The sequence below is a fragment of the Gopherus evgoodei genome, chromosome 20, assembly GCF_007399415.2.
Source record: "Gopherus evgoodei ecotype Sinaloan lineage chromosome 20, rGopEvg1_v1.p, whole genome shotgun sequence".
NCBI classification, from domain to species: Eukaryota; Metazoa; Chordata; order Testudines; family Testudinidae; genus Gopherus; species Gopherus evgoodei.
Window position 1 is genome coordinate 5,848,878 of NC_044341.1, and position 57,355 is coordinate 5,906,232.

The window sequence follows — 57,355 nt, forward strand, 5'->3', positions numbered from 1 at the left end:
GGTGGGATTTGATTTTTCCTGGTAAATGTCGATAAACGTCGATTTCGCTGCCCATACCCAGACTGACAAATAATATCAAAATCTACAGACTATTACAGTCAGAGAAATGCTGCTAGAGTCCCGATCCCACCATGTAGACGTCTGACCTAGGCTTGTTATAAAAGGACCAGCGACTGAACAGTAAAACCAGGGACGATTTGTCCCTTTTGGGGTATTTGCTGGGCGTGTGATCCTGACCGTTTGTGTTTGAGCAGTTTATAAAGCTTTCACATTTGGAGCCATTCACTAGTTGTCTGAGCCCCTCCATAATTTTTCACGACTATGGGAATTTAAATCAATAAAAAGAGGAAAAATGCCTAAAAATAAACACCTACATTAGCCATCGAAATTCTGCCAACCCTACGTATTGTCTAGGAACAAGCTGCAGCACAGTCGCGCCCTGGGGCGTTATTTTGGGTGCCAGAGTATTGCGATATGGCAGGGCAGTGTAGCTTTTGGGGAATGTGCCTGGTACAGAGGGGGTGCACCGTTTGGGGTTGGTTCTCATGCAGGCTGCAGCTGGGCTAGATGAAGCGTGGTTCTGATCCGTTCTGGCGATTGCTCTGCGTCGGTGTTGGCGAGGGTTAATTGGGGTGTGAAGAGGGGAAGAAAGAGTGCTGGGATTGGGACATAAATCTCCCTGTGCAGCTACCATCCCTTAAGCCAAGCTGAAGTGTCAGTGAGCTCCCCGAAACCCCGTCCCTTGGCCGGGAATGTGGAGCCCTGTGAACACTGCAGCCAGGGGAGGCTGGCTGACAGCGGAGGAGTGGAGGTGGGAAGGCGGGTGCTTCATAAGGAGTGCCCGGGCCCCTTTGCACCAGTGTGTGCGAGAGAGCCAGGCCCAGAGGAGTGGCTCCGCTGCTCTGCCTGTGGTAGGATTTCTGTCCTGCAGGGGGACGACAGGACTTTTGCTGGCGAGTCCAGACTGCTGCTGTGCTGGGACAAGCACGGTTCAGGTAAAACCTTCTTCTTTCCTGGCAGGGAGCTGGGCTCTAGTGGGCTTTGCCTCCTCCCTGTGGGTTTTGCTGGAGCTGTGGGTGGCCGATTTCTGCATGGAGCAGCCAGAGGAGAGGGAAGGAATCAGCTTCATGGATTTCTCACTGCTTTAGGGGAACGGGAGAGACATTGTTTTGTTTCTTCAAGACCTGGATTCAGCTTCTGAGTTAGGTTCGAAGCTGGTTGCAATCCAGGAGGATCAGCTGCCAGCCGGTCCCAGCCCAGAGGGGCTGGCTTAGCTGGGGTGAACATTGGGAGGCCTTGCAAATATTTCATACCTTCCTGGGGAGATGCACTATCGATGGGGGTTGTGTGTAGTGGGAAGGTTGGAGGGGAGGACTTTTACTGGGAGGGACTGGGACAGCTTATCCCTGGTGTGTGTAACAGAGGTGCAGCCGGGAGGAAGGAGCCAGCTGCTAAGCTCTGAAGGCAGCAGGGTGTGTTTGGGCTGGTGCTGGAAAGCAGAATTCCGCTAGCGTTTCCTTGCTGCACTGCCGGGGGGAGCTGATTTCCCCTTTTTGCAGGCTTTCTTTCCCACCAGGGGATATGCACCATGCTTTACAGACCGGGGGCAAGATCTGCCCTCATGTTACACCTCGTACTTGACTTCAGCAGGGTTGCAAGCACGGGAATGGGATCCAGATTTGGCCCCGCATTTGCAGGGATGACTTCGCCCAATACTGAAATGCAACATTCTCCGGGGTGGGACCTAACGGCTGTTTTACAGTCACACAGCAATGCTGCCGGGGGAACACTCGCCCAGCAGTGAAATGCAGCCACCTCTAGGTGTTGTACAGTCGCCCAGCAATGCTACTGTATGCGGGAGTTTAAATACCACCAGATTCCAAGCATTTTCCTGAGCCCACTTCAGCTTTGCTGCTCCGGGATTTATGCCCCATGCTGCTTGTTTCCAGGATGTCCCAGACCTAGGTCAGAGGGTTAAGCTAACAAAATGAAGGCAGCTTGCTTACCTTGCAGTAAGCACAGGGGTTGGCAAAGACAGATTGAAATTCCTTTGCTGTCTTTTGACCTTCGTTCCCCTCCCCTTCCCCATCTAAGTTAGCTGCTGAGCCCTGGAAACTCATCACATTGTATAAATCCTAGATCACAGCACTGGTCATTCAGCTGCACATTCAAACTCACTATCAGAAGGCCAGGCCAGGGAGTTACAGGCAAGGCTGCTATAACTCAAGTGAATATGAAAGAGAGGGAAGGATTGAACGCAGGCTGGAGCCGTACTGGACTAATTTCCCCTTCATAGTTCTGCTGCTTTCCCCTCAGTCCTGTCCTGCAATGCTCTGCTATTCCCACAGCCCCCTGCTGCCACAGCTCAGGCCTCCCCACCTGCCACAGCTCAGCCGGTGCCCCTCAATTCTGCCCTGCCGTGAGTTCAGTCCTGCAGTCTGGGATACCATACTGGCCCTTGCAGATCAAAGAGACAGAGAGAGGAAAGCTCTGTTCTGACATGTCCCTGAACAATACTGAGAGGAAGACGAATAAAACCTCTGGGCAGGGATTGGTGTGAGGGGAAGAGCTGCAGGGAAGGTCCCTGGGATGGTGCATTGCAGGGCAAAAAGACACACACACTTCCAATTATTTTCACTCTTGGTGGGCGGGTAGATCCCACCCTTGGGCCAGATCCACCCTCAAGCGGCCACTGAAAGAACAAAATCGATTTAATCCTCCGCTTTGGCAATGCTGGTGCAAACGGGGGCTGGATGCTCTGGTTTCAGATTAAAAACATCATAATTTTGAGTGAGTTGAAGGGCAACAGTTTCAAAAGTGCCCAAGTGACTTCGGAGCCTAAATCTGATTGATCCTGAGTTGTTTAGTTTTTAATGTTTTAAGCTTTAAAAAAAAAGATTCAAGCTACTGTGAAACGAGACACTCTGAATCCGAAACCAGCATGTTCCGGGCACAGACTTGCACAGAAATAACAGCCTCTGTTTTTGGTGTAGCCTGGCTCGCAATTGCAGAGATGTCGGTAGGCTAAGGGCTTGTCTGAAGGGCTCGCTGCACTGGTTTAACAAAAGGGGCGATTTTTAAACTGGTTTAACTGACCTCGTGCACGAGCATGTGGACAATGATTTCAGTTACAACCAGGCTTTTTTGAGTTTAGCCGCAGGATTAAGGGGTAGGAAGATCCAGTGGTTAGGGCAAGAGGCTAGGCTGTAAGAGACCTGGGTTCAAGTCCCTGCTCTGCCCCAGACCTCGTAGGTGTACTTGAACAAATCACTTAGTTGCTTTGTGCCTCAGTTTCCCCATAGTGCTGCCCTGCCTCACAGGGAGTTGGGATAAATCCATTAAAGATTGTGAGGACCTCAGAGACGAGAGTGATGGGGGGGGGGGGCAGATAAGTCCCAGAGATGGATAGGAATAAGCTGCTCTTCCACCAGATTCAGAGCATCCCCCAGGAGCTCGCGCCCATTTAACTAAACCAGTGCCAAGTCTTGTGTCGACGCCTGGGTCACTGCAGGCAGGGGCTGCAATGGTGCAGCAATGCCCATGCAAAGCGCTCGTGTAGCTCGGGTGCTGCCGCGTGGAAAGAGGCTTGCGTTGGGCACATCTCAGCCTTTACCCCAGTGCAGCAGCTGGATGCCTGCTTCTCCAGCGTCCAGTCCCTTGTGCTGTCACTTACAGGCGTGCGGAGTGAGTGTGAGACACTGCCTCTCACGGGGGTGTTGATTCCCACCCACTCTGCACTGGTGGACGTGCCTGCACGAGGTCCGTGTGTTGCAGGATTGGGCCCCGGCGTTACATTGGGGCAAAACGCCCTAGTGCAGGCAGGCCACCAGAACAGGAGCGCTGGATGAGTCCAGGGGAGGGGGGATTCCGGATGCAAGATTGGGCCCCTCCGGCCCCAGCCCCACACAAACGCCACACAGAGGGCCAGACTCCCCCTTTGCTTGCACCACTGGAGTCCATGGGGCGGTGCAGGGCAAAGCGTCGGCATGTAGGGCCCGATTCTGCTCTGAGCCTGTGTCGCTGCAGAGGAGTGTGCGAGAAAGCCTTGGTCCGTGTAGTGCAGGCCAGTGCATACGGGGGGCAGGATGGGGGTAGGGGTCAGGGGAGGACATGCCCAGCCACATGCCCGGCAGCCCCCTCCCTTTAGAACTGAACCCCCCGAGTGCAGGTGAGCTGCTGCATGGAGCTCACCAAGCTGCGATCAGACAGGGCCCCGAGACTGGTCCCCACCCCGTGCCCTGGTAACAGCAATGCTGCGGCAGTGTGAGTGGTGCAAACACATGGCCTGGCCCAGCCATGGGGTGTCTCATAGGCTGCAGCCCGCCAGGCCGCTCTCACCCCCTTTCAGAGGCTGCCCTGACCTGCCCGGCGCTGGAGACGAAGGCCGTGCTGGCTGCGTTGATAAGTTCTTGCTTTCTTTCTCCCGTCTGAGGGGATTAAACAGGAACACGCTTCTATACGTTCCTGGCAGCTTCTCGCTTCTCCCCTCTGAGCCCTTAGCCCAACCCTAGGAATGAAGCCGTGGGCCAGGAGATGCCTGCGTCCACTCTGGACCCTGCCTTCCTCACGTCCCATCCTTCTCTCCCCTGCAGAGCCAGGGACGTTGGCCCAGAGATGAGGCTGCTGTGGACTCTCCCGACCCTCTGGCTGTTGGCAGCAGAGGATCTCTCTGCCCACAGGGCCCGGACCCGCAGGGAGCTGGCACCGGGCTTGCATGAGCGGGGGATCCGTGACGCCGGCGGCTCGTACTGTGAGAGGAATGATGCCTGCTGCGCCGGCAGGGACGATGCCTGCACCGTGCCCTACCTGGATACCATCTGCTACTGCGACCTCTTCTGCAACCGCACCGTCTCTGACTGCTGCCCTGACTTCTGGGAGTACTGCCTGGGCATCCCACCCCCTGTGGTTGTGCTCAAAGGTAGATGGGGAAGACCCCCTCCAGCAGCTCGCTCTGGCCTGGCCCAGGGCCTCTGGATATCCACCTGGGGTCAGCAGCAATGCAAGCACCATCCCTCACATCCACCCAGCTCCCGCCCATCCTCCTGCCCCAGAGCGACCCCCATAACTCAGTCCCCAGGGCCTGGCTGCCAATGATAGACCAATCATTCCAGTGGAGTTTGTGTAGGTCAAATCTGTCCCCTAGGAACTAGGCTGAGACCCACCTCGCCACCCAGATATCTATCAAATGGATTTCAACCTGCAATCTCAGGGTTTCCTGGCCCTCAGTGACCCCCCACCTCTCTGTTCTCCTTTGGAGTCAACAGCAACTCCACTCAACTGGGCCTCTGTTCCCTCTTCTGCCCACTTGGCTGCTGTCCAGCAGCCATCCCCCTGTCCCATCCAAAAAGGGACCACCCCAGGGTCAAATCCCCAGACATGGGGAGGCATCTCCTTCTGCCTCGTGCTGATCTGCTTGGCATTGGGCTGCCTTTGGATCCTTCCAGGGGACATTGCCAGTCATCGGTCTCTCCCGCCAGCACCCTTATCGCAGATCCCACTTAAGATGTGATCATTTCCTTGGCAGCTGCGAGAGCTCAGCTCGACAGCGGCTGGGAATGTGTGCACTTCACACGCGTCATAGCGGCTTTCCTCTGGCCCTGGGCTGCAGAGGGGAGGAGGGACACTGCCAGCAGCTTTTCCTAGAGCTCTGCCCGCCTCTTGAGCAAAGAGTCGTAACCCCAGAGGTGTCAGGCGCTGGAAAACCAATGGGCGGGGAAGGGAGACCTCGGATCTTGCTCCTGGGCAAACCCAATCCTGGCTTAAGAGGTTTAAATGCCACTGGAGACAATGGAGGTTTGGCTTCCTAATGCCCAGTCTGACTTTGCCCTGGGGGGTAACGGAGAGCAGAATTTGGCCCAGTACATTCCAGTTCCATTTCTAGGAACAAAGTCAGAGCCTCAGCTGGTGTAAATCAGTGTAAATGCACTGGAGCCCTGGTGACTTCCACCAGTGGAGAATCTGGCTCACATTAGTCAGTGACCATTCCTTAGCACCCTTTGTCTGCAGGCCCTGCAGCGCAGGGCACCTTGTGGGCTGTATTCTGTGTGCCGTTACGCCAGAGTAAATCCAGATAACACTTTGGTCTTCAACGGACTCACTCCAGAAGGTCGCCTGGTGCAGCTGGACGGAGAATCTGACCCTCTGTAGATAAATGGGGCTGCCCGGGGCTGAAATGTGGCAGCTATCGCCTAGTAACGCTGCCCAGCCAGCTGGGATGGGAGAATGAAGGAGACTTTCATGTCTGCTTCAACCCTGCCAGGGGAATTCCAGGATAAGGAGCCAGGCTGGAGTTTGGCCAGTTCCATGCATTACATCCCGACGCTTGAAAATGGGACCTTTCATGGTCCAGTGCTCAGGGCCTTGCGTTGATGCTGCTGTCGCTGGGATCAGAATCTGATCAGTCAAGATCATGGCCCTCAGAGCCATGTATGTTTCTCTGTCATGTTAACCCTGACATGCCGTGCTGGGGAGGCTGCATCCGCTGGGCTGCGTGTCCCTCCCTCAGATGCGTGTCACAAAACTCTTTCTAAGAAGCCATTGAGGAACCAGCCGGCGTATAAAGATGAATAAAACGTTTGTAACTCAGGCCCTTATCAGAAATGTTTCCAATCCACATGGGCGTGGGCGGCGAGTCTCTCGCATGATCTCACCCTGTGAATGCCGCTCTCTGGGAATGACTCCTGCCCTCCCCAGTGCAGGGTCCCACAGTTGTGGCACAACCACCAGGCGCTCTTTACGACATCCTGATCAGGGGGCCAGTGTGAACCCTTTTCGGAGTCGCGGAGGGGTTGGCCTGAGGGGGGGAGTGCTCTGTGGCAGCCATGCTGGGACACGAGGGTCCCATGCTGGGAGTGTGGGAAGCCGACCCCTAAGCCAGGGGGGCAGGTTGTGATCTGTTATGCCGGTGGGAATTCAGTTATTCTGGATTTACACCTGTGCAGCTGAGAGCAAAGCCTGGAAACCCCAGTGACTGAGCTGTGGGGAGCAATGAGGAAAGCCTGGGGCATGTTTACATCAGCGGTTGCAGGGCATGCGTCACACCTGGGACACGCTTCGCTTGTCTGGCACCGAACCCAAAACCGCACAAACAGCCTCCTCTGCACCACAGCACATGCCCTGAGCCAATGAGTCAGAGGGTGACAAGTCAGCCTTCCCGCCCCCTGTCTCCAATTGCACTTTGTCCAGGTGCCTTTGCACAGCTCCCGGCTGGGAGACAGCAAGGGGAGGAGTGAGTTAAAGGCTGGCAGGGCAGTTCAGTTCAGTTCTAGCAGAAGCTGCACAACCTATTGGACCCCAGGATAGTTGGAAGGACCTGGCTCCTCCTCCCATGAGACCGAATTTAACCCTTTCATGTCCTGAGAAGCAAGAGCTGTACCCCCCGAGTACAGCTCAGGTAGGCCTGGAAAACCTGTCAGATTGGCTGTGATGCAGAGGGGTACAGAATATTTCCAAGGCAGACCCCAAACCATTCTAAATGGGTGGACGGATTAGTTGGGAAGGGTGGCCCAGGGTTTGGGCGCTCACTTGGGATCAATTCCCTGCTCTGCCACAGACTCCCTATTTGACTCTGAGCGACTCACTTAGTCTCTCTGTGACCACGGCTCCTTATTCTGCGTGGGCTGGTGGTGTGGCTTATGGTCCTAGTGCTGCTCCTTTGAAGTCAGTGGAAAGATCCTCACAGACTGGACGGGGAGTTGCTTTGTGGTAGCCGTGATCTAACTAGTCTCATGTGCACGCTTGTTCAAAAGTTCCTCACTGTGGTCTGTTCTTCACCTCTCTCCTGTCCAGGTTGTGATCGTAGTGGACAGAAATACCCAACTGGAGCCACCTACAGAGAAAACTGCAACCTCTGGTGAGTGCTTTGGCTTTCTGATCAGGGTTCTTGCTGTCGCCAAGCGTTGCTAATTATTTCCTCAGCTGCTAATGAGCTGTTTGCCGTCAGCTAAGTCAGATGACTCAGGTTTCTCTTTCAACCATTCAAAATGTATTGTTCCTTAGCGGAACCCCCTCCCCAAGATTTCTGACTCCTCCCCTGACAGAGAGATCTCACAAGGCTGTGGAATAGCGTCCTAGTGTGCTCAGCGGGAGGCCCATCACTTATAAAATGAGACTGCATAGAGCATCCCAAAATGTGTTGTAGGGGCCATCTGTACTGGCAGGAGAGTGGGGCCAGAGGCATGACCCGCCACAGATTCCAGCGTTCTCTGATGCCAATCCATGGGGATTTGGCTGGCTTTGAGATTTGGGTGCCAGTCTCCTTGGGAACTGCCAGCTTTTCCCTGGGCCTGCAATGGAACGGCACAGGCTGCCCAGAATTTCCACTGCAGAGCCATAACGCAGCCGGGGGGGGGGGGGGGGAGTTTCTGGAAACTGGGCCTGCATGTTTAATGACCCACAGCGAATCCTTCGACTTGCCCAGTGTTAAATTGGTGATGAAATCCCAGATTGGGTCAGTTTCGGCTTCATCACTGTTTCCTGCAGAGGTGTCACCAAGACCAAATTCTGCCCTGATAACCTCACTGTGGCTTAGAAATGTAGCTCTGGAAGGGACCTCAAGAGGTCATCTAGTCAAACCCCTCAGGCTGCAGCCCCAGCACAGGCAATGGTTTGCCTCAAAGCTGGCTACGGTTGCATCACGAATGAACCTCTTTTCTCAGTAGCTGCTGAGAGCCAATTCCAATCTTTACAGCTGTTTCCAAAGTATTTCTGGAATTCTAGAAATCAAGATGGGAAAGACAGATTGGGCTGTTATGTCTCTCCATGTGCAAAGAGCAAACAGATGATTTAGGTGCGAATGGCATTTATTTTAGATGAGGAGAACAGCGCAGAACAAAAGAAGTCTCTATGAGAGAGCGCAGTGTGTGCAGTATGTGTCGCCTAACAGTCTGTGCTGAACTGAGCACAAAATGGCTGCCCACCGCTACAGAGAGCAGGATCCCTATAGATTTAAAGGGGCAGGATACAGAAAACGAAGGCATAAAAACATCAGAGCTAAATATACCAACTGAGCCTTACTGTAGATCAGGGATATCCCTGCATGCTAATAATGGGCTGGATGCTTGTCTGAGTTACACTGCTGTGAATCAGGAGTGACTCCACTGATTTTTTGTGTAGCTGCTCCAGATTTATACGGACATTAGTGCAGCACCCTGTATCAGCTGGTAGGAAGCTTGCCCGAGAGGCCAGCACCTGTCTGAGACCATGCAGCCCAGCATTGAGTTGGGAGGATATCGAGTGTATGACAATCACAGCAGAGCATCTCTGGAAATGCCCAGCCCCACCCCTTCCTCCTCCCACCCCCCCCCACCCCCGGCCACAATTGTCTGTCTGAGGAGCCAACTCTGGCTGGTGTTTTATCAGCAGGAATGCGGGGGTGGGATGCACTCCATCAGTGTTGAAGCAAACTCTTCCCTGACCAGTTCCCAAACTCCTGGGGCCGCAGGGGTCAGACCCTTCCCAGGGCGGGGGCTTTAATAAGGGCTGAAGGTTCCCAAGATTAACCGTCTGCCTTTCCTGCAGAAGGGGAGTGTCTTCCAGCAGGGCTGGGCCTTTGCGGGCTGAACATGCCTAATGCCAAAATATTCCCAGTCCTGACCCCACGTAGGACTTAATAAGCAATTCCCCTTTCAGCTCTTACTCCAGATGCATCTGCATCTTGTGTGACCCCCCAGCTACTCATACTCAGTTATCTCTCCCCGTCCTCCCCCCTAGACCCCCCAGGTCGATCCAACCCTGCATCGGCCCAGAGTTAGAGGCCATTAGGTCTCTCTCCAGCCATAAGGAGGCCCCTGCTGCTCCCCCTCCCAGCCTCCAGCACAGCAGCATGCTAGGGCTGGTGGGAAGGGCCACCGGTGACCTGGTATGGTTGCCAACCCGTAAGGGGCTGCTCTAACTTACACAAGGGGCCGCTCCAGCCCCCAGAGCAGCCTAGAGTCTAGGAGGCAGAGGTGCAAACGTCTGTTTACTTCGTGCCATGGGACTGTTGGGCACCTTACACACGAACACTCCTCCCCCACCGTTTTTAACAGGGCCTGCTCTTCTCCTTGTTTTAGTTCCTGCGAGCGATGCAGTGTCTGCACCCTGTGGATTGCAGCGGGGTGAGACCCTCTCCCCAGGGGTTAATAACAAGATGCTCCAGCAGCCAGGGCACCGCCGTGTGTGCAGTGGCCAAACAGCAAGGAGGGGGGAGCGAAGGGCTTGGAAAGCATCTGGGAGGCTGTGGAATTTGAACTCTGGCTTTTTCCATTGCCTCACGGGCGCAAGGCAGCAGCGCGATCGCCAGGCAGAGGGGAGGGAAGGTCCCCCAGGGTTATAACACACACAAGGAATGTTAGGCCTGAGAGAGGAGCCTGCGACCCCTGGCCCCAGGGAGGCTACCGTGGTTGTTTCTGTTTCGGGTGAGCCCTTTCCCCACTGAACAGTGATGTGCTTCCCTCCCGGCTGGACTGTGGGCTCACCTAGACTCACGTGGGCTGTCAGGACCTGGCTGCCGCGTTCGGGGGGAGTGGGGTGGGAAGGGTTAATTGGATGTGACTGTCTTGCTTTTTTATAGCACTATCCGTGCAAAGGTCTGAAATAGTTTAATACAAGAGTCATTGGTGAAGTGATCCCTTCCTCCCAAGAGTCCGGGGAGCGGGAGGCTTTTCTCCATTTCAGATGGGAAACTGAGGCTCAGGGAGGACAGGTTGCACAGCAAGTCAGTGTCAGAGCCAGGAATGGAACCCAGGAGTCCTGAGGCCCTGGCTACTGCTTTCAGTGCTGGCGAGTGCAGAGGAACAGCCAGTTTCTGATGAGTCAGGGCGGGACAGAATTCATGTACCCCAGGACCAGGGGAGAGGAGCAGCCCGGGGCTTGGGCAGTCACATTCAGCCCTGTGCCCCTGTCGCCCGGCTCAGATGCTGACACCCTTCCGGCAGCCCTTCCACGAGCAGAGATGCTTCTCTCTGCTGCCTGGGGACTCAGGGAAGGGAGGGATGGCTCCTGTGAGCCCTGGGAGGGATGGCTGGTTACTCTTCAAACCACTGATGGTTTCTAGCAGGTTATAAACTGTCCCCTCCCTCCGCCTGGTTTCTGAGAGCTCCCTTGAGCCAGGGGGCAGGATGCAGGAGCACACAGCTCTCCATTGGTCCTGGGCAGCTGGTGGGGAGTGGGAAGCCAAGGAGCAAGTGCTCCCTTCTCCCTCCACCTCCACCCCCTGACCTCCCTGGGGTGGCCCACAGCCATCAGCTGGAATACAGAAGCCTGCATGTTTAGCACCCATTTGGCCCCAGAACCGGTCCAGGCAGCTGGTGTAGGGAGCCCGGTGTGGGATGGAGGGAGGGGATCACTGTTTGGCCAAGGGAGGGGAGGGGTGGGATGGGAGGGAGCAGTCACCCCCTCCCCCAGCTCCTTTCTTCACCTCCCTTCATTGCCCAGGGAGGGGGGGAATATCTCCTCTCCCCCACCCCGGCTGTGTTCCCACCCTCTCTCCTCTGCGGTGTGGCGGGGTCGGGAGGGTGTCGCTATCCACACCCCAGTGCAACACCTGCCTCCATCTGCCCAGCGGTGCCCGCCCAGACTGTCCATGCAGCCCCGTTCACCTAGGGTGACCAGACAGCAAGTGTGAAAAATCGGGACGGGGGTGGGGGGTTATAGGATCCTATATAAGAAAAAGACTCGGGACTGTCCCTATAAAATCAGGACATCTGGTCACTCTACGTGCACCCAGTGGCGGGAGCCTGGCAGCAGGGTTGCAGGAGCACTGGACATCCACTGCCCCCCCGAGGGGCAGTCGTCCCCTGCTGGGAGGAAGGCAGGGTGAGATCTCCCACTCAGCGTCCTGGGAAGGGAAGAGTTAAGGCCGGGCCCGGGTCTGCAGTGCTGCTCTGCTCTCAGCTCTGGCTATCCTTGAGAGCCCGGCCTGGCAGCTCCTTCGCCTTAAAAGGAAGTGCAGCCTGTCTGGGCTGGAAAAGGAGCAAAAACCAGCGGGGCTCTTGGAGAAAATACCAAGCATTGCTTGGAGCTTGGTTAATGCTGGAGAAGGCTTGTGTGAGCTCCCCGTGGGTGCCAGGGGACTGGAGGTGCTGGAATGGTGTGTGTAGGGGGGTGGGAGGGATGGGTTTTGTTTGGTGCCTATGGGAGTGAGGGGGCTCAGAGGCCTGCTTCATGCTTCCCACCCACCCACCAGCACGCCACAGCTCTGCTGCTGCACCCTGATCCAGAGCTGCAGCCCCCCCCTCCAGCCCCACGGATCCCCTGCCCCGTAGGGCACAGGACACTTGCTGGGCTGAACTAGAGTCAGTGGTGGCTGCTCTGTAACTTGGAGTCTTGCAGTTGAATCTGAGGATTTCAGTGACTCAGCCAGAGGCTCTGGGCCTGCGGCAGGAGCTGGTGGGCAACCCGGTTCTCTAGCCTGTGCTGTGCAGGAGGTCAAAGATGATCAGGATGGTTCCTTCTGGCCTGAAACTCTCTAAGCAGGGCCTGTTCTTCCTTTCCTCCCCAGCTCTTCTAATGCATCCCAGGCCTGGTCTCCACAGAGAAGTGATTTCAGGGTGATTACGTCAGGGAGGGGTGTGAAAAACCCACACCCTGGAGCTCTGTAGATGCAGCTAGAGCGATGGAAGAATGGTGCCTTTGAAGGGGAAGGCAGGAGTTCCTGCCACGATGGAGAAACCCCTTCTGTCGCTGCTGTCTGTGCCATGGGGATACAGCGTAGTGTCACTGCCGAACCCGTAATGCAGACATGGGCTGGCTAGGTTTCCCCGAAGGTTTAGTACAGACTCTCGTGTTCCCAGGTTTTAACACGGGTTGCTGAACTAATGGAAAGGCAGCAATAGCTGCTCTGAACCTTCCCCCAGCTCCAGAGTTTATTGATGTTTGCAAAAGCCTGACTAACTTTCAGCCTCATTAGTTTTCATCCCATGCTCTTTTGCCCTTCCAAGCTCCAGCAGGGACCAGCAGGGGAACGGGTCACAGTCTCATGCCAAGGACTGATTTCAAGGGCTTTCTGGCTCAGTTTTGAAGACCCACGTGGCTCCAAAGGTGCAGAGAAGTGAGTTTAGTTGCTTCTCTGAAGGCAGCATCCAACCCTTTAAGTGCTGGCTTTCAAACGGAGCAGAGTGTAGGCAGATGGGCTGCTGGGGGTTGGAGGGAGTCCTTGGTGGGTTGTGGGAAGGCGCAGGAGCTGAGGCCGATAGCTAAATCACAACTCTGGAGCAACAATGGATGCAGCTTCCCTCGAGATCCAGTATTGGCTGCCACCTAGGGTAGCTCCCCCAACTTGTGCTGTGGGCAGTGAGTGGGTGAGGTGGCTTTGGGTGCCGTTGGGGAGTGAGTGAGAGGTCCCAGCCTCACACGACAGATCTCTAGCGCTGGCAGACATGTAGCGGTTCTGTCCTGCGCCGATGGCAAGGCCTTGTCCCACAGTTCCCCAGTGGACCTGCTTCCCTGGCTGACCCTTCTCTTATCTCCTTCTCTTCCCAGCACCTGCAGCGGGAACGGGAAGTGGGACTGCGAGCAGCACGCCTGCCTCATCGATGGCGAGATGATTGATGCCATCAACAGAGGGAATTATGGGTAAGAGCTCTTTGCCAGGAGGGCGGGGCGAACGAATTGCCATGGCCTTTGAAAGCCTGAAGGTTGGAGGTGTTGGCATTCCACTGTGGGTCCATGGGGCAGCCCCATGCTCTGAGAAACCTGCAAAATGCTGGGCCGGGTTCGCTGGGAGTGTTTGGGTCCTGGTAGCACAGAGAGCCCTCAGCTGAGATCACGACTCCATTGTGCTCGGTGCTGTACAGACACCCAGAGAGAGAGAGTGCTTGCCCCGCAGAGCTTACAGTCTATACAGACAAGCCGGACGCAAGGCGGGAGGAAGGAAGAGTTCATTACAGAGGGAGAAACGGTGGGCAAGCGAGGGTTAACGTTCTGCCCTGTGCCTCCAAGCCTGGTTTTCGTAAATGAAAAGTCCTGACAACTGTTCTGAGGATGTTTACAGTACCAGTGGCCCCCAAAAAGGCAGGACGTTTGGTGGTTTGTTTGTTTTTTTGCAAAAAATGAAAAATTCCACCCGCCGACCAATTTTGAATGAAAATTTTCAGTTTAGAAAAAAGCCATTTCTGGTTAGAAAAATGTAGCCCCATTCTGGCCTACAGCCCCTGTGCCCCACTGCGTTGGCACATCAGGGCCGGGGCGGGGGATGGAACCTCTCCTGAGGCGTGTGAGCATCTGGTAACCAAACTCTTCCCTTAAAATGCTGTTAGATGATTGTTAGCACCTTGGGAGCACGGCTGGATTTGCGGTTAAGGCACTGGCCGGACACCTGGGTTCCGTACCAACCACTAGAGTGACCTTGGTCAAGTCCCTTAGCCTGTCTGTGGCTTCATTCCCCATCTGTACATTGGGGATAATAGCACTGCCCTCCCCTGCCTCTCCGGGGTCCTGAGAGAGTGAATATTAAAATGCTGATGCCACAGTAACAGGGCACAGATAGGTGCCTAGAACGGTGTGGCTAAGCTCCCGCTCTGTGTCAGGGACCAAACCAAAGCCCTGTGAACATCTCTGAATGGGCCACACTGACCCTGGCGGGGAGGAATCTGGCGATGACCCTGCCCAAGTACTGAGGTGCCCAGACATGGGCCCTGCAGCCTAGGCCCATCTCTGTGTTAAACACTCTCATGCCCCCAACTAGCACTTCCAGGGGTGGAGCTGGTCAACGCTCCACATCTTCAGACTGAGCCATGTAGTGCTTTCCACGGCTGGGGTCGTGGGCGTGTCGTGGGTGCTTTGCCCTCTAATCGGACCTGTGCCTGTCCCTCGCTAGCTGGAGAGCTGCCAACTACAGCCATTTCTGGGGGATGACGCTGGACGAAGGGATCCGCTACCGGCTGGGGACCATCAAACCACCCCCCCTGGTCATGCACATGAATGAGCTGCAGGTGAGTCTGTCTTGCCTGGCCCAGTCCTTGAATGGGGTGGGGGTTGGGTTACATCCTGGGCTGTTTAGTTCCTGTCCACTCGAGACCAACTCTCCCATCCCAGGCTGCAGCTGGGATTTGATCCCGGGGGGGGGGCATTATCCCCATTATACAGATAAGTACTGAGGCACGGGGCAGATTAAGTGACTGGACCAAGGTCATACTGGGTGTCTGTGCCTGAGCTGGGAATTGGCCCAGTCCCGGCAGGGCCTTCCCCTTTGTGCTCGAAAAGGCTCCATGCTTTGGCTCAGGGCTGCTGCTCTCTGCTGTTGATTATTGCCGAGCTGCAGAAGCTCCAGGCGGTCCCGATTCGATTTCATGCACCGGCAGCCTTTTGCCACACGGGCTTCCAAGGCAAGTTCCTGAGCTGCAGCTAACGCCCGTGAGGATCCATGTGGCAGGGAGCACTATCAGGGCCTGCCTGCCCACAATGCTCGCCTGCGTGCGGACGTGCCCAGAAGCATGCACACACCCGTGCACAAGCGTGCTGCTCACCTGCAGTGATGCTGTACAGGGGGCTTTGTGGGGATCTCATTAGGCCTCTTCCTCTGGAAACCCCAGCTCAGAACCTTCAGCCTTGCAGTCCCTGGATTCTTTTCCTTTCCTTCATCTGTTTGTTTCCCATCGGAAAGCGAGGTCTGCGCCGGCCCCCAGGCCCCTGCTGTGCCACTGCTGAGTCTGCAAAGCCGGCCTGCTGCACGGTGCATTACCCCGGACACATTCTGTCCCCAAAGGCTCCTGCTAGAACAAACACATGTACAGGGACTGCCAGGGCACGACACTGACATCGCCTGGGCTCTGCTCCCATCCAGTTTACCGTGGAGGGTGGCCCCTGCCGGTGTGTGTGGAAAAGTGACGGGCGCTGCTCAGACTCATTCTTTTCCAAGCACATTCTTGGAGAGCAAGATGCTATTTTTCCAGTGGGGGCTGGGGGGAAGTCAGCTGGCTGAGCCAGGCAGGAAACCCAGGCTGTCAGCGGATGGGACAGGCCGTTATTCCAGCTTGCGCTATTGTTCGCCTGCTGCACTTTTATTTTATTTTATTTTTTTGTCTCTTGGCACTTCTGCTTGACCTGGGACTCGGGGGTGGTCTGAGCCAGGGCGGGAAGAGGTGTGAATGGGGGGAAAGGCCAATTTTCATTTTGCTTTCCCATTCTCGGGGATTCCCTGTATTCATCTGAGCCAGGTGCGGGGGCTGCATCCCCTTGAGTGGGGGCAGCCCCTGCCCAACACATGTTGCCATGACTTGGGGGTGGTAAAGGTCGGGGTGGTCAGGCAGTAGCATGCTCAGATTCCATTAATGACCTCGGGCAGCATCCCCAACAGCGCCTGGTGGTGCCGGCAGGCAGCAGTGCAGCAACCCCAAACCCAGGCCAGGGTGTGGGTAGCACCCTGGCCAAGCATGCTAGGCAGTTGATCCGCACCCTGCCCTGCTCTCGCTGGATAGAGCTTTAGAGGCCCGTACTTTGGGGTCAGAGACCTTGGGTGCGATCCTGGCTGGGTACTCTCTTGCTGCATGGCAGGGATGGGGCAAGTCTGTACGGTCAAGGTGTTTACACGATGCCCCGGTGTCTCCACACCTTTCCACCAAGGAAGGAAGGAAACACCAAGGCCAGACCAGAGTCCTGAAATAGTCTTGTGCTGACCCCAGTCCCAGCAGTTCATATTTATCCGGCCTCCTGCTGGGGACCTTGAAATCATCAAGGTGTGGGGGATTGAGAAAAGGGTCCCCGTTGTTATGACCTGGCTTTGTTTTTCTTGGAGCGCCCCTACTGTTGGCATGAGATCGCTGAGGAGAGAACATACCGCAAACATCAGCGTACCCTCCCCTCTGAGCTCGGCGGCAATGGCGGACCACTGTCCGAGGCCGCAGTGTCCTTCACTCCCTGACCATGGGTATTTTTAGAGCCATTTCCTGATCACACATAAACGCTCCGCATTTGAATTGCATCCGGCCCGGTGCATGGCTGGCAGCTGGCCGGGGGCTGGGCAGTGTTGCCCAGGAATTCACTCCAAAACGAAAGGCAGCCATTTGTTCCGCAGTTGGAGGGTGACCCAGGGACCTTTGCAGTTCAGCTGGGTTTCAAGAAAGCCTGTTGTTCCAGTAGCCCAAGAAGCCAGACCCTGAGCTCAGGGCGCCCTGGTGCACACACCCAGGGAGAGACAGCCCTGCCCCAAGGCGCTGGCAGTGTCACTAGACGAGACAGAAGAAGGATTCATGGCCCCATTTTACAGCTGGGGAACAAAGCTGCAGAGGGTGAAAATTTCCAAAGAACCCAAGTCAATTTGGAGCCCAAAGCCCATTGACTTCCAAAGAGACTTAGACTCTTATGCACCTGCCCCTTTTGAAGAAGGGACTTAGGCACTTTGAAAACTTACCCAAGCCAATGGGAGTTAAGCACCTACATATCTCTGAGCCCAAGTGACCGGCGCAGAGTCAGTGGCAAAGCCAGGAGCTGGCCCAGACCTCCCGAGTCCCAGCCCAGTGTCTTTACCATAAGCCCATCTTCAGTTTAACGTCCACCGAGTGGGTCGGGGTTGATTGCCTGCTTGGGGGAGGTTTGGATCCTGCAGGAGGTTTTTGGTGCTGGGGGAGAGCAAAGGCTCCTGGGGAAAGGGGAAGAGGCCGGGCTCTCAGCTGGCCCTGGGGTATCTTCTCTAGAAGGGCTCCTCTCTTGAATGCAGCCTGGAAATCCAGCCGCCCTCGGCCGTGGTGTCCCTGGTGCTCTGGCACTGAGCCCCTGTGGCCCGCTGAGGCTCCCTGTCTCTGCCTCTGCAGATGAGCATGGACACCAACGAGCAGCTCCCCAGCCATTTCAACGCAGCTGACAAGTGGCCCGGGTTGGTCCTCGAGCCCCTGGACCAGGGCAATTGCGCCGGCTCCTGGGCTTTCTCCACGGCAGGTAAGACGCCCGTCGGGCAGGAGTGCCAGGCCGTGTGTCCCGGCAGGAGGTGGCTGGTGCAGAGAGAAGGAGCCCTTCGTGTCCGCTCACTGGAAAACCCCTGCCATGCCCTCCCCTTGCTGCCATGGTTCTGCCCATTGGCATGGTGCATAGAACGGGTCCGTCCTTAGTGCCAAGTGCCAGCTGCTCCCTGACCCGGCTTGGACCCCTGGGGCTGAGGCTGATTGGCTGGGGGAAGGGAGAAAAGTTGTACCTGCTACGTTAGGAACCTCCTAACCACGTGAGTTTCCTCCAAGCGGTGGCATCGGACAGGATCTCCATCCATTCCATGGGGCACATGACGCCTGCCCTGTCCCCCCAGAACCTGATCTCGTGCGACACCCGGAACCAGCAGGGCTGCAGCGGGGGCCGGATCGACCGGGCCTGGTGGTATCTGCGCAGGAGAGGGTGAGTGTGGTACAAAGGATGGAAGGGGATGACCAGAGCTTTGGGCACGGGAGGGATCCCCGGAGTGGGACTGCAGGGCAGAGGTGGAATAAATCAGCCAAGCTGCATCTGGGGGTTCAGGGCTCGGAGAGTGGGAGGGCTGTGGAGATGGAGAGCTGTGTGTGGCGGGGGGCAGGAATATAGCAGTGGGGCTGAGAGGCACTGGCAAAGCTGCAGCGGGATGGGGAAGCCCAGGGCGGGAACAGAAGAAGAGCAATGGGTTGGGATCGAGGGGCATTGGCAAAACCAGGGGGGGAGAGAGAGGGCAGGACTTGTTGCACTGGCCCAAGAACAGGCTGGCATTGCCCAGAGAATGATCCATCCCCTGGCATGGTCACCTCCAATCTGAGATGGGGCCAGCATCGGTCAAGCTATCCTGGAGCTGCATCGGGCATCCCAGCCCTCCCTGGCCCATCGTTCCTGTGCTGGGGGCCAGCCTGTGGGCCGGGCCTGGTGCTTGGTCCCACCTACCGCTGTGCATCCCTCTCTTACTCCCCACTCTTGCCTCCCAGGGTCGTGACTGACAGCTGCTACCCCTTCACCAGCCGGGAGAAGGACAGCTCCCCCGCAGGCCGGCCCTGCATGATGCAAAGTCGTTCCACGGGCAGAGGGAAGAGACAAGCCACCCAGCGGTGCCCTAACCCCCAGACCCACTCCAACGAGATCTACCAGTCGACCCCCGCCTACCGCCTCTCCTCCAGCGTAAGTGCCACTGCCCTGCCCGGAGCCCGAGGGGTTAATGCTGGCTGGACCTGGGCTGGCCCAGGAGGCAGGAGATTAATCCCACTTGCTCAGGGCCAGCAGGAGGGCATTGGAGGGGTGGGGTGAGGGCCAGGTCGAGATTAAAGCCCAGGGTCTCCCAGCTGCCACCGCCACCCCGCCCCGGGTGTGACCCAACCCTGCTCTGTGTTTGCAGGAGAAGGAGATCATGAAGGAGCTGATGGAGAATGGGCCCGTGCAAGGTAAGGGATGCGCCAGCTGGACTGTATCCACCCACCACCTGCTGCAGGGAATCCCCTCCCCATCTGACTCTGGCACAGACCCCACTACCCTTCCAGCCCCAGGGAGCCCCCTCCCTCTCCCGCAGACCCTGTTACCAGTCTCTGGCTAATGCAGAGGAGGGGGACTAGGTGATTGGCTTCTATTTGGGCTGCTCCTTCTCCCCCCGGGAGTGGGGTAAAGGGGGCATGTCCCTCTGGTGGCTGCCCCTCTGTTGCTATCCCTGGCCAAATCCAGTACCTGTCTCCAGGACCTCAGGGTAGAGCTGGCAGGGGAGAGACATTAACCTCAAGTGCTGGGCTTTGAGGATCCCATCAGGGCTTAGACACAGAGCAGCTCAGCGACGCCAGGGGGCTGTGCGTGCCGGCCAACTGATAAATAGGGGACTTTCCTGGTGAAAACATGGGTTAGGCAGCAGCTCAGTAAGGTTTTGAGGGTCTAAATTTTGGGAATAGGTGCTTTGTGAATCCAGCCCTCAGGTGCTGTGGTGGGGAGCGTGGTGTGAGAACTGGCCCTTTCGGCATGGGCTAGCATCCTGAGTGTTAGCTGCCTGAGGCCACGCTTCATACCATGTGCTTCCCAATGGGATAGCAAATGGGGTCCGTTCCTGATTCACGGATCAGGATCCCATCATGTAGAAAGAGGGGGCAAGAATTAGACGCAGCCTGGGTGTGAGTCTAGGGCAAGAACCATCTCTTTGTACTGTGTTTGTACAGCTCCTAGCGCAACGCAGTCCTGGTCTGTCACTCAGGGCCCCACAATTGTCCCACAATACAAATTATAATAAATAACAATAGAGAAGGCCAAATCCAAGATGATGCCCAGGTATGGGCCTGAGCGACCTATTAGTAATCATGTTCGTTAAGGGCTAGCCAAAATGCCATTGTTCTAGGCAGCATACAGATGCAGAGCAGCCGCTGTATGGCATTTTGTCTTTGCAAGTGTTCATTTCAACGGTTTAAAAAAATTGTCCGTCTGTATTTCAATCTGCTGTGAGTCCATTTCATGGAATATACCAAAGGCCGTTGGTTTTCGGTTTTTATTTTTCTTTACAATTTCCCAGGATTGTCTTAGTGTTTATTACAAACATTTTAAAAAAGGATCAAAAATCCGTGGCAAAAAATTAGCTTCACAGTTTTCTGGGTCAATACAAGGATTACTATTGGGAGACGGGAGGACAGAAGCAGCAGCAAATTGAGAAAAGTAAGAGCATTGAAAGTAAAAGCTGCTGCGTCCTGTGGGTTAGTTCATGAATTGCGCATTAACGGGTCACACGCACTCCGTGGTCTTACTTTAACAGCCTCCCGGGTACACTTTGTCTAACCTATTACAACCTAAACACAACTCTGCTGTACTGGATTTTCTTAACATCGTTGTTTTTTTCCTGTAATTGAGTGGTCCAAAACTCGGGTGAAAACTCACTAAAAGCCCAATACTAGCTTTTGTAAAACCCGGGACATTTTCAATAAAAATCAGTAAAAAGGGAAAACCAAGGGCCTCAAATGTCCTACCAAGCTAGCTAGTGGCCTCCCCTCCCCATCTCAGCGCCACAGGATACCCACACTGGTACACCCCTCCTTTGGCAGGCAGGGCCAGGCTGGTTAACGTTTAACAAGCTGTGTGATTGGTAAAGCTGCAGTTAAGCTGATTAATGGTCTCTGGTGCTGGGGCACCCATCCTGCTCTCTTGTCACACATGGGGGCTGCGCATCACTCGGACCATGTTCAATTATTAACTGCAGGGAACTGATCTCAAATTCCAGGGCTGCCCAGGGGGGCAAGTGGGGCAATTTGCACCAGGCCCCACAGCCTCCCCACCCCAAGAATATAATATTCTATAGTATTGCAACTTTTTTTATGGAAGGGGCCCCCAAAATTGCTTTGCCCAGGCTCCCTGAATCCTCTGGGCGGCCTTGTCAAATTCCCGTTGGTTTGATTTTTAATCGGTGTGATAATAAATTTTGTAAAAGCTCCCTCGACGAGGGTAGTCCAAAGGGGAGGGAGAAATCCTGCTCGAAAACCCAGCTGTGTTCGCCCCATCTGCACTAGACTCCCCTATATGTTCAGCCTGGCTGACTTTCCATTTAAACCAAACAACAAAGAACAAAAGTCAAGTCTGCTTGGGGGAGAGAGCACAGTGTGTGCGTCTCTGCCGAGCATGCTGCATTAAAGCATGCTGCATTAACTCCACCTCTCACAAAATGGCTCAGGAAATTTAAAGGTGCAGTACACACAACCTCCCTCCACCTAGCTATCAACACCAGATGATAGAGGGGCATCACCTGGGAAAGAAATTTGGCTTGAAGAGGGCAGCATGGGCCGTGCACTCCCAGATGACATGTAGCTGTCCCCTCACCCCGTGGTGACACCCTCTTTCTTCCCTGTCTGCAGCCATCATGGAGGTTCACGAGGATTTCTTTGTGTACAAGAGTGGAGTGTATCGGCACACGCCGGTGATGGCTGGGAAGCCGGAGCACCACCGGAGACACGGCACCCACTCAGTGAAAATCACAGGGTAAAGAAGGACTCTTGTGCCATAGCAATTTTGTGTCTGCGCCCGCGTGCCAGAGGTGTCGGGCAGAGTTATGTGGGTGTTTGAGAAGGTGTCGGGGAGGGAGTGGGGGAGTGAAATTAGTGGGGTGTCTAGGACGGGTTTGGTGTTTGCAAGGGCGGCATGCGGGTGTGTGCACTGAGGCCAGAGCGAGGGGGTGTTGGTGGGAGGCGGTTGGCTGGCTGGGTGTATCGGGGGGGGGGGGATGTCACACTGAGGCCCTGGGCTGTTTGCTGAAGGGGCAGGGCACTGTGTATTTGGAGGGAGGGGGGCCGTGGTGAGTGGCATTGAACGCGTGCCAGGCCGGCGCTCTCCCTGGAATGAGGAACCAAAGTACATTACGGGGCCCTGTAGGGAGGGCGGAGGCCGGAGGAAGGATGGCAGCCAGACAGGGCCACTCCCCTCTGGGGGGAGGAGATTGAGAGTTTTTCCTCCGGCGGTGTCCTGGGAATGGGCAGCTTGTCTCTGGGAACCACTGAACTCTGTGGAGTGGGGGCTGCATGGCAGAACAGTCTCCCAAGAGACCCCTGGCCTGAGCCAGCCTGACAAATTGCAGCCCAGCATTTCCAGCAGCCTGGTCCGGCCCTGGTGCCTCCCATCTGCGGCCCCGGTGCCCTCTCTGGGCCAGTTCAAGCCAAGAAGAGAAACAGACACGTTTCCTTTGCTTTAAGGAAAACACAGGCTGGGTTTAGTTCTCGTGCGAACAGGAGGCTGCCAGAGCCTGGTCCAGGCTGGAATAGTTGTACCAGCCTGCCCTGCCCTTTGCTCTTCCCATCCTGGGGCCCCGTGTGCAGCTCTGGTGGTGCCCCGCAACCCCGCTGCACCCCGAGCTTCTGCGCTGAGTGCAGAGCGCCAGGCTGCGGGGCTCGGTTGCAGGCCGGGAGTTGGATTTGTGCTTAAAAGCAGCCGGGGCTGCAGCTGTGAAAAGCTGGTGCAGCCTGGGAGGCTGTGACCAGAATCCTGCCCCTAAGGCAGTTAATGGCAAAAGGCCCCTTGGCCCCTCGTGGGTGCAGGATCGGGGGTGGAGTAATGGTCAGAGGGGCGAGGGGTATGGAGTAACTCCAGCACGCCATGCGCCTGGGGAAGCAGCTCTGGCTGTACGGACCCTGGTACCTGTCTGGTGGGTGGTGTATGCGCTGACAGCCCTCTCCGCCTGCCTTGTTCTCAATATTACACCAAATGATTGTCCCCCCTGTTGGCACCACCCATCCGTGTCCCCAGGATGGCACAGATGGCCCAGCTGGGAGCACATCCCGCCCTGACTCCTGGTCCTGCCCGAGCCCTCCACTGAGTCAGTTCTGGGTGCCGCTCGTGGGAAAAGCTCCCTTTGTCTGCGAAGACATTTTCCCTGCGGTGGAGGAAGGGAGTTCCCCTTCCTTGGGCTGGAGAGGAAGTGCGTGAGGGGGGGAGATGAAAGGAGGGGGAAGCGGGTCCTGTGCTTTGGGCCCAGCCTGCGATGAGTCACGCTCCGGCGCTTTGCGGCGCTCAGAGAGGAGTGGGTCGAACCCCAGGTTTGCACCGATCGAGCCGCCGGGGATGCAGAGATCGGGCAAGCCGCACTGGAGGCCAGCTGTGCCCGCAGAGGAAGGTGGTGTGGTCTACAGCGCCCCCTAGTGATGGGGCTCCCGCTGGGACACCCACTACTGCCGCTAGCTAGCTCAGCTCCCCTGCAGCCCCGGGCTACTGCCTGCTGGTCAGGCACCTTCTTCCGGGGAAGGCAGCGGCAAATGGGATGGGTTCGGGCTGGGGAGCGGACAGCAGGCTGGCCTGTCTAGTGTGGCCAGGAGGCGGGAGGCAGCCAGCTCAGATGGTCAGATACCAGGCGGGTGAGCAGTTATCGAGAGTGGGGCGGAGGGGTTGGAGGAGGGGTGAGGGGCTGGCATGAAGGAGGGTAGCATGGGGGTCAGGAGAGAGCGGTGTTTATAGTTTATGCTGCAGAAGCACTGAGCTGCCCGAGGTGAGATCTGAGCCCATTGTGCCAGGCGCAGCCAGAGCGGGAGCCGATCCAAGCAGACAAAGGAAGGATTTTGACCCCATTTCACAGATGGGGAACTGAGGCTCGGAGAGACTGAAGCATGTGTCCAAGATCGCACAGGGAGTCTGTAGCATTAACCCCTTAGCCACAGCCCTTCCAGGGAGGATTGTTAAGCTGTGAAACAGGCGCCCCAGCCAGCATGCAGGACATGCAGAACAAGACCGGGCTGAGCCCTGGGGATGGTGGAATGTCCTGTTTCTAGCAGGGTTTGAGCCAGCTCAGCAGGTAGGGCCAAGAATAGCATGTCAGCCTCCGCCACCTGCTCGGGGCGCTGCCAGGCAGACACAAAGGACACAAGCCCGCTGTGTTTGCACCTCTGGGTAGCTGCCCTGGCTTGTCCGCTTCCTGGGCCCGCAAGCCGCTTGGCCCGGGCTTGGGCTGATGTGCTGCTGCCACAGGATGACTTGGCCCCTGGCACTGGGGCCCTTGGAACAAGCGCTTGGAAATGTTCCAGGTCCCTTTCCAGCCGTGTCTGCCCGTATCTGCCTGGTTTCTTGCAGGTAGGCCAGGCAGCGGGGCCAAAAGGTTGCAGGGTGGGGGCCGATAGCCACGCCCCTACAGCTGGAGTTAGACCCCTCAACCTAAGCAAGTCTGGTTCCTGCAGCTCCCTCAGCAGGCACTGGGGGTGCACAGCACCCTGGAACTCAGCTCCTGCCCGAGCAGGATAAAGGCAGCTGCACCAGGAGCGGCGCCAGGGATTTTGGCGCCCTAGGTGGGGGTCCTTCCATGCTCCCGGTCTTTGGGGCACTTCAGTGGCGGGTCCCGGAGCGAGTGAAGCACCCGCCGCAGAATTGCCACCGAAGACCCGGAGTGCGGAAGGACCCCCCACCGCTGAATTGCCACCGAGAGCCGCAAAATGCCACCCTCGCAAATCCTGGCGCCCTAGGCGACCGTGTAGGTCTCCTAAATGGAAAGGCCGGCCCTGAGCTGCACCTGTATATTCTGGCCCAGCTGCAGTACCAAGGGAGCGTGAGAAACCCAAGGTGGAGAGAGTTAATGCAGCCACCTTCCCCCTTGGAGTGACAGAGTGAAGGGCAAATGAACGGCTTCTCTAGTACCTGTATCAGCCAGGCCAGGGCCAGCAATGGGGGCTGTAGATAAGGGCTGAGGTGCATTGGCACACTTGGCTGCAGGACTGGAATAGCAGGAAAACTATGGGCTGGGGTTGGAGAGGGGTTGAGCCTGGGGCTTGGATAGTAATGCGGCGGGCTGAGGGCTGGGAGTGAGGGGCACTGGCAGAGCTACAGGGTGCAAGGGGCACCCAGGACTGGTGCAGCAGGGGGCTGGGAGTAAGGGGCACCGGCAGAGCTGTGCGGGGCTCAGGACTGGTGCAGCAGGGGGCTGGGAGTGAGGGGCACCGGCAGAGCTGTGTGGGGCTCAGGACTGGTGCAGCAGGGGGCTGGGAGTGAGGGGCACTGGCAGAGCTGTGTGGGGCTCAGGACTGGCGCAACAGGGGGCTGGGAGTAAGGGGCACCGGCAGAGCTGTGTGGGGCTTAGGACTGGCGCAGCAGGGGGCTGGGAGTGAGGGGCACCGGCAGAGCTGTGCGGGGCTCAGGACTGGCGCAGGGGGCTGGGAGTAAGGGGCACTGGCAGAGCTGTGTGGGGCTTAGGACTGGAGCAGCAGGGGGCTGGGAGTGAGGGGCACCGGCAAAGCTGTGCGGGGCTCAGGACTGGTGCAGCAGGGGGCTGGGAGTAAGGGGCACCGGCAGAGCTGTGTGGGGCTTAGGACTGGTGCAGCAGGGGGCTGGGAGTGAGGGGCACTGGCAGAGCTGTGTGGGGCTTAGGACTGGAGCAGCAGGGGGCTGGGAGTAAGGGGCACCGGCAGAGCTGTGCGGGGCTCAGGACTGGCGCAGCAGGGGGCTGGGAGTGAGGGGCACCGGCAGATCTGTGCGGGGCTCAGGACTGGCGCAGCAGGGGGCTGGGAGTGAGGGGCACCAGCAGAGCTGTGCGGGGCTCAGGACTGGTGCAGCAGGGGGCTGGGAGTGAGGGGCACCGGCAGATCTGTGCGGGGCTCAGGACTGGTGCAGCAGGGGGCTGGGAGTGAGGGGCACCGGCAGAGCTGTGCGGGGCTCAGGACTGGCGCAGCAGGGGGCTGGGAGTGAGAGGCACCGGCAGAGCTGTGCGGGGCTCAGGACTGGCGCAGCAGGGGGCTGGGAGTGAGGGGCACCGGCAGAGCTGTGCGGGGCTCAGGACTGGCGCATCAGGGGGCTGGGAGTGAGGGGCACCGGCAGAGCTGTGTGGGGCTCAGGACTGGCGCAGCAGGGGGCTGGAAGTGAGGGGCACTGTCAGAGCTGTGCGGGGCTCAGGACTGGTGCAGCAGGGGGCTGGGAGTGAGGGGCACCGGCAGATCTGTGCGGGGCTCAGGACTGGTGCAGCAGGGGGCTGGGAGTGAGGGGCACCGGCAGAGCTGTGCGGGGCTCAGGACTGGTGCAGCAGGGGGCTGGGAGTGAGGGGCACCGGCAGAGCTGTGCGGGGCTCAGGACTGGCGCAGCAGGGGGCTGGAAGTGAGGGGCACTGGCAGAGCTGTGCGGGGCTCAGGACTGGTGCAGTAGGGGGCTGGGAGTGAGGGGCACCGGCAGAGCTGTGCGGGGCTCAGGACTGGTGCAGCAGGGGGCTGGGAGTGAGGGGCACCGGCAGAGCTGTGCGGGGCTCAGGACTGGTGCAGCAGGGGGCTGGGAGTGAGGGGCACTGGCAGAGCTGTGCGGGGCTCAGGACTGGTGCAGCAGGGGGCTGGGAGTGAGGGGCACTGGCAGAGCTGTGTGGGGCTCAGGACTGGCGCAACAGGGGGCTGGGAGTAAGGGGCACCGGCAGAGCTGTGTGGGGCTTAGGACTGGCGCAGCAGGGGGCTGGGAGTGAGGGGCACCGGCAGAGCTGTGCGGGGCTCAGGACTGGCGCAGCAGGGGGCTGGGAGTAAGGGGCACTGGCAGAGCTGTGTGGGGCTTAGGACTGGAGCAGCAGGGGGCTGGGAGTGAGGGGCACCGGCAAAGCTGTGCGGGGCTCAGGACTGGTGCAGCAGGGGGCTGGGAGTAAGGGGCACCGGCAGAGCTGTGTGGGGCTTAGGACTGGTGCAGCAGGGAGCTGGGAGTGAGGGGCACTGGCAGAGCTGTGTGGGGCTCAGGACTGGAGCAGCAGGGGGCTGGGAGTAAGGGGCACCGGCAGAGCTGTGCGGGGCTCAGGACTGGCGCAGCAGGGGGCTGGGAGTGAGGGGCACCGGCAGATCTGTGCGGGGCTCAGGACTGGCGCAGCAGGGGGCTGGGAGTGAGGGGCACCGGCAGAGCTGTGCGGGGCTCAGGACTGGTGCAGCAGGGGGCTGGGAGTGAGGGGCACCGGCAGATCTGTGCGGGGCTCAGGACTGGTGCAGCAGGGGGCTGGGAGTGAGGGGCACCGGCAGAGCTGTGCGGGGCTCAGGACTGGCGCAGCAGGGGGCTGGGAGTGAGAGGCACCGGCAGAGCTGTGCGGGGCTCAGGACTGGCGCAGCAGGGGGCTGGGAGTGAGGGGCACCGGCAGAGCTGTGCGGGGCTCAGGACTGGCGCAGCAGGGGGCTGGGAGTGAGGGGCACCGGCAGAGCTGTGTGGGGCTCAGGACTGGCGCAGCAGGGGGCTGGAAGTGAGGGGCACTGTCAGAGCTGTGCGGGGCTCAGGACTGGTGCAGCAGGGGGCTGGGAGTGAGGGGCACCGGCAGATCTGTGCGGGGCTCAGGACTGGTGCAGCAGGGGGCTGGGAGTGAGGGGCACCGGCAGAGCTGTGCGGGGCTCAGGACTGGTGCAGCAGGGGGCTGGGAGTGAGGGGCACCGGCAGATCTGTGCGGGGCTCAGGACTGGTGCAGCAGGGGGCTGGAAGTGAGGGGCACTGGCAGAGCTGTGCGGGGCTCAGGACTGGTGCAGTAGGGGGCTGGGAGTGAGGGGCACCGGCAGAGCTGTGCGGGGCTCAGGACTGGTGCAGCAGGGGGCTGGGAGTGAGGGGCACCGGCAGAGCTGTGCGGGGCTCAGGACTGGTGCAGCAGGGGGCTGGGAGTGAGGGGCACTGGCAGAGCTGTGCGGGGCTCAGGACTGGTGCAGCAGGGGGCTGGGAGTGAGGGGCACCGGCAGAGCTGTGCGGGGCTCAGGACTGGTGCAGCAGGGGGCTGGGAGTGAGGGGCACCGGCAGAGCTGTGCGGGGCTCAGGACTGGTGCAGCAGGGGGCTGGGAGTGAGGGGCACCGGCAGATCTGTGCGGGGCTCAGGACTGGTGCAGCAGGGGGCTGGGAGTGAGGGGCACCGGCAGAGCTGTGCGGGGCTCAGGACTGGTGCAGCAGGGGGCTGGGAGTGAGGGGCACCGGCAGAGCTGTGCGGGGCTCAGGACTGGTGCAGCAGGGGGCTGGGAGTGAGGGGCACTGGCAGAGCTGTGCGGGGCTCAGGACTGGTGCAGCAGGGGGCTGGGAGTGAGGGGCACCGGCAGAGTTGTGCAGGGGAAGTTTGCCCAGCACTTGCCCCCTCTGTTCCTGGCTCTCACATCCCTTAGCACTTGACACCCGCCCCCCCGCTACCTCTGCCTGGCTGGGCTCCAGGAGCGAGCTTGGTCCTTGGGCGGGAGCCGTGAGCTCAGGGCCCTGTGCCATCTCCGCGAGCCAGGAAACCGGCAAAGCTAAACAAACTCCTGGCCCCAGGCCCCCTCCAGCCTGCTCCCCAACCCGGTGAACTGACAGTAAACCGAGCGTCGCTGTGGTTACCCGTTCCAACACCAGGAGCAAAACAGACCCGCAGGCAACAGCCCAGCTGGGGACTGAAGGAAAAACCTGACGCCCCGAGCAAGCCCCGGGCAGGCAGGTGAGGAGCGGGAGGCTCCTTCCCCCTTGTTTTCTCTCCATCTGCTCATGGGAGAGTCGCAGACGGCAGCTTGTGAAAACGAACCAGCCGGCCAGGTCCTGAGCCCCACGCTGGGGGGCAGAGTGGAGCAGCGCCAGGTTTCCACGCAGTTCAGAACCACGACCGAGCACGTGATGGGAGAGGGGCTCCCGAGTGGGGTCGCCTCTGGCTCGCCCTGGGGCACAAGGCAAGGGTTGGACGGGTCCAGGGGACTGGACCAAGTCTTCAATCTCCTCCCCTTGGGTTTGCTCAAGGGTGGGAGCACATGAAAAGGAAGGACTCAGATGAGCTGGATCCGCTGGGGCTGGGGCTGTGCAGGTCGTGGCCTGACCCAGAACCAGACCCCCACCTTGCCTCTAACCATCTGTTCCTTTCGATCCTGCCGCAGATGGGGAGAAGTGAGGACGCCCCAGGGGCAGACTCAGAAGTACTGGGTGAGTATTGCGCTGGCAATGAAACCCCTTTGTAATCGCTGCCCCCCTGCGCTGGGGGCTGCATGGGTAAGGTGGAGAGTGATGCGAGGGTTAGCGTCCCGCCGGTGCTGCCTGGTTTCACGAGTCCTGGTGACGCTGCAGAGGTGCCATCAACCCCCCCTCGGGCCATGTGCCCTCAGCGTGGGGCCAGTCCTTGAGCTACGGTCCTGAAACTGGCTGCAGATCTCACACATGGACAGGGAGGTTTGTTGTGTTCTGGGGCACTAGAAACAGACATGGACACGCTAAGGCTCAGGATTCAGATCAGGAGTCAGCAGCTTTATTCAGCGTGTGTGACTGGGCTGCGGGTCTCCCCAGGACAGACCGGCGATTCCCAGCTGGCATGGGCTGCAACTGGCGCAGAACCAGAGATGGAGCCATTACAGGGCAACCTCTTCAGTTGTTCCAAAATTTGGGTCAGAACCAGGGAAGGGAAGGGTGCTTTCCAGGTTACTGCTGCATGCGTGTGCAGCTGTGCAGCTGTCTGTGCACGAGTGCGTGTCTGTGCGTGAGTGCGTCTGGCTGGCTGCATGGCTGTGTGTGTGTCTGCATGGCTGTGTCCTTGTACACACGTGCTACCCACAGACTCGGCTGCTAACATCTTCTAATGTCTTTTTCTGGCCTCCCTGCAGGTGGCTGCGAACTCCTGGGGCAAGCACTGGGGAGAGGGCGGCTACTTCCGCATCGCACGGGGTGCCAACGAGTGCGAGATCGAGACCTTCGTGGTGGGCGTCTGGGGCCGCGTCAGCATGGAGGACATGAGGCGCCGGAAGTGAGCCAGCCGGGTGGCCCTGTGTGGCACGGGGAGGCCGTTCCTCCCACAGCCCCGACGTGCTCCGTGTGTGATCTGGACCCAGCCACAGGCAGCTGCAGCAGACTCTGGCTCCGTCGCTACCCCCAAGGGACCCCGAAGGATCCCCAGCTGGCTGCCAGCCTCTCCCAGGACTACGTAGGGCTCTGGGAGGCCTGGCACCCCGGGGACCTGGGTGGATCCCTGAGGACTCATGGAGCTGCCACCAAGGAATGTCTTCCTAACATGGGCCACACCCTCTCCTGGTAACGGACCCTCGGCCCTGAGCAGTCCCTAGCAGGAGACATGCTGGGACCCTCTGGGGTGCTCCTTAGTGAGGACTGGGGGCTGTTTATGCTACTCAGACGGGGTTTGGGGCTGTGGGGCTGGGGTGCCTTGGGCCCCGCCATGTGGAAATCAGATCGGTCTGTTGCCCCACCCTTTTGGGAATGCTGCCGCCACCCTTGGGACCCCTGTTGCCCCAGCCCCGTCACCCATCGCTGGGCTTTTCCCCAGAGATCCAGAGGGGGCCCTAGGGCTTCCTGGACCCCCAGCTCTCCAGAGACCAACCTGTAGTTAACCCTTTCATCTCCCCGGGGGCAGAATGCCAGGAGTGCCAGTAAGCCACGCCCTTGTCACCGCAGTGGCAGGGGGTTTGCCCCTTCTCTCCATGCCACTGGGCGAGGAGATGGCACAGCCTTTCCTGAGAGCCTCCCGTGTTATCAAGGAGCCCGGTTTCCAGGGGTTACCACCAGCCATGCTGCCTGGATGGAGCTGGGCTGGGGCAGGGGAGTAACTGACATGCTGCCATTCTTCACCGTGGTCATCCCTAGCTTTCTCTTCATCCTAGAGGTCCCCACTCCACACCCCTGGAAGCCCACTCTGGTCTCCCACCCAGTCTCACTCCAGTCCCCACGGGATCTCCAACCACCCTCCCAATTTCCCACACGCCCTGTCCCCCGCAGCCTTTCCGCAGTCCTCTGCTCTGCTTCTCAGCGTCTCACCTCCAAACAACCCCTGTCTCGCGTGGAGCCCCGTTGGGACCCGGCAAGGCTGGCTTTCTGCTGACACTGAGGCCACGGTGCACTGGCCCGTATCTTATATGTACTCAGCTCTTGAAAGTGCGTCCCCAGCCCCCTGGCTTTTAACCACGGCCTCATGCTTTGTACCGGCCGGCAGGGTCTTAGTGCCTAATCCCGGCCTGGCTAAACAGGCTATTGTTGGGAGCCTGAGGTCGCTCGGGTGTTTGCACTTGATGCCCTTGCTGGCGCTGTCAGCGGCGCGGCCCGAGTCGTGACAGTAAGCTGCAGCCTTTCATGTCAAAGAGGCAGAGGATTGTTAAAACAGCCCAGTGCTTCCGCCTGACCGGAGCGGCGGGACGGGGAGGGGGCTTAGACTGCCTGCTCCAGCAGAGAAGCCAGGCACCGCTCCAAGAGTGGGAACCTGGGGGGCCAGAGAGATCAAAGCAAAGGCTGAGATGGAGAGCTGTGCTGGGGTGGGCGGGGGCAGGATGGAGGGGGGACGCAGAGCCCTCCTGCACTGGTCTCTGGGGCAGGCCTGGGAGGAGAGGTGGCTGGGTGGGATTCTGGTTCCTCCCTGGGGTGGACACTCTACTAGCAAAGTAACCAGTTAGGAAACCTTCCCCCACTCCCTGCTGGAAGCTTCTGCTGCCATACATCCCACCCGGCTGCTGCTCCAGTTCCCCGCGGGCTGCTCTCTGGCCCAGCTGGGCAGCCCTGGAATTGCTGTTTGGCTCCAAAGGGCTCTGAGCATGTAGAGGTGAGACTCCGTGAACAGGCAGCTCTCTGCACTGATGCAGGGCAGCAGGTGCCTATCAGCATCAGGGGTGTTTGGATCCAGGGCCCCCTGGCTTGACCCAGGGCAGAAACCCAGTGTCTGACACGCGGCATTTCTGTGGCAAACTCTCTCCCAGGTCCTGGTGCGGGTTTCCTCTCCCCTCCGTGATGCTCCCCAGGCTGGATGGCTTGTCCTGCCTAGGCCTCCTTACTCACTGGGATTTATTTTTCCCTCTCCACCCAGCTGCAGCCCCTTTTCAGCAAATCCCCATTGTCCAGCTCAGAGCTTAGCTGCAAAAAACATTAAAAACTGTGAAGTCCTCCTCCCCTCTCTGTGCCCATCCCTCCAGCTTCCTGGCTGCACTGGGATCTGTTTCTCCTTGTTCAAGAAGCGGCGTTAAACTTAAGGGCAGAGCCAGCTCATCTCTCAAAAGCCTTGAGCCTTTAAAGAGCGCCGTGTGAGAGCACGTGCAACACCCCCTCCCCGTGTGCAGACGTGTGTTTGCACAGCCAATTGTGCCTTTGTGTTGTGCACAAGTGGGTGTTGCTCACTAGGGGATGGAATTTGCCCTTGTGCAGACTTGGTAGCTTACAGCCTCTAGTCACTTGAGCCTGCCCTCCACCCTTGCGCTGGCCTGGAGTGAATTTCACACAAGGGGCATTTGTGCTTTTACCGCCTGTGTGTTAGTTAGGGATCCAGCTAACACAGGGCCCCAAAGGAATGGTGTTCTTCCACCGGCCGTGCAGCTGGCTTCAGGCCAGGAGTCTCTTCCAGGGGCAGCTCTGCACTGCGCCCAGCTGGGAGATGTCTCAGCGTAAAGCCATACGACTCAGGCGCGTAATCTAAACTTCTCCCCAGCCTGTCACTTTCCAGGACAGGCAAGGAATCTGCCTTTTCCCTATGGTGCTAAAGGGCCCAGCACAGGAAAATGTCCATTACCAAGGGCCTTGATTTGGGGAATTTATCCTTCTATTGATGTCAGTGGCAAAGCACCATCCCGCCACACACACACACCCCCCCTTTGACTTCAGTGGGAGCTGGATCAGGGCCACTGGTAGATAATGTTACACATTGCAATATTTGCTGCTGTACTCACAGCTTCGGCCGGGAGCAGGGGAGGGAGGCACTCTGTGTGTCTCTCGCTCCTGATCCAAAAGGTAATTGCTCTCAGACCAACGTCCCCGTCCACACGTCAGAGAGGAGAGCTGGTGTCCGAGATGTGGCAGACTGTGCATTGGCCAGGCTGTGAGTTTGTATCTAAAGACAAAACAAGCCTTCAAACTACCTGCCTAGCTAGCGGTCGGGCTGTCCGGAGGGGTTATATTTTAAGAATCTTTTGTATTTATTGTGCTTTTTATTATTTGTACATAAATTTATTGAAGCCTCCCACCAGCACACTGTGTCTTTCTTGCCCACAAAGTGGGCCTGTTTTCCATTGGTTACCGCTGGCTATCCCTGGGGGTCATTAGCCAGCTCCGTCCTGGCTGAGCCATCGATTCAGAGGTGTTAAAGGCAGAAGGGACCATTATGAGCAGCTAGTCTGAGTGTTAAAGAGTTTGGGGGAGACAAGGCCCTCCACCCCCGGCTTTCTGTGATTTACCAGGACTCTCAGTCAGCCAGTAAAACAGAAGGTTTATTTAGACGACAGGAACACCGTCCAAGACAGGTTTTGCAGGTACAGACAACAGGTTCCCCGCAGTCAGGTCCATCTTGGGGGGCCCCAGGGAGGCCAGAGCCCCATCTGAAATCCCCTCAATTTTCCCCGCCAGCTCCAAACTGAAAACTCTTCGGCCCCTCCTCTCCCTTTGTCTTCTTCCCAGGCCAGGAGGCCACCTGATCTTTTTGTTCTCCGACACCTTTAGTTGGCACCTTTGCAGCAGTGGGGCCCAGGCCATCAGTTGCCAGGAGACTGGGTGTTGGCCATTCTCTATGCAGACACCATCACACTGTCCCCCTAGGGCTCTGCAACAATCACACACCCCTAGACATTTGAGAAATGCATAGGGGAAACTGAGGCACCCACACAGCACTCAGAGAAAGCATGAAGACTGTTCACACTTCATCACACTGAACTGTGTAGTCCATCCCACAGAGCTCACCTGATGATGACTGAATCAAGGTCATATCTCACAGCTGAGCTACAGCACGTTTTAGAAACGCTCCCATGTTTGATGTAAAGCCTACAAGCAATGGAGCCTCCCCTCTGTCCCCTGGTACATTCCATTGGTTAATCACCTTTGGTGTCTGGCTTCATCTTCCAGCCGGTGCATCTCGTTCCACCTCTATTTGCTTCAATATCGGGCACAAGCCTACCTCAGACTTGCAACAGTCAGTTCCTCTAAAGCCAGAATTGTCCATCAGGATGGTTCCTTGTTCTTTCCTTTGACCCAGCTGGTACTGGTGTCACGGAGCCCCTGGGCGATGCTCGGGAACTGCGCCCTACAAGGCCACTCAGGACTCTAGTGAAGCCTCCTCTCTGTGAGCAGACTGTCTCCAGGGCAAGAAGCTCACACGGCTTCCACTTTCCTGGGTCTGACCTTTGGAGCATTCAGCATCCTCTGCCCCTCCGTGGGCTTCCCACAGCGAGCCCGCCCCAGTGGGGTCCTGGGGAAGCCCCAGGGTCCTGCACCCCCACTTCGCAGTCAGACGTGACTCAGCCAGCCAGTAAAACAGAGGTTTATTCAATGACAGGAACAGGGTCTAAAACAGAGCTTGTAGATACAGCGAACGGGACCCCTCGGCTGGGTCCATTCTGGGGGGCAGTGAGCCAGACCCCCACATCTGCCCTCACTTCCCATCCCCCTCCAGCCCCTTCTTCTCTGGCTTTGTCTCTTTCCCGGGCCAGGAGGTCTCTGATCTCTTTGTTCTCCCACACCTTTAGCATCCCCTTGCAGAGGGGAAGGGCCCCGGCCGTTAGCTGCCAGGAGATAGAACACTGGCCATTTATGTGCACTGGCCCTTTGCTCTGCAACAATCTCACCCCCTAGAGACTTAAGAAATGCATAGGGGAAACTGAGGCAGCCACACAGTATTCAGAGGAAACATTAAGAACAGTCCTACTTTGTCACAACTGGCTACTATTAGCAACGAAATACCAGTGTGGTTGCCCCCTGGCCCCCAGTCTGACAAGGCATGTCCCTCGATTAGCTGGGACACAGGCATTCTTGGATCAAGGAACCAGGCCATGGTTTTGCTGGGCGCTGCTCTCAGGGCTCGACACTGGCTGGTGCTGTGAACGGCTGCAGGGCTGTAGGCGGTGAGAAGCAGCTGCTGAGCACGGAGTAGACAGCGGGCTTGGCCTACCCTGCAGGGGGGACGCTGCATGCGGGGTGAGGCGGAGGAGGGAAGAGCCTTGTTTAACCATCGTGGCTGGTGGGAAGCCTGGTATTAGGACAGCCCCATGGGGAGCTCAAAGGTGCCAGGGGGAGACTGGAAAGTTTTCTTTTCTCCCTTGCTCCCCTTACCCCTGGGGTGAAGGAGTGTCTGGCTCTACCCGTCCCATGACATGGCACCATGTGCTTTCCCTGTGGGCCAAGCTCCAGCTGCTCAAGCCCAGGCGTGGGCAGGCACAGGGTCTGCCCTCTGTGCAGCCATGCGGGAGCCCTCTCCCCAGGATCTGAGCCCTCACTACCCATCAGTGGAGCGCAGTCCCTCACCGGGGCCTCGCGCCGCCCTGCCACACCACTGAGCAGTGTTTCCTTTTGCAGATCCTGCTCTGTCCGTGGATTTTCCACTCCCCTCTCCCCTGGTTCCTGGCCGTGATTGTTCTCCGAGGCTTGGCAAGCGCCCCAGGCCTGACACAGGGAATTCTTCACATGGCTGCATGCTACCCCACCAGGGCTTATGAAGGCAAAGCTGCTGGCTTTCTGCCTCATTAACCCCCCCTGCAGGGGGCGGAACCCCCCCTCAGTGTGCTGGAAGCTGGTCCTGGCTGAAGCCACCAGAATCGGAGACCTCCTGGACTACGGTGGGGGACTGTGTGGGGCTCTCCACCCTTCAGCTCCCACCCCCCACCCCCACGCGTGGTCCAGGAGGGCTGCCTTAACACCCACCTCTTGGGTTTTCCTTGAGCCGGTCCTGCGACAGGATGCTCCCCACTCGCCCTCACCCCACGCCCTCCGGACTTTGTCATCGGGCCCCTGCCCCACGAGTCGTTTCCCATGCCCCCCACCCCGTAACCCCCCCCACCTTCCATAACCCAAGCTGGCTGTGTGCCCTGCAGCCACTTTGTTTCCAACCCACACCAAGGGAACAACATTACACGCTCATGCTCCACACATTTCACTTCCTCACCCTCGTGTCGTGGCCCCGCTACCAAGGGGTGGGACCTACTCCCACACTCATTGGGGGAGGAACCCCGGTGGGCCCAGGAAAAAAACCCAACCCCCCCCCCCGCCAAAAAAAACCTGTTTGCTGGAGTGAGAGAGAAAGAGAGAGAGAGTGTGTGTGTGCCAGCAGATGCTCACAACTCAGCCCAAAAGTCTTCGGGGCCCAGGGATGAGGCACATGGGCTGCGGCTGAGTTTGGGCTGTTGGATTGAAGCCACCTGTAGCTAAGCACCTGCGCTGAGCCCGCCCCACCCAGTGTCCCAGGGGGCTGCCATGTGCTGGCGAGGGGTGTTTTGTGGCACCAGGTGGCGGGCCGAGTTCACCGGGGTTTTAGAGCCAGCTCCATTGTGGCACAGCCCAGCTCTTCACACTCGTGTGCTGCTGGTTCGTTGTGCTCACGTGGCACTTGTGGGGCGGGGGATCTGGGGGGTTTGACCCTTGGCCTGGGAGGGGCACATTGTGCAGCCACCTGAGCAGACAGGGCCAGCACCACCCTCCCCACCCTGGCCTGCTGGGGCAGGGAGCAGCACTGGCATTGCGATGGGCACACGAGGCGCCCAGCCCTGCTTGGTGGCACCCCCCCCGGGGCAGCGCTGAGGGCGCATGGCTGCCGTTGCCAGCAGGGGAGCTGTCAGCCCGCAGCACACCCCAGGAGCAGGCCCAGCCTGATGGGCTTGGTCCTGAAGCAACACCATCACCTACCCACACCCACACACACCAGGTCACTCGTCCCAGGGCCAGGAGCTCACGGGCTGGCTGTTTGCAGGGTCATGGCAGCTTCATGCACACGGCCTTCATCACATGCCTGCTTGGGGGTGGGCAGGGCCATGCAATGCATGAGACACTGGTGCGACGTGCTGGTGCAGGGACATGGCTGCGCCCATCAACAGGCTGGCTCTGCCAAGGCGGAGTGTGCGGCAGGGCCATGGGGCAGGGGCTCCCCAAGCCGCCAGAGCGCGGCTCCTCGGGCTCAATCCTCTGCCACGGAAAGCAAAGCAGCAGCTGAACAGGTGCCATGCCTCCCCCCCCCCGAAACACCCCCCCACACACCCTTGCCTGTCATTCTCCCCCACACACGAGGGGGCAAAGGGGAGGGCCCTGCTGTCCTCACCTTGCCCCTCACCCCTCCTCCTCCCACATGAGGTCAGCACCTAGACCAAATGTGCTGGCGAGATAAAGGGCCTGTCATTGTCTTGCTTCCTGTTTTGCCAGGACACGGTGACCGCTGGAAAACCCTGATCCGACGCACACGCGGCGCCCGTGCCAGGAACGTGCGGCCAGATTTGCTAGTGGGTGGAGAGGGGAGCGTGTCCATGCTAGCTCCAGTTGTTAGATGGTGTCAACACACAGCCATGCTACACTAGGTGTGCCGACACCTCCCCCCCAGCCCCCGCAGGAGAGACACCTGCGCACACCTGGTCCCACAGCCTGAACACTCACATGCCCTGGCCGCACTATGCAGATGAGCTGCATGCTGCACTAGCCTTCTCCCTGGGCCAGCGCACACCTGTCCAGCCACACCTGGGGCAGGAGCCCGGCACCCCATTGGTGCACAGTTCTGTAGGTATGGGCCTGCTGCAGCCCCCCCCCTGCCCTGCCTACCCCCCGCCAACACCCATGGCCCTACCCTCTGTAGGCGTTAGCAACATTAGGACTAAAGGCAATGACCACATGTTACACGCCTAGGCTGGACCTGGCAGAGAGAGAGAGAGTGTGTGTGTGTGTGTGCGCACGCGCACTCTGTAGCTCTGCAGGCAGTGCAGATATTTGTGGCGGGGGGGCGGTTACAGGTGCACTGCTGGAGCTGTGCACTGTGTGTGCCTAAGTGTGTGTGTGTGTGTGTGCGCATGCTGGGGGTGTGGAGGGGTGGGGTGTTGTCTGCATTCGTGCTGTGGCTGCAGCAACACTGTGGGGCCCGATGCACCAACTGGCAACAGGACGCCCGGGGAACCTCCTTATTCTTCCTGCAGCTGCCTGGTTAGCAATTCCCAAAGACACACCTGGCCTGGCAGGTATCTCACTGCCCCCCGCCCCCCAAATGAGCAATGCCGGGAGAGGCCTGAAGGGGGCGGGGCACTCAGCGGCAAGGCCGTGGTGGGACCAGGCCAGCCCCAGCCCCAGCCCCATGGAGCAGCCAGTGGTTTATCTACCGTGCCCCCCCGACCCCCCCTCGTTCATACTTCTGCAGCAGCAAGGCAGCAAGAGGCGAGTGCCACCTGGTGGCTGCACGCTGCATGCGCATGGGCCCAAGCTGCCCCAGCACCCAAGGGAGGAGCGTGTGTGAGGTGGGGGCTGTGTCGGGCGGCGTGGCTGGTCCCACACAGCACCCTGCACCATGGAGCCATGGCCCAAAGCCGGCAGGGCCCCCTGCAAAGCCCGGGAGAGGAGGAGCTAATGGCCTGACCATCTGCCAGGCTTGAGGCTTCCCACGTGCCATAACCGAGGAGCTGGCGCTCCCCGGCCCACGTGACCGCCAAAGAGTAGGACACGCCCGGCGGTGCGGTGCTGTGCGTCACATGGGGACTGTGTGGTGACGCCTTAGCTGGAACCGGGGTGGGGGGGGGGTCTGTGCTGGCCTGTCTCCTGGTGGGTGCTGGGTTAAAGCCCTGCCTGAGGGCACAGCTGTTTGGGGGAGCCGGGCAGGGGTGGGCCTCGGACACAGTGGGGAATGGCTGGGCTCACAACAGCTGCTGGCCTCAGTCTCTCTCTCTCTCTCTCTCTCTCACACACACACACACACACACACACACATCCATCCCTAAACTATAATGAGTTACACACACACACACACACACACACACACACACACACACACACACACATCCCTAAACTATAATGAGTTACACACACACACACACACACACACACACACACACACCATCCCTAGACTATAAAGAGTTACAGAGCGAGTCGCTCTCTCTCCCTTGCGCTCTCTCTCTCTCTCTCTCTCTCTCTCTCACACACACACACACACACACACACACACACACACACACACACCCCTAGACTATAATGAGTTACAGAGAGAGAGAGTGCGACACACACACACACACACACACACACACACACACACCCCTAGACTATAATGAGTTACAGAGCGAGTCTCACACGCACACGCGCACACACGCGCACAAACACACACACCCCAGACTATAATGAATTACAGAGCGAGTCTCTCTCTCTCTCTCTCTCTCTCACACACACACACACACACACACACACACCCCCCTAGACTATAATGAATTACAGAGCGAGTCTCTCTCACACACACACACACACAGACACACACGGCCGGCTTTAGGCAGTGCGGGGGCCCAATTTGAACATTTTTGGCAGGGCCCTGGTAGGGATGACTTAAAAAAAAAGAAAGAAGGTGTTAAACAAGCCTTTCATTTCTTCCATGTGTTAGTTACTTTCCATAAGTATATAAATCATACAATTATATATTATGTACATTGCATCATACATGCTGTTGATTGGTTAGTAATGACCGCCGTTTCACATGTGTTGGTCCCCGCCACCCCCCTGCGGGTGTGCACACTTGTGGGTCCCAGCTGCTCCCTGCTCCCCTCATTGAAGCAGGCGTGCAGGGTTACTGCCCTGGGAACTGCAGGGCAGCAGTGGACATGGGGCTGGCTGGAGGCAGGGCAGGGGCTGACTGGCAGTAGTGTCTGGCTGCAGGCAGGGCAGGGTGTGCAGAGCTGGTGCGGGCAGGGGTGTGTGGAGGGGAAGCTGGCTGGCTTTGGGCAGGGACACAGGGGTGTGTGGCAGGGGTTGGCTGGAGACAGGGCAGGGGGTTTGGAAGGGGCTGGCTGTGGGCACGGGGTGCAGAGCTGGCTGCAGGAGGCGGGGGCGGGGCTGGTGTGGGCAAGGCAGGGGGTGCAGCAGAGGCAGCTGGAGCCCTGGCCCTTTAAATAGCCACCAAGTGTCCTGCTATCCCAGGGCTCTGGAGGCTATTTAAAGGGCCTGGAGCTCCAGGCTGGAGAGCGGGGCTGCAGGTTAGGGCTTGCCACGCTCCGGCCGGAGTGCCAGCCAGGAGAATGGGGCCGTGGGGCTTGCCGCGCTCCAGCCAGAGCTCCAGCTGGGGCCGCGGGGCAGCTTGCCATGCTCCGGCCAGAGCTCCAGCTGGGAGAGTGGGGCTGTGGGGCAGCCGCGCTCCCACCGGCGCTTTGGTCAGGGGAGAGGCGCCATGGAAGACCCCGGAACAGACTTCAGTCAGGGTAAGTAAAAAAAATTTAAAAGGCGCCTAAGGCACGGGGCCCGATTCCCGGGAATCGGCTGAGTTGGCGTAAAGCCGGCCCTGCACACACAGACACACACAGACACACACATCCCTAGACTATAATGAGTTACAGAGCTAGTCTCACACACACACACACCTCATCCCTGGACTATAATGAGTTACGGAGCGAGTCTCTCTCTCTCTCTCACACACACACGCACACACACACACACACACACCCTTGCACATGGCGTAGTCCTGGCGGTGCAGCAGGCCAGATGTGGGGCGCTGCACTGGCTGGCGGAGGAGGCAGGCAGGAGGGCCCAGTGGGGAGGGGCTCCCTGGCTTTATGATTTGGTGGCCCCACAGAGTCCATGGGCAGCTCTGGGCAAACCCCTGCGCTCCGGGTCTGAGAGGTGTTCAGGCCCCTCAGTGCCACTAAGAGGTGAGTCTCACTGGTGCCCACCATGGGCCTGCCTGGGGTGAGGGGAACTCGCAGACGGCGAGGGGCTGCATCCTGCAGTAAGAGGAGGCCAGCAAAGGTGCTTAGCTAGCAGGACAAGGCGTGCTGTTTGCAGGGCCTGATGTGCCCCCCCCCCAGGCGTGCTGCTGCTCAGGCTGCAGTGCACGGGGGGTTGCACAGCGCCTGCTGGCTTCACTGCAGCCGCTGCAAAGCTGGGGGTGAAGGACAGCGGGCACGGCCTAGTGCAGTGTCCACCAGGTGGCGCCACAGGCATAGAAATGGCTGAGGGCCTGGTGCAGTGTCCCTGGGTGTCTGGAGCAGCAGGCCAGTGATGCTGGTTTTGGCTAGGGCTAGCGCAGATAACGCTCGCCATTAACGCACACAAAAAATTAATCGCACTTAAAAGAACCCGCTCACGATTCATTGCAGTTTTAATCGCACTATTAAACAATAGGAAACCAATTGAAGTGTATTAATAGTTCTGGATGTTTTTTCTACCCTTTCGAATAGATTGAGTTCAGTCACGACACGGAATACAAAGTGTCCAGTGCTCACGTCGTTTTATTTTTTATTACAAACATTTGCCCTGTAAAAAACGCTGAACAAAAGAAATGGTATTTGTCACTGCGCCCCATACAAGTAGGGTAGTGCAAGCTCTTTGGCATGAGACTCTGGATTTTTTTTGTTACATACCTGCAGTCAAAAAACAAAACAGTGTGAAACCTTACAGCCTACAAGTCCACTCAGTCCTATAGCTCATTCAGCCAATCGCTAAGACAAACAAGTCTGTTTACATTTACAGGCGATAATGCTGCCCACGTCTGATTTATAACGTCACCAGAAAGTGAGAACAGGCATTTGCATGGCACTGTTGTAGCCGATATTGCGAGGTATTCACGTGCCAGATATGCTAAACGTTCGTATGCCTCTTCATGCTTCAACCACCATTCCAGAGGACATGCTTCCACGCTGACTGCGCTCGTTAAAAAACTGAGTGTTAATTCAATTGTAACTGAACTCCTTGGGGGAGAATTGTACATAGAATCATAGAATATCAGGGTTGGAAGGGACCTCAGGAAGTCATCTAGTCCAACCCCCTGCTCCTGCTCTGTTTTACCCACATTCTGCCATATATCTATTGCATGTTATAGCAGTCTTGGATGATGACCCAGCACACGTTGGTCCTGCTTCTGCCAGTGTCTGGCCATGGAGGCCTTGGGTACCCATACCCAGGCTGTGTCACCCATAGTCATGGCCATAGACACCCATCCCCTCCATGAGCACACTCGCCATGTGGGACAGACTCCATACACGTCAGCACAAATGTTTCCAACTTTCTGATCACACAAACCAGAACATCCGCTGCCCTGCCCCCCCTGCCCGGCTCCCTCCATTCCCCCCCCCTTCTGCCGTTCGCTCTCCCCCACCCCCAACCCTTTCACCAGGCTGGGATACTAGAGGGTGAGGGCTCCGGCTGGGGGGTGTGGGCTCTGGGTGGGGCTGATGATGAGGGGTTTGGGTGAAGGAGGGGGTTCCTGGCTGGGGCAGGGGGTTGTGGTGTTGTGGGGTGCAGGCTCTGGGAGGGAGTTTGGGTCCAGGAGAGGACTCTGGGCTGCAACATAGGGTTGGGGTGCAGGAAAGGGCTCAGGGTGTGAGGTCCTGGTGTCACTTACCGCAGCTCCCGGGATGTGGCCGCCAGCTCCCTGCAGCCCCTAGGCACAGCCGGGGAGGCTTCATGCACTGCCCTCATGCCTGCAGATGCCACCTCTGCAGATCCCATTGGTCGCGGTTCCTGGCCAATGGGATCTGCGGAGCCAGCACTAGGGGAGGACGCAGTGCGCAGATACCTCTCTAGCAGCCCATGCACTTAGGGCCTCAAGGACCTGGCAGCTATTTCTGGGAGCCGCGCAGAGCACGGGCAGGCAAGGAGTCCTGGATCTTTTCGACCGGGTGTTCTGGTTCAAATCCGGACGCCTGGGAACTCGAACATGAGTCAAACTCCAGCTCCCCTTACTAGGACAGGCTGCGCTTGGCTCAGCCAGACCATGTGTTCCCTGCCTTCACTCCCCAAATAGCTGCTCTAATTAGCCCCCATTGCAGCCTTTGCAGATCTTTGTGTTAATTACTATTGTCGGGGTTTGTGTATGTCTGGCTGCTCAGCCCAGGCAGTTAGCAAGAGGCACGACAAAGCAAAGCACGTGACAGGCTCTGCCAGATCAATGGTGCAGAGCAAACTGGAAATGGGGGCTGGAGGAAGGGGCCTGCACACAAGGCTGGGCTGGCAGAGAAATGGAGTAACAGGCTCAGTCACTGTAGCAATCCTAGGCAATAGACACTGCCCCCAGGGTTCCTGTTAACAGCATGTGTGTGGCCCAGAGCTGCAGCTCCAGTAAGGAGCTCAGGCTGCTGGATCGAGGCAGGACCTGGCTGCAGGGCTGCACCTGCATCAGCAAAGCGCACAGTCCTGCTCGTTCGCCAGGCCAGGGCAAGCACCCAACAGGTGCAGTTGAGTTGATGAGCAGTCACAGAAGGGCCTGGCTACCTGGATTTCTGGGTCCTATGCCTGACATGAGAAATTACTTGAAACAATGTGCCTGAGCAATCTTGTGCCTCAGTTTCCCCATCTGTAAAATAGGGCTAATAGCATTGATCTATCTCATAGGGGGACAGGCCTTGACAATGAATTGTTTGCATGCTAATCTGGCAGAGCCTGGACCTCCAGAACAGGCCGCATAACTTGAAAGTGCCAATCCATGAAAGACGCTCCCCCTTGACTGTGAAGGGTTGCCGCTGATGCCAAGCCTGGGTCTTTCATTGCTCCCCTTCAGATCTAGCACTTCCCTGAGCCCTGGCCGTGGCCTGACTTCAGCAGAGATAAATTGCCTTTTATTTGCTAGTCGTGGTAACAACAAAAAATCCCAGCTAGGCCGAGGCTGTTCGAGAACTAAACCAGCAAAGAGACAAGAGATGCTGGTGTCTGGGCATTCAGCTGAGCAGCTGGCAAAAGGCCCTAGCGGGAGAGTGCAGGCCGTAGCCTGGAGATAGTAATCCATCCTTTGGCTGCTTAGATGGGACGCCTTTCGGGGCAGGAACTGGCTCTTGCTATGTGAACACATAGGGAGAGATTTTTCAGAAGAGTTCTGCTCATTTAGGCACCCAGCTAAGAGCTATATTTCCCAGCGCTACCCTTATGGCATGTGAGGTGAAAATCTGGCCCACAGCCCCCCGAAAAAATGAGGTCTGATCTCAGTCGGAGCCTCTAGCTGCTCCTGCAATACACAGAACAGTGTTTTGCTTTTAGCTCTTTGGTTTCTCATGCTCAGAATGATGCAAAACCAACCTCTTTGGGGGCTGACATTTGCCCTGCTTGGTCTCTGCCCAAAGGCTGAGCTAAATTCCTCTTGCTGTTTTCCAACTAGGGGAGAGTGTATGAGGGTGGAGGTGGGGTGCAAATACACTTTTCCTACTATAAAAAAAAATGTAAGCACACACTTTCTAACAAAGAGTTACAGCAACCCCCCAAGTCAGACACTGGTAACTCAGCACGGGCCCCGTCCAGGTTGAAGTCTTGCGCTGACATGACCTACGGAATCAAAGATCTGCTGGAAAGGAAGCAGTTATTAAAGATGACAATGCGAGATCCAGATACAAGCTCCCACACAGATTAAGCTCCAGCTCTGTCTCCTGTGTTTACCACGTCTGGAATGCCATTGAGCACACAGCAACACCTACTGGCTGACTAATGTGCTGCAAGAAAACCTAGCAACACAATCCCCTTTCATTAACTGGGAGAAGAGAGTAAAATATTAAACAAAAGAAGTCACTGAAAAATGTTCCCGGAGAAGCTTTAACTCCCGGAGACAGGTTCCACTGTGACCAGCAGGCAGATGGTTTCAAAAAAGAAATTCTTATCACTTGGGCAAGAAAGTTGGTGGTGACCTGGCTACGGTAACTGTACAAGGAAAAGCAAAGAGCAGGTAAAAGCCAATCACCATGGAGAAAAAACTGAGTTTTCTACCTCAGTTTCTTCAAAGTACAAGCAAGATCACACAAGCATTTATACGTTTTAGTGGCATTAATGGATTAATTAAAAACATTTGCAGTTTGTTTATGTTATGTCCTGCCCATGTTTGTATTTTCTTACTTCTGTTTTTAAACCATTGCTATCTCCGGGCTGGGTCATGCTGACTCCACTGTTTCTTATTTGCTTCTGACGTAAGCCTTTATTTTACAGGTCTCGCAATATTAGGCTAAGACTTAGCATGACAGAAACAATGAAGGAATGTGCAAGAGGAGACCCAATGTTGCTTTTCTGTTAGCCCAGGGGACTAGGGAATCCACAGTCCTGGGTTCTAGTCCCGGTCCTGCCACTGACTCACCATGTGACCAAATCATTTGGTGTCTCAGTTTGTTCCTCTAAAATAAGAATCATCACCGGGCAGGGATAGTGTGAGGCGTAAAAGTACATTGGGCTACTCTGATGCAAGGCAAAGTTATCCTCTTCATCATCAACAAAGAACTAACTCCACAGCTGAAAGGGAGCTATCCCTTACCCCCAGGCACAATGTTCCCTGCCAGTCAGGCTGCAGGAAGCATTCGTAACGGCATGGGCCACCCTCCACCTTCTGTACAGTACAGATATTGCTGCAGGATAGGATTGTATCTCGCCCACTGCAGCTCTGGTCTTTCTCTGGGGCAGCTGCCTGTGCGTGACCTCTCTTCTGTTTGTGGGGTATCAGGCAGAGCCCCCCACAGCAGGGAGCTTAGCAAATAATACAGAAAACTGCAGGTCCATTTCTGTCTCCAACTCCATTTTGCAGCAACAGAGGAATAAAGCCTCAGTTTCTGTTTTTCCAGTAAGCCGGATGCTTCTGTCTAAAGGGCTGAGATCTGGAACGAGCTAACTGATGTGGAAGGCGGCTGCGCTGGCACATGAACGGAGGGAGGTAAATGTCAGGGGAGCATCTGACCAAAAATAAGGGCCAATTACCACTGTAAAAACGCAATGGCACTTCATCCTGAGCTGCAGCCTCTCCTCCAGATGGCAACTGAGTGTCTCAGCATAGTGCTAACGAGGCACAAATAAACCATCCAACTTCATGAAAAGAGCCACAATCATGGGCCAGTTACAGTCTGAAATGAATTAGAAACACTGCACCATAATCTAATTGTAAAACACCACAGCAGCCCTGCACGGCTCTTCCGTAAGGACTAGTTAGTGATGGCCAGAAAAGTGACTATGGATAATGCAGCACTTTCGGAGGGCTTGGCTGGACTGGAGAAGTTTGTCCCAGTGTAATGACATCAATGGGGCGACACTCGTGTAACTCAAATTCAGATACTGCACTGGTGCCAAATGGGGCTTGCACGAGAGGGTGACTTGCCCTGATATGCACCAGTGCAAGGCCCATCTTACCCCAGCCCTGCATGCCTACGCATCAGTGCAACTACATTGGTGCTAAAATACTCCAGCATGGCCAGGGCCCGGCTTTATGCAGCCACTCAACAGCTCTAGGTCGCTGTTGTTCCACTCCCCAACATCATGGCTGTTACCTATCAAAGGGAAGCGATTCCCCAGTGGTCCCCCTTTCAGGCTGACAAACAGCCTAGAAGCCCCGGATGGTGTCATGCTGGCGGTGACTCGGGCCAGCAATACCAGAGTTTTTTCCATCCCATGTCACTGTCCCAGTGTTTCCTTGGACATTTTGGAAATGGGTGTAGGAGCTTCCCTTCGAGTGCACTTCACCCCTGCCGAGGGCAAGCAGCACAAACCTGCCCCACTGCCTAGGTCCTAGTCCAGAACGTGGGACTTCCCTCAGGCACTGGGCTCAGGGTGCCTGTGTTTGCAGAGGTGACAGCTGCCTTCTTGGCCAACACCTCGGGGCCTGAACGAGGGCCCTCCAGAGCTAGAAGCATGAGCTAAGGAGTCAAGTGCAGGGCACAGCAATGGGCCAGTGGCCCTTTAAACAGTTTGGGAGCCAGCTAATGGGCAGCTGTGGGTATGTCTACACTGCAGCAAATGCCCTGAATTGCAGAGCCTGGGTCAGCTGACTCAGTTCCCTGGGCTCGGATTGTGGGGTGATAAAATTGCAGGGTGGGAGGGTCCCAAAGCCTGGACTCCAGCCTGAGCCCAATTCTATAGCCCCAAGCCCATCAGTTGGCCAGGCCAGCCACAGCCACGCCGCAGTTCTTTTATCTCAGCAGAGACGTACCCTGTGTGTCTATGTAGCTAGGCCTTGCCTGCTTGTATGTAGCTACTAAACATGGTTATTTGGAGCCCAGCTGCACCCGGGGGGTTCCTCATATTCGTAATGTCACATAGAGCGAAGATGCACCAGCAAGGCTCCTGGACTAGGGCTGTAACAGCCTCTGGCGATCAGGCGCAGAGCTGGACCCGTGACCCAGGTGAGACCTTGCCCCCTACGCTGGAGCGAAGTGCTCTCATGCTGAGGCTGCCTTGCCCAGACCACTTTGTGGAGGGGCAGCACGTTGGCTAAGCCAGAGCCTCCTGCGGATTGCTCAGGGTGACCTACATGCAGCTGGCAGAGACCGTTAAAGGCAATAAACTGGAAGAGGAAGGAAATGACTTCTGAAGAGTTCTCTGCCAGCTGGACAGTTTTGATGGATTGCCCCAGGCTTTGCCTTCAGAATCTCACTTTGCTCCAGGCTCCCTGGTCAGCGAGGGGGATGGGGAAGGAGGGGGGATTAATTGCTTTGCGTTAAAGTCAGATGCAAATACCAGAATCCGCTGAGGGGCCCAGGACCACAGAGAGATTTTGAAGATGCTGAATTCTCCATTACACTGGTTTCTTCTCATCCTGCGGATCTTACGGCAGGAGAGAAGCCACATCTCACAGCAAGACCCTGTCGCTCCCAGGTACAGCTGGATGATGTTCTCTGGCCTGTGCTGTGCAGGGCAAATGGCACGATCAGAACAGGCCAGTCTGACCTCAGTCTCTTTGCAAAATGAGGAGGAACTCGGTAGCAAACAGCTCTGAGAGTCGCACCTGGAGTTGGCTTTTGCTATTTTATCAACTTATACATCAATGACAACCTTTAGCTCAGCCCCAGCCAGGCACAGAGCGATCCAGGAGAGACTAATGGCACCTGAAACAATTCTCGCTGTGAGTAACCCAACAGTCAGAATTAGGGCTTCTTTCTCTGCTACTTTAAACAGAACCTAACTGAGCACAGGATGGGAGTGATGAATGATGCAACCCCTAGAACAGGTTCTGGAGCTCTGTGGATGCTGCAGATATTTGCTGGAGTTTTTAAACAGCTGTGTTTCCAGGGTGTTTTCAGGTGGGCTCTCCCCAGATGTTTTAGCAAATGGATCAGCCGGCAGGAATGGCTGCTAAGACCCCTATTCAGCAAAGCATTTGTACACATGCCCATCTCTAAGCACGTGAGCAGTTCCATGCACCAGATCATCAACCAATTGAAATCTGTGTAGCTTCCCTGACATCACATGAGCTAGGTTGACATCCGGTCTGCTGACTGTGACGAGACGGCTCACCTGCTCAACATTCCTCACTCACTTTGCTGGAACAGCGCCTTTTAAGCACAAGTTTGTACTGGAGTCATCACAGTAAATGTTAAAACAAACAAGAGCTTAAACCCACATGCTCCAGGGCGCAAGCCAACCTTTCACGAACAGGGGCCAGGAAGAAATTCCCCCTGGGGACAGATTGTCCCAGAACTACCCATTGCAGGATTTTTTGCCCATTCCTCTGCAGATGGTTCTAGTTACTGTCAGAGACAGGCTACCAGTCTAGAGGGAGCCCTGGTTTGATCTGGTAGTGCAATTCCTATAGACTGACATCATTTAAATAGCTGAAATCATAAAATTTACAGTTTTTAAAATCCTATGTCTGAAATTGACCAAAATGGACCAGGAATTTGGTAGGGCCCTACTGATGGAGACTCCATCGTGATCCTTGGTAAATTGCTGCAGTGGTTATTTATATTCAGCATTAAAAATTTATACCTTATTGCCAATCTGAATTTGTCTAGCCTCAACGTCCAGCCACTGGATGGTGTTATATTTTCCTCTGCTAGATTGAAAAGCCTATTATTAAAATATCTGTTCCCCATGTGGGTGCTTATGGACTGTGATCAAGTCACCTCTCAACCTTCTCTTTGATACACTAAATAGATAAGTCTCTCTCGCTATAAGGCAGGTTTTCTAATCATTCTTGGGGTTGTTCTCTGAACACTCCTCAATGAATCAAAAACCTTCCATGGGCATCAGAACCAGATACAATATTTCAGCAGAGCTAACACAGCGCCACATACAGATGTAAAATAACCTCGCCACTCCTGCTTGAGAGTCCCCTGTTTATGCATCCCAGGATCGCATCAGCTCTTTTGGCCACGGCATCACATTGGGCGCTCATGCTCCGCTGATTATCCATCAGTGATATATAAATAATCTTCATTCTTAATGCCACAGGGAGGGAAACAAAATGTGACTGAAAAGTTCTCCTCCCTCAGCAGTGTGTGTGTAGGAGGTCGTTTTCTTGCTTCATTCAACATCCATCTGCAGGACCTTCCAACTCCCACTCCCACTCTGAAACTTGAAATCCAGCTGCGATCGACACAGCACGGGAGCTGGGAAGAGCCACAGCTAGACACAACAGGTAGCAACGCAGCAACATGAATCCTGCCAGCACTAGACCTCAGCAGCCGGTTTAACAAGGCAGGCAGAGCGGTTTGCAGAAGCTATAATTAGCTCAAGGGCACTAGGGCAACATTAAAGTTCTACGAGGCTCTGAACGTTTGGGAGGAAAGGGAAGGAAGGAAGGATGCTACTGAGCAGCAGCCAGACACTAATTTTGCCGCATATGGAACTATTGCTGGGCTGCAGGTAGGATCCACTTCTATCCACTAACTTCCTGACTCTCTTTGATTGTATGTTCACGAAACCAGGCAGGCTGCACTCTGAGGTTAACAGCAGATGAACTGGGGAGAATTCCAAGGCAGTAGCAAGCCTTCTTCAGGACTTGGGACAGAGGTGTTTGGTTAAAATGAGGAACAGGTGCTCTTTGGCTGAAACACACAGGCCATCCAACCAGAACTGCTTCAACTCCAGAAGCCAAAATAATGTCCCTTGAAGCCTCCTCAGGGACACAATCCTGCCAGGAACAGTTGCAGTGCAATGCATACAGGACTCAAGCGGACTCAATCCATCTAGAGAGAACAGGACAATTCAGGACATGCCCAGTGGGGGAGGCAGGAAGATGAGGGCTCTTTGAGAACAGCTTTGCCACGTGTCAGAGACTACGGCTCATGCTTTACATTGCCAGAGTCATTTTAACGTTTCCCCCAGCTGCCCGACAGGCTTGGGACACACGAGCGATATCCGAATTCACCTCTGAACTATGGGAAATGCAGCAACGGGAGAGATTACGCCAGTTACACATGTAACAGGCACAAGCACCCTGCGGTATATTTCGATTGGTCACGCCTATTTAAATCCAAAGGGGTTCCCATGATTTGAGCAGATGTCACTGAGATTAGAACCAGAACCTGAGATCCTCATGTACCCGGCATTAGCTGGGCAATCTCCTTCGAATCTAAGGGCTTGTCTCCATCTCCAGTGCAACACCCCTGTAACGCTGCAGTGAAGATGCTATTACGCTGACGGGAGAGCTTCTCCCATCAGCGCCCCTGAGACCCTCTCTCATAGGCTTAGTTCTGTCTACACAGGGGGTTAGGTTGGCATAGCTACATCACTCAGGGGTGTGTAGCTTTCACACCCCAAGTGACACAGTTATACTGACATAGGTCTGCAGTGTAGGCCTGACCTTAGAGTGATCCACAGCGTGCTCCGCTCTGATCACACAACAGTGTGAATCAGGCATGACTAGAGTCATACTGGTGTGAAAGTGGAGTTAGGCCCAACACACTTTCAGGTCATTTACCTGACTCAAGCAGAGAGTTTATTATTCCTTGTGGTAAATATAAAAAGGTGTTAAGCAATTGGATTTTAATTTAAACCATTAAGAGAAGGAGCCTGACACGGTTCGGGGTCTGTCTTCCTGACCATGGTTTGCCTCCTTACTAGATGCTTTCCATGGCTTAGAGCAATGAATTGAGCTTACAAAATGTTTCTGATGAAAATAAGTGTTTTTTTTTTTGACCTTGCATCACCTCCACTAGTTCTCTGGAGGCTATAAAATGTTAACATCGTGGATATCCTTTGTATTAAATGGGAACTTTTTATAAAACTACTTATAAATGTTAATAGATTCCATACGAATATGACATTCAGGAGTTAAATGTGGCACAGATGGCTATTAGAACATCAGCAGATGTTATTCTGGATGGTTATAAACCACCCGTTGGACTCTAGCAGTTGACTAGCTAGGCATGAAGACATCTGTCAATCATTTGTTAACCCCTTAGAAATGCAATTTGACTATAAGATGACCAGTATCGGTTTGCACCCAATAAACTGCTTTGCATCCAAGGTCGCAAAACTAGCACCCAAGACTCCTGGCTAAGTGTGATGTCTCTTTCACATCGCTGCGAACAATCAAACAGCAGGATTTCAGTCTCCAGGCAGAGACAAAACATTAGATGAATAAACTCTCCCCACAGACTTTATTTTAAATTATGCTCAATCATAAGACGATTGAGGCTGTTGGGATGGATGGGCAGCCCCACAGCAACAGCGCTGCCTGGGACAAGAGACCCCTTTGATGGCTTGTTACAAACGTGGTGTTCTGTATAGACTTAAAAAACCTCTGTTGTAGCATTTGACGGCGTGAGGCGCCCTCTGTAGTCAACGGGAGAAATCCCATTGCTTCATTTTACACAGAGCTAGAACCATCTGTGCCCCTTGGATGGAGATTGCTACGAAATCACCCACCTTCTCTCTAATACCTGGGGCCCAACAACTCTGCACCTGACTGGGAACAGACAGTCACATCCCGGGGCTTCACAAACGTCTCACGCTACCAGTTTCAACAGGTGCAGAAGATGCTTCCATTGCAAACTCTCTCTGCTCGGGGAGTGGGCAGGTGGAGCAGACCCTTTGCTTTCATTATTACTGGGGTCTTGTCTATTTTGATCGTAAGCTCTTGCAAAGATTCAGGAAAGGAGTCAACATTTCTACAGCTAGCAAAAATATTCAGAGTTGGAATAACTGATGCTAACAAATGTTTTGGATGGGATATTAAACCTTGTGCTTCAGAGCTTAAGTGGATTGCTAATTGTTATAGGCCAAGATGAGTGCTGTGGGGGGGGGGAGCGGGTAGGGGGGAATAGAACATAAGAACGGCCATACTGGGTCAGACCAAAGGTCCATTTAGCCCAGTATCTTGTCTACTGACATGGCCAGTGCCTGGTGCCCCAGAGGGAATGAACAGAACAGGTAATCATCAAATGATCCATCCCGTCACCCATTCCCAGCTTCTGGCAAACAGAGGCTAGGGCCACCATCCCTGCCCATCCTGGCTAATAGCTATTGATGGACCTAGCCTCCAGGAACTGATCTAGTCCTTTTGTGATCCCTGTTATAGTCTTGGACCTTCACAACATCCTCTGGCAGGTTGACTGTGCGTTGTATAAAGAAATACATCTTTTTGCTTGTTTTAAACTGGCTACCTATTAATTTCTTTTGGTGACCCCTAGTTCTTGTGTTATGAGGAGTAAACAACACCTTCTTATTTACTTCTCCAAACCAGTCATGATTTTATAGACCTCTATCACATCCCCCCTTAGTCGTCTCTTTTCCAGGCCAAACCGTCTCTTTAATCTCGTCTCATATAGAAGCCGTTCCACACCCCTGATCGTTTAAGTTACTCTTTTTTGTATCTTTTCCACTTCCAATAGAAGTGTGAAAAATCGGGGCGAGGGGTGGGGGGTAATAGGTGCCACTGAAGACCCGGAGCGCCACCAGGTGAGTAAAAATTAAAAAGGTGCCTCTAGCCAGGGAAGGGATTCTCGGCCAGGGCTCGTTGGGCCCCTGTGGGGCCCAGGGCAAATTGCCCCACTTTCCCCCCCTCTGGGCGGCCCTGACTGCGCACAGTACTCAAGGTGTGGGCGTATTTGTGATGCATCCGATGAAGTGGGCTGTAGCCCAGGAAAGCTTATGCTCATGTAAATTTGTGAGTCTCTAAGGTGCCACAAGGACTTCTGTGCTTTTTCCATAGTCTCTAAGACCTCGATCCAGCAAAGCACATGCTTAAAGTGAAGGCAATGGGACCACATTTGGGACTGATCCTCTGCCCACTGACGTCCATGAACAGCCTGCCATTCATTTCGTCTGTCTTTGGACCATGCACAATGTGCCTAAAACGGAGCGCTGGATCAGAGCCCAAGCAAAACATTAGTCCTTCAGATTTATAGCGTCAAATACAGCCGAGGGGATTTGCCCAGCTCAGGGGCTAAATATTTTATGTCCAGGACCAGCTGTTTTCATAACCAAGAACAGCTATTTTTGAAAGATTAAATCAATTAGAGAAACTATTAGGTTAGGTTTAAATTAAAATCATATCTAGTCGAAATCCCTCCATTGTGCGGCATGTCCTACAGATGTCACCTGAATATTTTACACTCCGCTATGACAGCGCTCTGTACATTTGCACACTCTCAAAGCACGAGCCCCTTGATAAATATGCAATTCAGCCAGCGCTGGAAATGGAATTTGGGCATGAAATTAATTGCAACAGATTGCATCAAAGTCAGCCCCTGCCGTTAGCATCCTACCTGAAATAGGAGATAAGCAAAGCAGTTCCCTTCTCTCTGATGCAGCTTTTGGCAGAGAGCCCCATGCTGGGGAAAGCACCGTGCCTCAGTGCAGCCTGGTTAAACATGACACGACGGCTAATCCGAAACAAAAATCTATACTCGTTTGGGTTGCATTGAGTCTTCTGTGCTGCATTCATATCGATAAGGCGATCAACTCGGCAGCCCCTTGACTCAGCAAGGACTCTGCTCAGTTGGGTCAGAAAGGGTGGCTTCATTTAAAGTCATAATGGAGCTGTGGCCATAGCTGGGAAGATATTTACTTCACCAAGATATTTACTACACAGGAGAAAGGCATCTTGATGATGATAAGCCAAATTCAACCATAGGGTAAGCAGGGAAAGTTATTTTCTTCATTCAGCTAAATTGGAACTCTATGGACCCAACTGGGTAAGGCAGTGGACTGGGATATGGGAGAACGGGGTTCATTCCTGGCTTTGCCACTGGCCTGCTGGGGACCTTGGGCTCCCTCTGCCTCAGTTTCCCCATCTGTACAATGGGGATAATGATACTGACCCTCCTTTGTAAAGCACTTTGAGATCTATGGATGAAAAGCCGGAGATGAGAGCTAGGGATTATCAACACTAGACTGAAGTTGAATTCGACACCATGTAACATGACACTCTGGGTAGGTTGTCAGCAATAGGGATTGACTCCACTCCCAATCAAGGTGATAGTCTGAGGCCAGGTCTGCACAAGGAACTGTTGCCAGTGTAGTAATGCCAGTTTGCGGGAGGATGTGATTTTTTTTTAAATGACATTTTTCTACTGGCCAAAGCCCAAGAACAGACGGAATCCAGCTTACTGGGTGTAGGGAAAGCAGTAGAAGCTAGAATAGCAATAGCACTCGTCAATATATGCAACAGCCCCATTAGAGCTAGTGGGGAATTTTTCAACCACCTGTTTTTTCATTGGAAAATGCTGATTCCTCAAAAACAAAACTCAAAAATTTTTTGAAAACAAGTCTGGACATTGCCAAGACGTTTCCATGTTTTCCAAACCAGAAAAATTCCAGTTTTTCAGTTTCAAAACCAGCTTTAATAAAAATGGTCAGAATGAAAAAGCCACTTTTTTGATGGACCCGAATGGAATTTTTTTTGGGGGGGGGGGGAGGAGGGTGGATTTTTGGTTTGTGAACAGTTCTGGAGATTTCATCTTTTCATCCCAATTTAGAACAGGGGAAAATGTGTTCCTCCCCCTCCCCGCCAGTATCTTAAAAATGGTCCTGGCCCGGGAAAAGTGTTTTCTGCACAGCTCTCTCCTCCACTAGGACAGCGGCAGTCCAATGCCACCGGCTTAGTTCTCCCAGCAAACCATTCCCAGCGTAAACGAGGCCTGACCTACCATCTCCTCCAAGAGCAACAATTCCAGCCTGGTTCTTAACTTGACCCCTCACCCTGCTTTTGGAAAAAGTGATTAATGCAGCAGAGGCTGGGCTGAGCCGGGCCAAAGGATGACACAGTCTTGTACTCAAAAACTTGGGAATAATTTAGAGTGGTCCCTTACAGGACGGCTTCTGATGGAGCATGTCTGAGCACAGACAGTCTGGAGCATCAGAGCACATCACTTTGCAAGGAGGAGGCTGCCTAAGAAGTGTTTTGATTCAGTAACCATAAGATGTCTGCTACATCCCATTCCACAGCAGCTACAGTTCTTCAGTGAGAATCCACATTCACTTTCTTCTTTGCTTCAGTCAGGCTTTCCACATATGCTAGCATAGCATCCACTCTTCTGGACCATCACTGACCCACAAGCCCATTCTTCCTCCAAGGGCCGTGAACTGCCGAGAAGCATCACCAACACCCAGTAAAAGTAATAAGACCAGAACCCCCATAACTTGACTTCCAGCACAGTGCACCTTTCCCTAGCTTAAAGGGTACTCTGTGGGGCTACGTATCTCCCCCGTATACCCTTTAAACCTGGCCCAGGGATTTAATCAGATGGTGTGAGGTCGGTGTTCACCATCAAGGACTCTAGAAGAATGAGAAAGCAGTGAGCTCAAGCCAGCCAAGGAGTCCTCCTAGGGGAGCATGTTTCTGCTGCGTGTAAATCTGGAGTAACCCCGTTAGCGCCAAGGGAGTCACACACATGCCAGGCAGAGGAGCATGCGGCTCAGTGGTTTTCAGTGGGGATGCTCCTAACTTTACAGATTTGGAACCAGGAGTTAACTGTTTCCCCCCTTTTGGCAGCTAGGAAGACTCCTTTTTTCCAAAACGGATACCAGGCGACAGCCGTCCGGCACACTTTATCGGGAATGACTCTTTCCCTGCAGAGAAGTGTCAGAACAGTCCCCTGGCAGAGACATCCAAACTACTTTTCTATCCATTATTAAACAGCCCGAGTCAAAAGCCGTGCGCGTGTGACAGAAATGTCGATAAATCTCCACTGATGACCCAGGCTGCTGCTGCCAATCCACTGGGCACAAAGGATGTAAAGGAATGATTAGTTAGAGACCCTTTGGCTTCCTGGCTTGCTTTGCCATGAAGGCCAAGGCTGGGGAGGGAGAGGGGGATCTGAAAGCCCGCTGGCAGAAGCAGCTAATGCCTTATACTGAACCGTCTCCCCTACGCCACTCTGATATAAATGCCCTCTGAATAGCAGGGGGTATGAGAGTTAATCAGTACCAAGGGCTCTCCTTTGCTCACAGAAAGCCACCTTATTAAAAGGTAAAAAAAAAAAAAAAAAAAAATCAAGGACATGCTCCATCAGCGCCTCCATTAAGCCTTGAGAATGATTCTGGGATTCCTGAATCCAGGCTTGGAACCCCATTAAAACTCATTCAAGCCTGTACCTGCTCTGCCTCCAAGGAGAGATTAATTGATTCTTTAATGTTCTAGTAACTGGATTTGAGTCAGGCGGCTCCATGGCCCACCACAAGCCCCACTTAGATCTAAGCCCAAATGTAAAGTACTTACCTGGACTTGGTGGTAGTTTGCAGGGTTAACCTTCCTTTGTCTCCAGTGTCCTCGGTCTCTGAGATGCACAGCAGGATCTGGGATAGAGGTGAGGTTTCAGTGGATCTCTCTGGGTCAAACAGCACCCGCTCAGTGGCAGGGCGCTATTCCTAATGCCAGCACCCCAGATCTGATGAGACAGCTGGCTCCGTCCAGGGACTATGATGGCTTACCCACAGGGGCCAGAACTACGGGTGCAGAGGGAGCTTCCGCACCCCCTGGCTTGAAGTGGTTTCCATTATAGACAAGATTTAGAGTTTGGTACAATGACTCACTATAAAACTTGTTCCAGTGCCCCTGGGCACACTCCTCCATTACCTCTGAACAGGCTCCTTGTACCCCAAGCTCTGCCAATGAGTGATTACAGCTGGCTATGCTGTTGTGTTCATTGCAGCGTTCATTGGGAACTTGCTGGGTGGCTTCACTCTCCAGGAGCCCACTCTCTGCAGCAATACGCCCACTCCTAGTGCAACATACCACAGCCACTGGTGTCTGCACCCCACACTCTTTCCTAGCAAGAGCCACATTAAACAGGGATCTTCATACTGGGGGGCTTTGGGGCCAAGTTTCCCACTCTTCCACTAGCAGGTCACTGGGAACCCTAGCGGAGACAGAGTGTCAGCGGCCAACAACATTTTACTCACCGTGTCATCTAATGGTTGAGTGTCTTGGCCAAGGCTACACAGCGAAGGAGAGGCAGAGCTGGGAATGGGACTGGGGTCCTGGCCCGCAGAGCACGACTCCGAACAAACACACTGCTCTCAGCCCAAGAGGACATCGACTCCTGCAAGGGCTGACTGCTGTTCCCCT

The 57,355-nt window shown here is 55.8% G+C and overlaps 1 protein-coding gene across 1 annotated transcript; it reads left to right on the forward strand.

Moving 5' to 3' along the window:
• The first annotated feature begins 856 nt into the window (after positions 1-856).
• On the forward strand, positions 857-33,211 carry TINAGL1 (tubulointerstitial nephritis antigen like 1). Its single transcript, XM_030538706.1, has 12 exons — positions 857-995; positions 4,593-4,918; positions 7,789-7,852; positions 13,462-13,554; positions 14,798-14,912; positions 17,730-17,853; positions 18,150-18,300; positions 18,852-19,041; positions 19,256-19,301; positions 21,729-21,852; positions 29,154-29,199; positions 29,871-33,211. Exons 2-12 carry the CDS (start codon positions 4,615-4,617, stop codon positions 30,012-30,014), a joined length of 1,401 nt encoding a protein of 466 aa, XP_030394566.1. The 5' UTR covers positions 857-995; positions 4,593-4,614; the 3' UTR covers positions 30,015-33,211.
• The last annotated feature ends 24,144 nt before the right edge of the window (positions 33,212-57,355 follow it).

Coding starts and splice junctions, on each gene's coding strand:
- TINAGL1 (XM_030538706.1), top strand. CDS start 4,615: ATGAGGCTGCTGTGGACTCTCCCGACCCTCTGGCTGTTGGCAGCAGAG. Junction 17,854..18,149: donor CTGGGCTTTCTCCACGGCAG/GTAAGACGCCCG, acceptor GTTTCCTCCAAG/CGGTGGCATCGGACAGGATC. Junction 29,200..29,870: donor GGCAGACTCAGAAGTACTGG/GTGAGTATTGCG, acceptor GCCTCCCTGCAG/GTGGCTGCGAACTCCTGGGG.